This window comes from Nerophis ophidion, linkage group LG26 (assembly GCF_033978795.1).
Source record: "Nerophis ophidion isolate RoL-2023_Sa linkage group LG26, RoL_Noph_v1.0, whole genome shotgun sequence".
Classification (NCBI taxonomy): domain Eukaryota; kingdom Metazoa; phylum Chordata; class Actinopteri; order Syngnathiformes; family Syngnathidae; genus Nerophis; species Nerophis ophidion.
The window spans coordinates 1,222,755-1,293,814 of record NC_084636.1 but is presented as its reverse complement, the minus strand read 5'-3'; the positions used below and the strand labels follow the sequence as shown (position 1 = coordinate 1,293,814).

At 41.5% G+C, this 71,060-nt stretch overlaps 7 protein-coding genes across 8 annotated transcripts in view; 5 read left to right on the top strand and 2 right to left on the bottom strand.

The window, feature by feature from the left end:
• scp2b (sterol carrier protein 2b) overlaps positions 1–284 on the bottom strand; it is an 8,644-nt gene extending 8,360 nt beyond the window's left edge. The window contains exon 1 of the mRNA XM_061887902.1: positions 126–284. Coding sequence (XP_061743886.1) covers positions 126–148 — 23 coding nt within the window. The 5' untranslated portion in view covers positions 149–284. The remainder of the gene's footprint in view (positions 1–125) is intronic.
• The window catches only part of cpt2 (carnitine palmitoyltransferase 2), a 40,478-nt gene extending 29,203 nt beyond the window's left edge, over positions 1–11,275 (top strand). The window contains exons 1-6 of one of the 2 annotated variants that reach the window (XM_061888368.1): positions 2,077–2,306; positions 2,426–2,579; positions 6,425–6,505; positions 7,949–8,055; positions 9,323–10,615; positions 10,683–11,275. In XM_061888368.1, the coding sequence (XP_061744352.1) occupies positions 2,428–2,579; positions 6,425–6,505; positions 7,949–8,055; positions 9,323–10,615; positions 10,683–11,011 (1,962 nt within the window). In that variant the 5' untranslated portion in view covers positions 2,077–2,306; positions 2,426–2,427 and the 3' untranslated portion in view covers positions 11,012–11,275. Of the gene's footprint in view, positions 1–2,076; positions 2,307–2,425; positions 2,580–6,424; positions 6,506–7,948; positions 8,056–9,322; positions 10,616–10,682 lie in introns of those variants that run through there. The other variant, XM_061888367.1, reaches the window with a different exon arrangement.
• A 1-nt stretch (position 11,276) lies between these two features.
• On the bottom strand, positions 11,277–13,601 carry magoh (mago homolog, exon junction complex subunit). The gene is made up of 5 exons (XM_061888377.1): positions 13,418–13,601; positions 13,085–13,143; positions 11,713–11,823; positions 11,558–11,640; positions 11,277–11,486 (listed from the first exon to the last, which is right to left on the bottom strand). The coding sequence occupies exons 1-5, from the start codon at positions 13,584–13,586 to the stop codon at positions 11,387–11,389; spliced, it is 522 nt and encodes a 173-aa protein (XP_061744361.1). The 5' UTR covers positions 13,587–13,601; the 3' UTR covers positions 11,277–11,386.
• A 1,756-nt stretch (positions 13,602–15,357) lies between these two features.
• On the top strand, positions 15,358–18,174 carry aatf (apoptosis antagonizing transcription factor). Its single transcript, XM_061887877.1, has one exon. The coding sequence runs from the start codon at positions 15,424–15,426 to the stop codon at positions 16,879–16,881; it is 1,458 nt and encodes a 485-aa protein (XP_061743861.1). The 5' UTR covers positions 15,358–15,423; the 3' UTR covers positions 16,882–18,174.
• Positions 18,175–20,764: 2,590 nt separating this feature from the next.
• tmco1 (transmembrane and coiled-coil domains 1) lies at positions 20,765–32,127 on the top strand. Its single transcript, XM_061888590.1, has 7 exons — positions 20,765–20,976; positions 26,459–26,536; positions 26,613–26,672; positions 26,736–26,782; positions 26,855–26,922; positions 31,722–31,866; positions 31,920–32,127. The coding sequence occupies exons 1-7, from the start codon at positions 20,907–20,909 to the stop codon at positions 32,016–32,018; spliced, it is 567 nt and encodes a 188-aa protein (XP_061744574.1). The 5' UTR covers positions 20,765–20,906; the 3' UTR covers positions 32,019–32,127.
• Positions 32,128–36,338: 4,211 nt separating this feature from the next.
• On the top strand, positions 36,339–59,045 carry aldh9a1a.1 (aldehyde dehydrogenase 9 family, member A1a, tandem duplicate 1). The gene is made up of 11 exons (XM_061888589.1): positions 36,339–36,577; positions 45,644–45,789; positions 51,383–51,512; positions 51,620–51,754; positions 51,823–52,019; positions 52,094–52,234; positions 52,299–52,487; positions 52,553–52,640; positions 55,593–55,734; positions 55,803–55,915; positions 58,803–59,045. Exons 1-11 carry the CDS (start codon positions 36,436–36,438, stop codon positions 58,895–58,897), a joined length of 1,518 nt encoding a protein of 505 aa, XP_061744573.1. The 5' UTR covers positions 36,339–36,435; the 3' UTR covers positions 58,898–59,045.
• A 4,833-nt stretch (positions 59,046–63,878) lies between these two features.
• On the top strand, positions 63,879–66,433 carry med8 (mediator complex subunit 8). Its single transcript, XM_061888092.1, has 7 exons — positions 63,879–63,981; positions 64,722–64,843; positions 64,926–65,070; positions 65,144–65,284; positions 65,352–65,439; positions 65,753–65,992; positions 66,074–66,433. Exons 1-7 carry the CDS (start codon positions 63,976–63,978, stop codon positions 66,142–66,144), a joined length of 813 nt encoding a protein of 270 aa, XP_061744076.1. The 5' UTR covers positions 63,879–63,975; the 3' UTR covers positions 66,145–66,433.
• Positions 66,434–71,060: the final 4,627 nt, after the last annotated feature.

The following is a 71,060-nucleotide window of genomic DNA, read 5'->3' as shown; positions in this document are numbered from 1 at the left end:
AAGTGCCGTTAGCATAGCGTCAATGACGTCACCGGGCATGGCGGTGACACACGTTAAGGAAACGCCATTTAAACAAAGTGCCCATCGGCTAATGCTAACTAAACCAGCAAGATCGGGGTCCGTACCTCGGTGTGTGTACTTCGGGCATTTTAAAGCAGCGCTGGAGAAGTTGTGGAGCTTCTGCGGAGCTGCTAACTAAGTTTGCTGCTGTTTGCTAACTGCACATCCGGGTTCTTTTCTCCGCCCCTCCCGCCTCTGAAAATCCAGACTCGATGTGTCGATGCCAGAGTGATCACCACACAAACCCTCAACCTCTAACGTCAACTTCTGCACAGGCAAAGTCATTCAACTACTTAAAAACTCACACATAATATACCATCAGTAAATCACTTATGTCACGTTTTGAGTTTGCAGAAGGGAGTTTTAATGAGTTTGCTGCCAACAACTGCATAATTTACGACAAATATACTTGGACTTGGACAACACTTTCACCTGCTGGCTGTAAGACAGTACTGCAGTGATCTCAGCCTACTCATTTCTATAAAAATAAATATGTATGTAATATTTTAAACGTCTTACAAATGTCAATGTTCATTACATCTAACTTCTTTTTAAACTTCATTTTTCAAAAACATTTTTACAACAAATATGTTATAATTAGCAACAAGATTTACAAAAGCATTGTAAGAACTGTAAAAAAAAAACGGTAAGAAAAGATACTTGCACGACCTATTAGGTACAAAATAGGCGGACATATACAAGTGTATATATATATATATATATATATGTATGTATGCATGTGTGTATATATATGTACACATATATATGTATGTGTATATATGTACGTATATATATGCATGTATGTATGTGTATATATATATATATATATATGTACGCATGTATATATACACATATATATGTATATATATATGTGTGTGTATATATATATATATATACATACATGTGTGTGTGTTTATGTATATAAATATATATATATATATACACACATATATGTGTGTATGTATATACATATATGCACAGACATATATATACACACACACATATATATACGTGTATGTATATGTATATATGTACACACATATATATTTATATGTATGTGTGTGTATGTAGATATATATGTGCGTGTGTATGTATATATATATATACATACACACACATATATGTATGTATGTATATATATACACATATACATACATACATACATACATACATACATACATACATACATATATATATATATATATATATATATATATATATATATATATATATATATATATATATATATATATATATATATATATATATATATATATATATATAAAATTGACCACTAACTGTGAACACCTGAATAAGTTTTTCAACTTGTTTAAGTCGGGGTCCAAGTTAATCAATTCATGGTATGTGTGTGTGTGTATATATATATATATATATATATATATATATATATATATATATATATATATATATATATATATATATATATATACATATATATATATATATATATAAAACTAGACTAATAAACAATTACATATCCTAAAACAATATATATGTATATATATATATATATATATATATATATATATATATATATATATATATATATATATATATATATATATATATATATTATAAACTAGTGTTTTTACGAGATTTCGTTGGTTATGGTATATTTCCACATCTTTTTTGTCCATAAATCTTATAGAAGAAAAGAAGTGACAGTTATTCGTGGATGTCTCTGTTTGGAAAATTTGAATTAAAAAAATGTACCCATAACAATTAATGTTTAAAATATCTTCATTTTCTTAGTGTCCCCAAAACAACATCACTTCAAGAAAATACCTGCCAGATAAGAATCTTGAGGAAAAGCCAATAATGTACATCGCCCCATACTTGTCATCCTCCATCTTTATATGCCTTCATTAAACGATCTTGTCAGTACATTGCATTTTTTTCTTCTGTTTCATTTTAATTGGTTCGTAGATTTGATTGCGGATTGTCGCCAATAAATGTGATTTAAGTCGGCTTTTGAGGCCATTTAATCCCGCCCACATTTAATTTCACAGTAGTAGGCGTGGTCTTGCGCGCATGACGTAGGCGTAAGTAGGTCACGTGACAAACCGGCCCATATTTACTTCCTGACTTGAATGTACGCGAATGTGTTAGTAAAAACAACTTGTATGACCATTAACGTTTAGGGTCCACTTTTCCGTGCGGGGTGACGTTTTGTCACAAGCTTTAAACATTTTTTTTTTAAAACAAAAGAAACCGTTTGTGAGCGAGTAAGTTAAGAAATAGCCTGATGCTAACGACGGCTAGCTGCTATTGCTAGCGGGTTAGCTTGAGCTGACAGCTGTTGTTTGTGCTGCAAACTTCTTATTCAAACTTTTCTATTCGTCAGTCATGTCAACACAATGTTTGAGGAAGCCTGCCGGGTTCATTCATTCCAGAGTGGCCGCATGGAGAAGCTTCTGGAAGCGCGACCACAGCACCAAAGAGGACTTCCTGCACAGGAGTGTGGTGCCCAGCATGCACTATCAGAAGAGTTTGCCCAGGTGAGAGGGACACACTTTTCACGACAGTTTGCCCAGGTGAGAGGGACACACTTTTCACGACAGTTTGCCCAGGTGAGAGGGACACACCTTTCACAAGGTCACTGTCCGAATGCAGGTCAAAGTGCACGGGGTGTTCCACCATTGACCACTAGGGGGGATGTTTGCTCTGCAGCAGTCAAGCTGTTTCCAGCAGGTACCACCTCAGAAAACAGTAGCGTAGTAGGCCTATATATTCATTAAAATCAAGAGAGGAGTTTTACAATAGTATATTTCATCATGTTTTCCACTGCAGTGTTTTTAAAGGCCTACTGAAAGCCACTACTAGCTACCACGCAGTCTGATAGTTTATATATCAATGATGAAATATTAACATTGCAACACATGCCAATACGGCCGCTTTAGTTTACTAAATTGCCATTTTAAATTTCCCGCAAAGTATCCTGTTGAAAAAGTCACGGAATGATGACGTGTGCGCGTGACGTCACCGGTTGTAGCGGACATGTTCTTCCCGCATCGCTCACGGCTAAAAGTCGTCTCTTTTCATCGCATAATTACACAGTGTTCTGGACACATGTGTTGCTGAATCTTTTGCAATTTGTTCAATTAATAATGGAGAAGTCAAAGAAGAAAGATGTCAGTGGGAAGCGGTGTATTTTGCAGTTGCCTTTAGCAACACAAACACAGCCGGTGTTTCCTTATTTACATTCCCGAAGGTGAAGCTTTACTATGGAACAGAGCAGTCAAGCAAACATGGTTCCCGACCACATGTCAACCGGCAGGTTTCGGTGAGAAAATGGTGCTAATAAGTCGGCTTTTACCGTAGACATGAGCGGAGCTTGCGTCCTCCTGCAGCAGCTGCGGACTCTCTTACCTCCTCCCACCGGAGACCCTGGCGGTCACCACACCCGTGGCCACACCCCTCCGACTTTCAGGTACCATATAATCTCACTAAAAAACTAGTAACACAATAAGCAGATAAGGGATTTTCCAGAATTATCTTAGTAAATGTGTCTAATAACATCTGAATCGCTCCCATTGCCCTTGTCTTTTTTTTCCTTTTTTTTTGTAGTCCTTCACTCTGGTGGCAGCAGGTAGCTATTTGCCTTGTAGATGTCGGCAACTTGGTTCATCGTGATCACAATGTGCGGGAGGCAGTGTGAAGGTAAAAAGGTATCTAACACTTAAACGAAAAATAAACAAAAGGCGAGTGCCTCTAAGAAAAGGCATAGAAGCTTAGGGGTGGCTATGCTAAACGAGGCTAAAACTGAACTGGCTGGAAAGTAAACAAAAACAGGATGCTGGACGACAGCAAAGACTTACAGCGTGTGGAGCAGCAGACGGCGTCCACAAAGTACATCCGTACATGACATGACGGTCAACAAAATAGGAGCGCAAGACAAGAACCAAAACAGCACAAAAGTCCAAATAAGTCAGGGTGTGATGTGACAGGTGGTGACAGTACACCTACTTTGAGACAAGTCATGCATGCTTGGTCATGCTTTGAATTCATATCCAAAAATTGCGAGAATGACTTTTTACTGTCAAGTTTGAATTTTGTCCGTCTATCTGTGTTGGCCTTGTGATGAGGTGGCGACTTGTCCAGGGTGTACAACGCATTCCACCCGAATGCAGCTGAGATAGGCTTGAGCACCCCCCGTGATCCCAAACGGAAAAAGCAGTAGAAAAATGGATGGATTGATCGACTGCTGAGTTTCATTTTTTAATGTTTTTTACTGGCAGTGTGCCTCAGGATTTTTGCAATGAGAAAAATGTGCCTCGGCTCAGAAAAGGTTGAAAAACACTCGTCCACCGTAACATTGCACACAGTTTGAACAGTAACACTGTGTGTGAATATTTAAGTAAGTGACTCTCTGGGGTACCTCTAGATCAGATCTGGCCCTCCACAGCAAAAGCCTGGAAATAATGTGTGTCAATAAAATACCTTGTATTTACTTTCTGCTCAGTGGCCGAGTGGTTAGAGCAGGCCTGGGCAATTATTTTGACTCGGGAGGGGCAAATTTAGAGAAATAGTGTGTCTGAGGGCCTATGTATGTATGTATTTATTTATTTTCGGGTTCATAATTGGCTGTGTTTGTTGCATTTTTGTTGCGTTTGGTTTGATTGTAAAATATGTGGATGTGACCTTCATATGTTGTCAATATTCAGTGTTTTATCCTTCATAGATAATATTGTAAATCCCAGGTTGTACATACGTACGTACAACCTGGGAAAATTGAACATAAAGAATGAGGGATTTACAATATTAACTATGAAGGATAAAACACTGAATATGAAGGTCACATCCACATATTTTACAATCAAACCAAACGCAACAAACACAGCCAATTATGAACCCGAAAAAACAGAAACCCCACCTACAATGTGATATATGTGATATATCACTAAGCTGCACAACTTTGTTGTAAAAATCTCCTTCCACGTCGGTCCCTGACACCCACATTTCACACTCTGTGGAAACACTGCTTGGTGCCTCGTCTCACCTGCTCTGACTTACATTACCATAGCAACTCATTACATGAGCATAGTAAGTAATTAGATGGTCATAGTAAGTAATGAGATGAGCATAGTAAGTAGTATATGATGCATATTCCAAGCATGTAAAGACTTAGTATAGTTGAAGACTTAGTGTTATGGTGATTATAAAAGATGAGTGCACATCATAATGGCAGCTACACTTTACATCTTAAACATCTAAACTAATTATTTGGGAATGTCCGGACACATGTGGCCCCTGGGCCTTAATTTGCCTAGGTCTGGGTTAGAGTGTCCGCCCTAGGTTGTGAGTTCAAACCCCGACCGAGTCATACCACAGACTATAAACATGGGAGCCATTACCTCCCTGCTTGGCACTCAGCATCAAGGCTTGGAATCTGGGGTTAAATCACAAAAAAAAAAAAAATTCCTGGGCGTGGCCTCCGCTGCTCCTCACTGCTCCCCTCACCTCCCAGGGGGTGAACAAGGGTGATGGGTCAAATGCAGAGAATAATTTCGCCACATAGTGTGTGTGTGTGTGACTATCATTGCTACTTTAACTTTTTTGAACTTTCTTATTTTCTTACTAAAGGGGTTAGGTATTTTTTGTAGTTTGACAAAGAAAAAAATAGTGTCCAACATTGCAACAAATATATTATCTAAATGTATTGGTCAAAATCCAAATTAATACTTAAATATCTGCTTAACTTGTGATTTCGGAGCAAGTTATCCATCAAATTGTACACTATAATAATGACCAATCGATCCTATTATAACATTTAGGAAGTTTTTTTTTTTTACAGCATGTTACTTCATGCTATAAGTTGGGAAAAAAACTACCAATGTTTGTTTTTTACAGTAAAATTCTGTCAACTGAGCTGTCTGTTTATTCTTTTTTTACTGTAAACTCAACTATTTTTTTGTGGTAAAAAACTGGCAGCTGAGTTGCCAAAATAAAATTAAACAGCGATACTGTATTTGTATTTATTTATGTGTATATATATATATATATATATATATATATATATATATATATATATCCATTTTATACCAACGTTGGAGCCTATCTCAGCTGCATTCGGGCGTAAAAATAGTAATAAAAAACACCATATATTTTACAGTAAAAGTATGGCAACTAATCTGCCAGATTTTTTTCTGTAAAAAAACAGTGATACAATATTTTTGTAACTCTTGAGTGTAAATATTCAAATTGATGTGCAAATTCCTGAATGATGTACTGCTGCATGTATGTAAAGGCCGCCATGAGTGCAGTGTGGCTCTCGGTGACAACAAGTGCTGGCACACTTTGACAATCACAACTTTATTGACAAAGAATGTTATCACTGATGCAGGTTAGGTATTCCAAAGCTGGAGGACACCATCAGGAGGTACTTGGCCGCTCAGAAGCCTCTTTTAGACGACCACCACTTCCAGTAAGTTTTCAATCAAATTTATTACAAATCCTTCCCTAGTTTTGTGTCGGCCTGGGCGATACGGCCTAAAAATTGAAAATCACAATTTTTTCACAAAATATTTGGTTTATACTTTATTTATTACAAGTAATGTATTTGACACATATCCCCATATAGCTGCCCCGGGATATGCCTGTATATGATTTGTTAATTTTGGACCCCCAGAATTAGCATGTGCTCATCCATTTGTGTCAACCAGGGGAAATTAAGTCTAGAAACTTTTGCCAAATTGATTTCATTTTCATTAGGACGTTTGAAAGTGTAAAATACGATCCTCCGTGAAAATGGGGTATTTTATTTTGAAAATAAACCAGTTTGTGCATCACTTCCTGTCCAACTTGAGCAGATTGGAGCTAAATAGAACAGATTTGTTGTGGCGACAGGTAAATGTAGAAACTGTGTGTGTGTTGAACCGCAAACATGCTTGTGTGGGATGCCTCCTAAAGCCCTCAGCCCCGGGGCCCCGTCTTTAGGTCAATAGACACATTGACCTGGATAAATAAGGAAAGAGTCCGCCGCCGTAGCAACAACGTTCCGTTGCCATTTTGCATCCACTGGAAATCTGGGGATAATCTTAGCAAAAAATTATTTTTTTTTAAGTGGGTTCTTTTTAGAACAGATAATTGGACTTTGTATACAATTATTTTTTTTTAACTAAACTGATGAAATCTAGCTATTGTAGCTTTTATATATATATATATATATATATATATATATATATATATATATATATATGTATGTGTGTGTGTGTGTATGTATGTGTGTGTGTGTGTATGTATGTATGTAGGTGTGGGAAAAATCACAAGACTACTTCATCTCTACAAAACTGTTTCATGAGGGGTTCCCTCAATCATCAGGAGATTTTGATTGAGGGAACCCCTCATGAAACAGTTCTGTTGAGATGAAGTAGTCTTGTGATTTTTCCCACACCTACATATTGCGCTCTACCACGGTATCGAGCACTATTCTCTGGATAATCCAATCAAGACAAATATTTATATATATATATATATATATATATATATATGTATATATATATATATATATATATATATATTAGTTGCATTTGGCTGGATGCTTGGGTTTCAGATGCTGGACTAAGTTTGTTGTTCTGCTGCCTCTTTTTAAACAAACTTTGCAGCGTGCAGCCATTTGTGCCAAGTCTGTTGCCACAAATCCAAACCACCGTCGACACATTTTTCTTTTCTTTGGGAAAAAAAACGCTATGTTGTCGTTTGTGTTAGCATTAGCCATGTTTTGCTATGTATGTGTGTGAATCTCCCCTGAGGAATTAAGGGGGAGGGTGTGAGCTATGGAACTCCAATTTATTGATAAAATAGATGTATCGCCCAGGCCTAGTTTTATGTTTTTTTAAAATGGCCTAAAGTTTTTGTTCTCCTTCAGAACCACAGAGAAGCTGGCTCAGGACTTCCTGACTGGGGAGGGCAAGAGCCTGCAAGAAGATCTGCTGGCTCAGGATAAAAGCAACAATCACACCAGCTACATCTCCGGTGCACGTTGACCCACAACATTTCTTTTCATTCAACGTAATATTTATTGGAATTTTTATAAGGAACAATAGATTTGATTGGAAAAAATATATAAAGGTATCTCATTAAATAGAAAAGTATAGTTTCATTCCGTTTATAAATGAATAATGATAAAAGATAACTAGAAGAGACAATTCCTTAAGGAATTGCGTGTGAATTAGACCAAAGACATGTTCAATTGGCCCATTTTTTTTTTGTTCCTTCGTGGCATTTTTTGTTTATTCGTGAATAGGATCGACATGGTAGCTTGAAATGTTCCCAATTCAAAATACGGCCATAGGAGGAAAGTAGACCTTTCCGACGGTATAACATATGTGGGGGTTCGTTGGCCGGTTCATCTCGTATTAGACCAAAGACATGTTCAATTGGCCCATATTTTTGTTTGTTCGTGACATTTTTTTTTTTTCATGAATAGCGTTGCCATGGTAGCTTGAAATGTTCCCAATTTAAAATACGGTCATAGGCAAAAAGTAGACCTTTCCGATGGTATAACATATGTGGGGGTTCGTTGGCCGGTTCGTCTCGTATTAGACCAAAGGAATGTACCGATTTAATTGGCCCATTTTTTTTTTTTTTTTTGTGAATAGCGTTTCCGTGATTACACGAAATGTTCTCAATTTAGATTTCCCTTATCAGCGCGAGCGGCACCTTTCCGACGGTATAACATATGTGGGGGCTCGTTGGCCGGTTCATCTCGTATTAGACCAAAGACATGTTCAATTGGCCCATATTTTTGTTTGTTCGTGACATTTTTTTTTTTTCATGAATAGCGTTGCCATGGTAGCTTGAAATGTTCCCAATTTAAAATACGGTCATAGGCAAAAAGTAGACCTTTCCGATGGTATAACATATGTGGGGGTTCGTTGGCCGGTTCGTCTCGTATTAGACCAAAGGAATGTACCGATTTAATTGGCCCATTTTTTTTTTTTTTTTTGTGAATAGCGTTTCCGTGATTACACGAAATGTTCTCAATTTAGATTTCCCTTATCAGCGCGAGCGGCACCTTTCCGACGGTATAACATATGTGGGGGCTCGTTGGCCGTAGTGGTGGTAAAAGGAAGTGTTGGAACTATATAATAAATAGAGGACAAATAAGACAGTTTGAAGTATTAGCAATAATAATCTGGGCTTATTTGCATCCCAGCAGGCCCATAATTCTAATATGTTATCATGACTGCATGATTGTGTTGAGTCCAGACTTACTGAGGAGTGTGTGGTCCCCCCGCAGGTCCGTGGTTCGACATGTACCTGTCTGCACGCCAGCCGGTGGTGCTGAACTTTAACCCCTTCATGTCCTTCAACCCCGACCCCAGGAGCGAGTACAACGAGCAGCTGGTGCGTGCCAGCAACATGGTGTGCTCGGCCGTGCGCTTCATGAAGACGCTGCGAGCCGGCCTGCTGGCGCCGGAGGTGTTCCATCTCAACCCGGCCAAGAGCGACACGGATGCCTTCAAGAGGTTGATCCGTTGGGTGCCGCCCTCCCTGTCCTGGTACGGTGCCTACATGGTCAACGCCTACCCGCTGGACATGTCGCAGTACTTCCGCCTCTTCAACTCCAGTCGTATCCCCAAGCCGGGGCGGGACCAGCTCTTCACGGACGAGGAAGGGCGCCACCTGCTGGTGATGAGGCGAGGCCACATGTACGTGTTTGACATCGTGGACCGCGACGGCAATTTGGTGGAGCCCATCCAGATCCAGTCCCACTTGAAGTACGTCTTGTCCGACCAGACGCCGGCGCCGGCCTACCCTCTCGGGGTGCTGACCAGCGAGAACAGAGACGTGTGGGCGGGGCTTCGAGAGAAGCTAATAGCCGCCGGGAACGGCGAGGATTTACGTGCGGTGGACAGCGCCGTCTTCTGTCTGTGCCTGGACGACGTGAGCCTCAGCGACCCCGTGCACGTGTCGCACAACATGCTGCACGGCGACGGCTGCAACCGCTGGTACGACAAGTCCTTCAGCGTCATCCTCTCCCGGGACGGGAACGCCGCCATCAACTTTGAGCACTCGTGGGGCGACGGCGTGGCCGTGCTGCGCTTCCAGAACGAGATCTTCAAAGACACCACCGAGAGGCCATCGGTACACCCGGGTTCCGCCCCCGCCCCCTCCCCCGTGCGCCGCCTTGACTTCAAGCTGGACGGCGAGCTGGAGGAAGCCATCAAGAAGGCCAAAGCCAACTTCGACTCGGCCGTGTCCGAGCTCACCATCGATGCCATGCAGTTCAAGCGCGGCGGCAAGGAGCAGCTGAAGAAGAGCAAGCTGAGCCCGGACGCCATCGCCCAGCTGGCCTTCCAGATGGGCTTCCTGAGGCAGTACGGCCAGACGGTCGCCACCTACGAGTCCTGCAGCACGGCGGCGTTCAAACACGGGCGCACGGAGACCATCCGTCCCGCCACCACCTTCACCAAACGATGCTCGCACGCCTTCGTCCGCGAGGCGGGAAAGCACAGCGTGGCGGAGCTGCAGGCCATGCTTCAACAATGCTCTAAATACCACGGGCAGCTCACCAAGGAGGCCGCCATGGGTGCGTGTCGCCGCCTTCCTCCATTTTCACCACATCCTGAATCTTAACATCCTGTTTCTGTGTCCAGGTCAGGGTTTCGACCGCCACCTGTTCGCCCTGCGCTACCTGGCGGGCTCCAAAGGTCGGCCCCTGCACGGCCTGTACACCGACCCCGCCTACGCCGCCATCAACCACAACATCCTGTCCACCAGCACCCTCACCAGTCCCGCCGTCAACCTCGGAGGCTTCGCCCCGGTCGTGCCCGACGGCTTCGGCGTGGGCTACGGCGTCCACGACGACTGGATAGGCTGCAACGTCAGCAGCTACCCGGCTCGGGACGTGCGGCGCTTCCTGGAGTGCGTGCACAAATCTCTGGAGGACATTTTCTGCATCGTGGAAGGAAAGTCCCTCAGCTGAGGTCTGCTCCAAAACTACTTTTTTGGGGGTCACAATGCAGTTTTGGACTTGAGACGGTTTCATCGGGTGTGAACGAGTGAAACATAATGTGAAAGTCTTGTGAGGTCATGATCACATGACGTCTCATCACTGGAAGCTTTTCTCCTTTTCCAGCCTGAATCACGTCTTTGAATGTGCAAATATTTACAAAAGCTTTTTATGAATAAATGTGTGGTGCAATCCAAATCAAGTAACTATCTGCTGAATAAAATCATGATTACATGACTCAATTTGTATTCTCAAACTTTATTTAAAATGTAAACAAAACAAAAAAATGTACAACAAAACGGTGGTACAACAAAAAGATCGGGTAAAGAACTTAAAAAAACAAAAGTCTTAGATGGGCTTAATCTTGAAGTGTAGACCGATGAGACTGAAGACGAGACATTTGAGGTCCTGCACCAGGTAATAAAAGACACGAAGACCCTCAGGATCCCTGGAGAAGATTGGAGTTGAAGTTCCAAGCCGAAAATACTCTTCCATGTTGTGCTTTGGGGAACTACTCACTTGGACTGGTTGACGTCAATCAAAGAACCGATTTTGGAAGTTGTGAAGGAAATGTGCTCGTCGCCAATGACGATCTCCAGCTCCTGAAGTCACATTGCAGACCACAGCGTCACACACTTGGGAGGCAGCAGGCTCACAATGATGCCAAAACCCACCTGTCTGCCCACGCGGTCTGGAGGCGGCCACAGCGCGTCGTCTTCTTTTGTGATCTCGCTGTCGTCGATGATTCTCTTCAGCTCCTCCATCACGCTCTTGTGCACGTACGCCTGCCACCGCCAACAGGGAGTCAAATAAGGGACTTGCACGTTCGGCATTAACAGGAAAACTTCAAATAGGTGCAAAGAATCCCAAAGGATAGTAGGCATGTGCTCGCTGGTCACTAAGTCACCATCAATACCAATACTTATGACAGAACAGACCTGGGCTAAATGCAGCCCGTCATTCTTTTTGACCTGTTTGTTACATTTGTGTTGTGTTCTGCTTGACTGTAAAATATGGAGGAGCTGGTCTGAGAAGTACAATTATTTTCATATGTTGTTACTATTCAGTGTTTTGTTGTTCATAGTTAATATTGTAAATCCCACTTTCTTTTGGGTGTCCTATTCAGTAAAAAACTGTAAAACTCTATTTTGGGTTTTTTAGAATATTGTGACTTTTGGTATTAGTGTTCCTGAAAAAAAGTGAGCCAAACACACATACTGTACAGCTAAATGTGTACATATCATTTATGCACACACAGGCCCCCAAGACACAATTTTCTCTCTCAATGTGGCCCCCCGAGTCAAAACATTTGCCCAGCTCTGACGTGGAACATAAGATACGACAGCACTTTATTGTCATTGCACTTAAAAAGTGAAACCAAACTACATTGTCACCACAGACCTGTTCAGGAGCAGAACAGGAAAGAAAGAGTGGAGAAAAAGTCGCTCCTATAGAAGACATCAGTTTGGGGCCAGGCAAAAAAACAACCCCAGTTTATCCAGAATATCAACATTTTTCAATTGTGAAAGTACTCGCGCCACACAAAATATACGGCGAGTAAAATGTTCATTACAATCCCTATTATAATCTAAGTTATACCTGTATCTGTTAAACTGACAAATGTATTTTGAATTGATTTGGATCCGCCGAGTGCCTGGTTGCTTTTGACGTGACTCAAAAGTCAACTGTTTACTCAACTTTCCCGTCACAATGTAACCAAATGAAAACACTTGTTTTAAAATGTATTAGTTTAGCAGGTTTTCCAATGTTACCACCTTCTTCAAATAGGGAAAACATTAACAAATGTTTGACATGTTTACCAAAGAGGACACCAAGACTTCATTGACTTTGCATTGAAAAAGTTGACCAGAAGTTTTCACCTATTCTTAAAGTTCTTGATATTTCTCACAGGAAAATGATACTTATGTCACTGGAATAGTCAAATTATAATAGTTTCATGTAAATCAATTTAATTTTTACAAGTTTAACCACCTCTAATTGAAACAAATATCTGTTGTATAAAGTACACATATAAAACATAGTTACCTCCTTCCTGATCATGACGTCATTCTTGTAGTTACTGTTGTTGGCGTACCTGAGTTTACCTGCAAGCACACATGAAGAAGCAATCAATGACCAGAAGGACGTCTTGTGGTCACATGGTGTTTCTAACACTCCCTCAACATTTGCAAGCGTTGTAACAATAATATTAGTTATATTTGTGTGCATCATAACGTGTATGAGCATGTGTAAAGAGGCAGGTGAAGTTAAATAGTACTTAGTGCGCCTGCGAGCGTGTTTGGAAAGGCTGAGGCCTAGCTTAGCTTAGCAAAGCCGGCTAGCCACGTTAGCTCGCGACAACACGAACATAAAACTTACCGTCAGGCCTGAACTCAAACTCCAGGAACTCGTGCCCAAACTTGCCTTTGTGTCCGACATAATACCTCAAATAGAAGTCACTGGAGGACATATTTTCCCTGCTAAAGCCCGCCGACACAATCAAGCTGGCGACGCTGTTAAGGCGGAGTGGGCATAGTCGGGTGCGCATGCGCGGCAAGGACCGCGCGATGCCCTGCTGCTTGTCTTGCAGGTAGGCAGCGCGATGTTTAGTACTGTTTCTGTAATTGATTTGCTTTTCTTATTTCTTGATTACATATTATAAATCAATATTTATACAATTCAATATAATAAGTTCCCTCGTGGCGGATTCATTCTCCCAGGAGCTTCAGAGTTATTTTCCCTGCTAAAGGCCGCCCCACACTTTCAGGCTTGCCACAGTGTTATGGCGAGGTGCCCTGTTGCTTGTCTTGCAGGTAGGTCAAAACTCAGAGTTCCATATTACCACATTAAAAAATGTTTTTCATTCATTTGATATGTTATAACTATATTAGAAGGGTTGAACTCTTAGTTGGCTTTGAATGAGTTTTTTTGAATAATGCGTCACTTGAAGAAAAGGAACAGGCTGTTTTGTTTGTTTTTTGTTTTTTTAGCTGTTGTAATTTTTTTTTTTTATTGAACGATGTACATAAAAACATATTCTCAATGTACATAACAACCAATGTACTCTCAACAGATCTCAACAGTTTCAAGTGGCTATTAAATATTTAGGCTTTATGGCGTCTTTTTGACACAGAACTAGTTTTGTTTTTCTTTTTTTCTTGCTGTTGTCATTTTTTTTAATTGAACAATGTACATAAAAACATACATATTTTCCATATACATAAACACCAAGGCACTCTTAACAAAGCTCAACAATTTCAAGTAGCTACCATGAATTGATTAACGTGGACCCCGACTTTAAGTTGAAAAACGTATTGGGGTGTTATCATATATGTACCGTACTGTGCAATTGACTAATGAAAGTTTTAATCAATCAATGTTAAATATTTAGGCTTGTATGGAACTAGTTTATGTTTTTTTTTCTTGTGGGTGTCATTTTTGTATTTATTTATTGAAAAATGTACATAAAAACATATATATTCTAAATATACATAAAAAAACTAAGGCACTCTTAGCAAATCTCAACAATTTCAGGTAGCTGTTAAATATTTAGGCTTTTATGACGTAATTTTGACCCAGAACTAGTGTGTTATGTTTTCTTTTTTTTTTTTTAATTGAACCACAAACATAATTTATAATTCACACACCAGTCGAGGCACTTTCAACAATTTGATTGATTGATTGATACTTTTATTAGTAGATTGCACAGTACAGTACATATTCTGTACAATTGACCACTAAATGGTAACACCCCAATAAGTTTTTCAACTTGTTTAAGTCGGGGTCGACCTTCATCAATTGATGGTACAAATATATATCAGCATAATACAGTCATTACACAAGTTAATCATCATAGTATATACATTGAATTATTGACATTATTTACAATCCGGGGGGTGGGATGAGGACAACAGGGAAAGAAAACAAAATCCAATACAGATAGAGTATTAAATATTCGGAACAGGCTGTGTTTTAGACGATACCTAAACCGTAGGCACTGTTTTGTACTTACTTTGAATATTATTTCTCAACTGTTTGTAAATATTCCATCCATCTATTTTTTTACCGCTTGTCTCTTTTGGGGTAGCGGGGGGTTTGTTAATGTTGACATTTATAAATAAAGGTTTATAAGAAAAAAATTCAACGAAGTCTCGCGAGATTTCTTTGACGGCCCCACATTCGAAGAAAACTAGTAAAAAATAGTACTGTTTTGTACGTTTTTTTTGTACTTGTTTGGTCTTTATTGTTCATGTGTTTGTTTTTGAATGTTGACCTTCATAAATAGGAATATTAAAAAAATAAGATTAAAAAAAAAAAAAACCGTCGCGTACTGACGACGTCATCACCGAGGCGCCGCACGCGTTGGCTGCTGTAGAAGTTCCCTCATGGCGGATTCTTTCTCCCAGGAGCTTCAACTCCTCCTCAACCCGCGCCCGAAGTTCGCCGACCCGGAGGACGACGATGACGAGGCGACCAGAGCCAAAGTCAGCGACCTTTTCGTCGAGGACGACCTGGCCCAGGACGAGGCGGCGGTCGGCCTCAGCGCGCTGCGGAAGAAGAACATCCTCCTGCTGGCCGACACTGACCGCAGGTACTCGGGGGAGGCCGTGTCCCGCCAGCAGCTGCTCGTGGACCAGGAGGGCGATGGAGAGGAGGAGGACGGTGGAGAGGAAGAGGACGACAAAGAGCTGGATTGTATAGCAGATGATGAAGGGAGTGATGACGTCACTCTACAACAAGTAACTGAGGGCATGGATGACCTGGGAGCCAGTGAGGATGACGACAGTGACGAAGGTGAGGGGGATGACAGTGACGATGAAGAAGGTGAGGAGGAGGACGAAGGTGAGGAAGACGAGGTGGCCATCTCCACTTTCTCCAAAGACAAAGTGTCCGAGGAGGTGGAGAAAGGGAAGGCGGTGAAGAACCAGCTGGCTCTCTGGGACCAGCTGCTGGAGGGCCGCATCAAGATCCAGAAGGTTCTGGTGAGCGCCAACCAGCTTCCTCAGCCGGACACATTCGCAGAATTCAAACGGCGGGGCGGGGCTGAGCTGGCGGGGGCCGTGAAGAAGTCCCGCAAGGCCCTGAAGGCTCTTCAGAGGTCCCTGCTGGAGCTGCACAGTCAGCTGCTCCAGCAGAACCCCGACACCAGAACCGTCCTGCTGGGGGACGAGCTCGACGGCGAGGAGGAGAGCGCGCCCGTCAAACGCAAACTGGACATGGCTGACTACCCGGAAATGGCGGCCAAGCGTTTCGCCGCCTTCCGGCCGTATCGTGACACCACGCTGCAGAAGTGGCACGACAAAACCCGCCTGAGCACGGGCAAGGGGGGCGGCAGCTTTGCGGCGTTCGAGCGCAACATTGTGACTCAAGTGGAGCAGGTTCTGATGGACAACGAGCGGCTGGTCAGTCGCACGCAGACACGGCGCTCCGAGTACCGCGTTCTTGGCAAAAGCGAGGCGTCGGACGCCGTGCCTGCCGAGGCCGAGGAGGAGGCGGACGCACCCCGGAAGGCCAACCTTCACCTGAAGGACTTGGACGAGGACATCTTTGACGACGACGACTTCTACCACCAGCTGCTCCGGGAGCTCATCGAGCGCAAGACGGGCGCCGTGGACCCCAACGACCAGGTGGCGGCGGGACGCCAGTGGCTGCAGATCCAGAAGCTGCGCAGCAAGATGAAGAAGAAGGTGGACACCAAGGCCAGCAAGGGCCGCAAGGTGCGCTACCACGTGCACGCCAAGCTGCTCAACTACATGGCGCCCATCCACCACGCCGCCATGAACGACGAGGCCTGCAACGAACTCTACAGAGGACTCTTTGGCCGCGACGCCTCGGCCCCGTAGTCCAGGAGACCCACTTAGTATGTTATTGTATCTACACTATCTACAGTCGCCTGTGTCTGATTCTGTGCGCGTGTGCGTGCGTGCGTGCGTGCGTGCGTGCGTGGTGTTTGACCCTTAACCTTTCAACACACGCACACGACAGACTTGCTTGACATTTAATCAGTGGTTATCAAATTTTTTCCCCCCAAAGTACCACAATAATGACCGACTTTGAAATAGAGTAGCCTAATAGACCTAAGTATTCATTAAAAACTAGGCGGAGGTTTTATTTAACAAGTATATGTATATATATATGTATACATATGGCCACTGTAACATGACACATGGTTTGAACAGTGACACTGTGTTTGAATATAGCGACCTAAAACACTGTACCTTAATCAAATGAGTCTTTGATGTACCACTAGAAGGAGCCCAGGTACCACTAGGGGTACACTTACCACAGTTTGAGAATCACTGATCTAGACTGTTCTACACATTACACAATAATTAGGATTTTGGAAGATTCTTTTTTATTATTATTATAAACTGGTGTATTTGGGAATGTTATGTTTTGATCAGGAAACAAGATTCGCCTCCCAAAATCAATAAATATATCAACTTGTGAGAGAAAACGTAAGTTTCCCGCTTTAATGTCACTTTTACTGGTATAAAGTGTTCAGTCAAAAAAAGAAAACCTGTTTTAAAAGCGCACAAGTGGACTTAATGTAACAAGACTGTACTTCCTGGATATTCTGTGACATCACACACAAGTCATGACATCATCACATGCAAGTTAACAGTAATTACCAGGGCTGTCAATCTTTGGGGACCACAAGATTCGATTTGAAAATCTAAACTTTTGTTAATAACATTGGCTGCCAAATATATTCCTCCTTAACAAATTCTATAGAACTTCACAGGAACATGATTTTGTTTAATAAAACTACCCAAACATTTAATAAAGTGGCTGGACAGGACACATTAAAAATAACAGTAATACAAAACTTGCCGTTAGTAAAATATAATTTAAAACAAAAATAATAAAACATAATCTCAGGTTTTAAATCTTAACAGTATGGCTCAATTCTAAAACCTTTAATTCTGTGTGAAATATTTTGAAATACATGTTTTATAAGGTTTGATGATAAGCATTACAATAAAAAAGTATTTGATACAACAATGTGCCAATCACGACTGTCGTGTTGGGCAATACTGATCTCACACCAATTAAAATCATTTTCAACTTCATTTGTGAACAATTTTACAATATTTCAAAACGAGTAAAAATATCAATAAAATGATACAATTGTTTACTTGCCTTGCTTAGTTTTGTTAAAGCAAAATAAACTCGGTGTGCAAAGTACAATAATAATATGGATGACAAAAAACATATTGGTGAAAATAATTGAGAGCTGCAAATAATTGATTTATCAGCCCAATGTGATACCACCCTTGGTATCGGTGTGGTCGATGTTGAGGTCGACCTGCTCACTTAAGGACCCGCGTTGCCAGACGTTCTTCTATTTGTGTTAACAGAGCGGTGTCCAACTTGTGGTCATTGAAGGCCACATGGGAGTCATGGCCGCCCTCATGGGGCCCTTTGTAAAAAGCTAATAACACATGAATAGAAATGTATCATTTGCCTCATGATACACAACATTCATTTTGATATGATATATACTTTTATGCACTGTGAAAAATTGTATATTTTACCCCCCTAAAATCTAGCAGCTCAGTTGCCAGAGTTTTACAGTAAAATGTGCAATATTTTATTAATTTTTTATTTACTTTTTACAGCACATTAACATAAATGAAAAAAAAACTGTAAATAATTAAATTTTTAAATGGTAAAACTCTGGTGGTTCTCGCCCGGAAAAGGGTGGAGTGCCATCTCCGGGTTGGGGAGGAGACCCTGCCCCAAGTGGAGGAGTTCAAGTACCTAGGAGTCTTGTTCACCAGTGAGGGAAGAGTGGATGGTGAGATCGACAGGCGGATCGGTGCGGCGTCTTCAGTAATGCGGACGCTGTATCAATCTGTTGTGGTGAAGAAGGAGCTGAGCCGGAAGGCAAAGCTCTCAATTTACCGGTCGATCTACGTTCCCATCCTCACCTATGGTCATGAGCTTTGGGTCATGACCGAAAGGATAAGATCACGGGTACAAGCGGCCCAAATGAGTTTCCTCCGCCAGGTGGCGGGGTTCTCCCTTAGAGATAGGGTGAGAAGGGAGGAGCCACTGCTCCTCCACATGGAGAGGAGCCAGATGAGGTGGTTTGGGCATCTGGTCAGGTGGCACGTCCGACCGGCAGGTGGCCACGGAGAAGACCGGCTGGCCTGGGAACACCTCGGGATCCCCTGGGAGGAGCTGGACCAAGTGGCTGGGGAGAGGGAAGTCTGGGCTTCTCTGCTTAGGCTGCTGCCCCCGCAACCCCACCTGTGATAAGCGGTAGAAAATGGATGGATTATATAATATTTGTTGTATTATTATATGAAGTTTAAAGAATTTAAAATTGCATGCAGTAGGTTACATATACACATACATTAAGTAAGAAAGGATAAGATAAAGTATTTAGTTGGCTTAAATTAATTTGAATTTTGAAAAATAAAATGACGTGGTGGACCAGATGTTGCCCACACGTCTTGAATTTGACACCTGTGTTGACCTTTTCAGTGATTCAAATAAATGATAAATGAAAATATAAGAATACTGCAATATTGTTCCCTTCAATACATGTTCTTTAACAAACACAAACAGGCACTGCGACTGATGTTGTGCCATGTTCATGTTTTCATAGTTCAATTATCCATCCATTTTATACCGCTTATTCCCTTTTAGGGTCACGGGGGGCGCTGGTGCCTATTTCAGCTACAATTGGGCGGGAGGCGGTGTACACCTTGGACAAGTCGCCACCTCATCACAGGGCCAACACAGATAGACAACATTCACACAATAGGGACCATTTAGTGTTGCCAATCAACCTATCCCCAGGTGCATGTCTTTGGAGGTGGGAGGGGCCTATCCCCAGGTGTATGTCTTTGGAGGTGGGAGGGGCCTATCCCCAGGTACATGTCTTTGGAGGTGGGAGGGGCCTATCCCCAGGTGCATGTCTTTGGAGGTGGGAGGGGCCTATCCCCAGGTGCATGTCTTTGGAGGTGGGAGGGGCCTATGCCCAGGTGCATGTCTTTGGAGGTCGGAGGGGCCTATCCCCTAGTGCATGTCTTTGGAGATGGGAGGGGCCTATCCCCAGGTGCATGTCTTTGGAGGTGGGAGGGGCATATCCCCAGGTGCATGTCTTTGGAGGTGGGAGGGGCCTATCCCCTAGTGCATGTCTTTGGAGATGGGAGGGGCCTATCCCCAGGTGCATGTCTTTGGAGATGGGAGGGGCCTATCCCCAGGTGCATGTCTTTGGAGGTGGGAGGGGCCTATCCCCAGGTGCATGTCTTTGGAGGTGGGAGTAAGCCGGAGTACCCGGAGGGAACCCACACATTCACGGGGAGAACATGAAAACTCCACACAGAAAGATCCCGAGCCTGGGATTGAACCTCTCCAAGGTTCTCATAGTCATCATTGTCACCGACGTCCCACTGGGTGTGAGTTTTCCTTGCCCTTATGTGGGCTATACTGAGGATGTCGTAGTGGTTTGTGTTGTGGTTTGTGCAGCCCTTTGAGACACTAGTGATTTAGGGCTATATAAGTAAACATTGCTTGATTGATAATACATCAGAAAGTGATGACATAGTGCTGTATTTTACTTCTTTATCTCTTTTTTTCAAGCAAACATGCTTTGCTGTGATTAGGGGGTACTTGAAGTGAGAACATGTTGACAGGGGGTACATGACTGAAAAAAGGTGGAGAACCACTGTTGTAATGGAACGATACTGATGACGATACGGTATCATTTCCCATCTGGCAACGCTGACCCGGAAGTACTTGGCTGCTCCATTCGCCGCTCTCCCGTTGGAAGCGCGGTTAGACAACTTCTGCTCTCCCCAAACAACACTTTTCCTCCTAATCAGCGGACAGTCGCGGAGGGAGGAGTGCCGACATGAGTACTATGTTTCCAGACACCATCCTCATCGTCTTCATCTCCGTGTGCACCGCCCTGCTAGCCGAAGGTCAGTCAGCCTGCTACTTGCACTGAAACAACACTTTGAACGCCATTAAGTATCTAATGTCATGTATGTTGGCTTCCGGGGGATCTTTTTGTTGTATGCAATAAGAACATCGTCCTCGTGGGTCGAAATTTAATGACAACTGCCTTTTAGCGAGTGGCTAAGCTAAGGGCTAATCCCAAAAAGGCTGACGATGGAAAAAGAGCGTTTCCGGTCAAAGTTTCACAATAAAAGTCTGAAGAGGTCGAAGACATTTCCCAAAGACAGGGGTGTCCAAACTTTTTCCACTGAGGGCCACACACGGAAAAATTAAGCATGCGGGGGCCGTTTTGATAGCTTTCGTTTTCAAACCATAACAAAATGTATGGATTCTTCTTTTTTTTTACCCGTATATTTTTTGCTCTGTATATTGTACAGTATTTGTATTTTGTACTTCTATAGTGTTTTGTATATTGTACAGAATTGCTTATTATTTTTATTGGATAGTAGTCTGTTTATTTCAATTGTTAGTTTTTCCTTTATTACCTCTTATGTCATTTATTTCACCCCATATTTGTTCCCACTACCGCACCTTAAGTTGGAGTCTTTAATCTTGTTATATGCAAATATAATGACAATAAAGTTCATTCTATTCTATTCTATTCCCAGGGACCATAGAGCAGTGTTTTTCAACCACTGTGCCACGGCACACTAGTGTAGGCTGACCATATTCTGAAATCCCAAAAAGAGGACACATTAATGCGTGCCAAGGCCGGGACTAGGTGAAAATTTGCCAATGATACTTGAACTTGCTTTATAAATAATATGTGTATTTAAAAAAAACATTTTTGTCCTCTATTGACAGTATAACAAAATAAGTCACACTTATATTATGTAACAATCACAGTTTTAGAAAATGTACAGAGGTAGCAATATTCAAAATAACCCTCTTGTATATAATATACACATAAATAATGCCTCAAAACAGGTTAATTATATTTAAACAAAAAACAGGTAACAGCCCAATCTTTAAAATGTCTCTTCTCAGTCTAGTGGACCATTCTAATGTAAAAAAAAAAAAAAAAAAGATAATGCCTCAAAACATCCATCCATCCATTTTCTACCGCTTATTCCCTTTTTAGGGTCGCGGGGGGCGCTGGCGCCTATCTCAGCTACAATCAGGCGGAAGGCGGGGTACACCCTGGACAAGTTGCCACCTCATCGCAGGCCTCAAAACATTTGAAACATAAACAGATGTTCTCAGAGAATACACCATAGGTGAAGGGTATTTAACAAATCAGTTAAAACAACAAAAACAGAGGTAGCATTTCTGAGCAAATTATTTTAGGTTTCTGTAAAAAAAAAAAATGCAAAGTCAACATTTAAAACAAAAAAAGGACCTTTCCCGGCAAAACTCGAACCAACACTTCCTGTCAACAGCATCACTTCCCTATCTTCCCCGGAAGTCCCGCCTCCCAGCCAAAGCCATTGGTTAACACCCCGTAGCCAGCCGCTATAACATTTACAGCTAGAATTCACCAACTCAAGTTATATAAATACGGTAACTTAACCCTGGACGTACATTGAAAATACACGCAACCCTAATTCAAAATGCCGGACAATTGCGGCATTTAAAAAATTAAAAAACATCCGGACAGCCCCGCAAAAGAGGACATGTCCGGGGAAAAGAGGACGTATGGTCAGCCTACACTAGTGTGCTGTGAGATACAGTCTGCTGTGCCGTGGGACATTATGTCATGTTCCCTGTTAAGGTTGAAATTATTTTTTGCAAAGCAGTAATTATAGTCTGCAAATGATGTGTTGTTGTTGAGTGTCGGTGCTGTCTAGTGTAAAACTCTTCCATATCAGTAGGTGGCAGCTGGTAGCAAGATGCTTTGTAGATGTCAGAAACAGAGGGAGGCAGAGTGCAGGTAAAAAGGTGTCTAAGGCTTAAACCAAAAATAGACAAAAGGTGAGTGCTCCTAAGAAAATGCATTGAAGCTTAGGGAAGGCTATGCAGAACAAAACTAAAACTGAACCCGCTCCAAAGTAAACAAAAAGACAATGCTGGACGACAGCAAAGACTTACTGTGGAGCAAAGATGGCGTCCAAAGTACATCCGAACATGACATGACAATCAACAATGTCCCCACAAAGAAAAAGAAAAACAAGTTAAATATTCTTGATTGCTAAAACAAAGTAGATGTGGGAAATATCGCTCAAAAGGAAGACATGAAACTGCTACAGGAAAATAGCAAAAAAAGAGAAAAAGCCACCAAAATAGGAGGACAAGACAAGAACTAAAAGGAAAACAGCAAAACCTCCAAATAAGTCAGGGTGTGATGTGACAGTACACCTACTTTGAGACAAGAGCTATAGTCATGCATGCTTGCTTATGCTTTAAAGTCATATCCAACAATTGCAACGACTTTTTACTGTCAACTGAGTTTTGTTTTTTAATCATTTCTGCTGGTGGTGTGCCTCCGCATTTTTTCAACACAAAAAATGTGCCTCGGCTCAAAAAAGGTTGAAAAACACTGATATAGAAGGTCTCTGTCATTAACATGTTAAAAATAAGTCAATCATCAATCAATCAATGTTTACTTATATAGCCCTAAATCACTAGTGTCTCAAAGGGCTGCACAAACCACTACGACATCCTCGGTAGGCCCACATAAGGACAAGGAAAACTCACACCCAGTGGGACGTCGGTGACAATGATGACTATGAGAACCTTGGAGAGGAGGAAAGCAATGGATGTCGAGCGGGTCTAACATGATACTGTGTCAAATTATTATTTTCATATTTTATGTAACGCTTACAGTAAATCTCTATATCAACTTCAGGTTGATATAAAGTTTAAAAAAAAGGCTTTATGCCTTTTCAGTCAAAGACAACTTTGTTTTTTATAGTAAAACTGAAATATGCATTATTTCCCTCATTGCCCAAAACATTCACAACGAAATGTTTGAGCTGAAGTAATTGGAGCCCTAAAAAGATCAATAATGCAGGACACCATTGATTTAAATGTATTATTATTTCTGAGTAATCACAGTGAATAAATAAATAAAATCCCACTAAATATATTTGGGATCCAAAAGGTCCCCCACTCATAAAGTGATACATTTTTATTATTATTTGTTTTACTTCAACAATTAAGTCACGAGATCAACTTCTGATATATCTCTCGATTTTAAGTTTAAACTATTATTTTGTTGGTTTTATGCTCTTTTGTCAAAGAAAACACTGTTTTTATATGGCAACCACACAATATATGCACATAATATTTCCCACATAAAACATTATAAAGTGAAATATTTGAAGTAATTGGAGCCTTTAATAGGTCAATAATTCATTATATATTTTTTTGTACTTTTTTTTATTTTTTTTTTAGCATTGGCAAGAAGAGCAAAATAAAGAAAGACAAAAGAAAACCAAACAGCCTGCATGGCAGCTTTGTGTCAACATTACAACTTTTCCCCGTTAGATTTCACCTCATTCTCCTTTTTTTAGTGTTTATTTATTTATTTTTTCAATAGCATTTCCAGAATGTGTGGTGGGCCACTAAACAATTAGCTGCGGGCCGCACTTTGGACACCACTGCCCAAAGACATTTGAGTAGTTTCAAGAAGGGATTATTTGGTCAGAAATGCTGCTGAGTTGGGTATGGCTGAAAATCTTAGGACTAAATAATAACATCCAAGTAGACTTCATCAGTTGGTGCTCATAGACTTAGTTTGGCATCAGCCACTAGACTAGATCTGACAAATCTATGTCCATCTATCCATCTATCTTCTCACCGCTTATCCGAGGTGGGGTCGCGGGGGCAGCAGCCTAAGCAGGGAAGCCCAGACTTCCCTCTCCCCAACCGCTTGGTCCAGCTCCTCCCGGGGGATCCCAAGGCGTTCCCAGACCAGCTGGGAGACTTAGTCTTCTCAACATGTCCTGTGAGAAAAAGTATATTAAATGTAAACATTTTTATTTAAAGTATAAACTTCCTCTGTTTATAATCCCCTCGAATTGGAGGCAGAAGTGAAGAGTCAACACAACCATTGAGAACACTCAGACAAAATTCTGAAATCACAATATTACAACTTTTTAAAATTATCAATCCAATCCAATCCACTTTATTTATATAGCACATTTAAACAACAAAAACATTTCCAAAGTGCTGCACAGCCATGTTAAAAACAATATTATGCTCCACCAATGACTGAATAAAAACAAAAAATAAATAAATATAAAACAATATAAAAACAAATATGATTAAAAACTATTTTAAAGGGTAAAATCAATATAAACAGTAAAATAGAAATCAAAGTGTATAAAAAACACAGAGGACCACACAACTCACGTAGATAGATATATAGTACTTTATTGATTCCTTCAGGTGAGTTCCTTCAGGAAAATTAAAATTCCAGCAGCAGTGTACAGAGTTGAGATCAATTTAAAAAAGAGTAAAAAGTAAATAATGGGGGTTTAAAAGGAAACTAAATAGAGAAATGTTACAAAAAGAATAAAAACAACTGGAATAACAATATAACAGTCAAATAAGAATATAACAAGACAAAGTAGGCAGTAGTGACCATGTGTTAAAAGCCAAAGAATAAAAGTGGGTCTTAAGACGAGACTTGTGCAAAAATAAGGAATATGGAAGAAACGCTGAATAAAGTGTAACAAAAACCCGCAAAGTGTGAAAATGTAATCATAGAGAAACACTAAGAACTATTTTCTGCAGGTTTGGTGCCGGGAGTTCCAGCTGTGTAACATTTAATTTGGTCTGTTATTCTTACTTTAGTATGTAAAAGGAGTTTATGTCTTGAAGTGATTCTTTAAATACATGGGACCAAATCACCATTATTTTAAACGAGCACATTTGTTTTATTTGTACAGTCTTGCACTTTGGTTCCTACATGTTGTTTCCGTGCACCCCAAAAGGGAACGGACGAGGGTTGAAAAGAAAAGAGGTGACTTTTCCTCTTTATCAACAATTTGGGGCGGTATAGCTCGGTTGGTAGAGTGGCCGTGCCAGCAACTTGAGGGTTGCAGGTTAGATTCCCGCTTCCGCCATCCTAATGACTGCCGTTGTGTCGTTGGGCAAGACACTTTACCCACCTGCTTCCAGTACCACCCACACTGCTTTAAATATAACTTAGATATTGGGTTTGACTATGTAAAGCGCTTTGAGTCACTAGAGAAAAGCGCTATATAAATATAATTCACTTCACAACAATTTATTTGCTCTCATTTTTACTTTTTCTTCCCACTCCATCCAGAGAATCAACGGCGAGACAACAAGATGGTGCGACCAAAGTCGATATTGTCACATGATCGGCCGTAAGCCTATTGATCAGTGATCACTTCCTGTTTTACCAGGTCACCGGGGAGCCGGTGCCTTTGTAACAATATCGATTACGCATCATATGTTTTGCTATTGTTTTGTTGGTTCAGCCCTAAAGTGAGTATTTTGTGATGTACTCTGCGTCCCCCTGTGGTGTTTGTGCAGGAATCACCTGGGTGCTGGTGTATCGCACTGAGAAGTACAAGAGGCTGAAGGCTGAGGTGGAAAAGCAAAGCAAGAAACGTACGCTTCATGAGCTGCAACTGTCAATATTCATTTTCTTTGCACACCTCCAGTACTCATGTGCATTTGTCCGTAGTGGAGAAGAAAAAGGAAACCATCACAGAATCTGCAGGCCGCCAACAAAAGAAGAAAATCGGTAAGATTGTCTCGTAACAAAGCACAGTTTGGAGGCTTGATCACATGTTGGTGTTTTTAACAGAGAGACAAGAAGAGAAGCTGAAGAACAACAACAGAGACTTGTCTATGGTGAGCGACTACTAGCTGATCAGGTCATTGATTGATTGTCGTAAGAACAGTTGTTAACTCCTTTATTTGCAGGTGCGAATGAAGTCCATGTTTGCCATCGGCTTCTGCTTCACGGCTTTGATGGGCATGTTCAACTCCATGTAAGCAGCTTGAAGAATGTGCACACATATCTATTAAGCAGTGGTTCTCAGGTGGGGGTACTTGAAGGTGTGCCGAGGGGTACGTGAGATTTTGGTTTAAATATTCTAAAAATAGCAACAATTCAAAAATCCTTTATAAATATATTTATTGAATAATACTTCAACAAAATATGAATGTCAGTTCATAAAGTGTGAAAAGAAATACAACAATGCAATATTCAGTGTTGACAGCTAGATTTTTTGTGGACATGCTCCATAAATATTGATGTTAAAGATTTTTGTTTTTGTGAAGAAATGTTCAGAAGTAAGTTGATGAATCCAGATGGATCTCTATTACAATCCCCAAAGAGGGCACTTTAAGTTGATGATTACTTCTATTTGCAGGAATCTTTATTTATAATTTAATCACTTGTTTATTTTTCAACAAGTTTTTGGTTATTTTTATGTCTTTTTTCCTAAATAGTTCAAGAAAGACCATTACAAATGAGCAATATTTTGCACTGTTATACAATTTAATAAATCAGAAACTGATGACAGTGTTTTTTACTAATTTATCTCTTTTTTTTCAACCAAAAAGGCTTTGCTCTGATTAGGGGGTACTTGAATTAAAAAAATGTTCACAGGGGGTACATCACTGAAAAAAGGTTGAGAACCACTGCTATAAAGTAAACCGTATTTTTCCGAGTATACGTCGCACCGGCTGAAAATGCATAATAAAGAAGGAAAAAAACATATATAAGTCGCAAAGGAGTATAAGTCGCATTTTTGGGGGAAATTTATTTAATAAAAGCCAACTGCAAGAATAGACATTTGAAAGGCAATTTAAAATAAATAAAGAATAGTGAAGAACAGGCTGAATAAGTGTAGGTTATATGAGGCATAAATAAGCAACTGCTATGTTAACCTAACATATTATGGTAAGAGTCATTCAAATAACTAGAACATATAGAACATGCTATACCTTTACCAAACTATCTCTCACTCCTAAATAGGGATGCACCGAAATGAAAATTTGTGGCCGAAGCCGAATAAAATTTAAACGCTTGGCCGAATACCGAATAATGAATGCAGTTTTTCACAATTTTTTTTATATTGCATAAATAGCCTTGAATAAATATTTAGACATGTTTTTCAAATAAAGTAATTTTTTTATTGAATATTGACATTTTTAAAATATTCCAGTAGCCTTTGCTTTTCAAAAAAAGCAAAAAGTTTTTCATTTATATTAGGCCTTCAAACAAAACATGCATTCCAAAAAAAAAATAAAGTGCATTAAAGTGGATAAACCCACAACAAATGGATTATTGTCCTTTTGGCAAAAGTCTGCTTAGCCACAGTAGATATGCTAATAATGTAAACAGAAGGCTCAAGTAAATCTCAATTAAGTGCGTGCTTGTAACCTCATACACTTATACAGGTAGCCTACACAACAGGCTAATAATGTAAACAGAAGGCTCAGGTAAATCTCAATAAGTGTGTGCTTGTAACCTCATACACTTATACAGGTAGCCTACACAACAGACTAATAATGTAAACAGAGGCCCCACTAAATCTCAATAAGTGTGTGCATGTAACCTCATACACTTATACAGGTACACAACATATCATACACTTATACAGGTAGCCTACACAACAGACTAATAATGTAAACAGAGGCCCCACTAAATCTCAATAAGTGTGTGCATGTAACCTCATACACTTATACAGGTAGCCTACACAACAGACTAATAATGTAAACAGAGGCCCCACTAAATCTCAATAAGTGTGTGCATGTAACCTCATACACTTATACAGGTACACAACATATCATACACTTATACAGGTAGCCTACACAACAGACTAATAATGTAAACAGAGGCCCCACTAAATCTCAATAAGTGTGTGCATGTAACCTCATACACTTATACAGGTAGCCTACACAACAGACTAATAATGTAAACAGAGGCCCCACTAAATCTCAATAAGTGTGTGCTTGTAACCTCATACACTTATACAGGTACACAACATTGTAACCTCATACACTTATACAGGTAGCCTACACAACAGGCTAATAATGTAAACAGAAGGCTCAGGTAAATCTCAATAAGTGTGTGCTTGTAACCTCATACACTTATACAGGTAGCCTACACAACAGACTAATAATGTAAACAGAGGCCCCACTAAATCTCAATAAGTGTGTGCATGTAACCTCATACACTTATACAGGTACACAACATATCATACACTTATACAGGTAGCCTACACAACAGACTAATAATGTAAACAGAGGCCCCACTAAATCTCAATAAGTGTGTGCATGTAACCTCATACACTTATACAGGTAGCCTACACAACAGACTAATAATGTAAACAGAGGCCCCACTAAATCTCAATAAGTGTGTGCATGTAACCTCATACACTTATACAGGTACACAACATATCATACACTTATACAGGTAGCCTACACAACAGACTAATAATGTAAACAGAGGCCCCACTAAATCTCAATAAGTGTGTGCATGTAACCTCATACACTTATACAGGTAGCCTACACAACAGACTAATAATGTAAACAGAGGCCCCACTAAATCTCAATAAGTGTGTGCTTGTAACCTCATACACTTATACAGGTAGCCTACACAACAGGCTAATAATGTAAACACAAGGCTCAAGTAAATCTCAATTAAGTGTGTGCTTGTAACCTCATACACTTATACAGGTAGCCTACACAACAGACTAATAATGTAAACAGAGGCCCCACTAAATCTCAATAAGTGTGTGCATGTAACCTCATACACTTATACAGGTACACAACATATCCCAACGTCACTGCACGTTGGTTGATTGCGTCACCGCGTCAAAAAATTGCGTCACATGCGGCCTTGTTTTTAACTCATTCCACCGAAGGCCGAATGTGGCTTTTTTGGCCATATTCGGCCGAAGATATTCGGTTACCGATTAATCGGTGCATCTCTAATATATATATATATATATATATATATATATATATATATATATATATATATATATATATATATTTATATATATATATATAATATATATTAGCAGAGGTGGGTAGAGTAGCCAGAAATTGTACTCAAGGCCGAATGTGGCTTTTTTTGCCATATTCAGCCGAATATATTCGGTTACCGATTAATCGGTGCATCCCTACTCCTAATCCATAAATCCCATGAAATCTTCTTCCTGGATGTGGCTTCTAAACAACTCTGCCAACTCCAAAGGTATGCGCCGCTTCCTCTTGTCCTTTTCTGCGGCATATTTCACTACATCCAGCTTGTAATCTGCACTACATGATTTCCTTTTTAACGCCGTTTTTGTTCAGCCCTTCTCACTTTTTATAAGTTACCGCCAACGATGAAATGATCCATTTTAATAGCTACGGCAGTAGTATATAGCAGTTAGCATTCTCCCGCGCCGAATTCTTATTGGTTGACGTGTGTGTGACGATTGCTGACATTTTCTTTGTCGGACTGGACACTGGCCGAGAGTGGAGTCAGCTGTCTTGGTTGCTTTGTTGGGTCTGCTTCTGTCTCTGGCCATGCTCCCTCCACCCCAGCAGACGATGGCGTGGAACACAGCAGAGGCCACCACAGTGGATATGTTTATTTTACTTTTTATTCATAGCTGAATGTAGAAGTGTCTGCTTGTATCTGCTGCTTTAATGTCTTTAATGTCCTCTGTGTTCTTTGATGTTTGATGTTTCCCTCTTACACACATGGAAGAGGGATGTGTACTATGGCTATGAGTTGTTTTTTTCCCTTGGCCTCAGTCTGCACCCCCTCTCCAGGGCCCAGGCTAAGACCGATTTTTTTTAATTGTATTTTAATCTTCTATTTTTTTCTCCCATTACCCCCCCTTGTTTACCTGTATCTCATCTTTTTTGTAAGGGGCGCTGGAAGCCGGCAGACCCGTCAGCGATCCTGTTCTGTCTCCCTGTAATGTTTGTCTGATCTTGAATGGGATTGTGCTGAAAATTTTAATTTTCCTGACGAAATAAATAAAGTACTATCTAATCTAATCTAATCTAAATTTGATATTTTACGGTAATGTGTTAATAATTTCACACATAAGTTCCTCCAGAGTATAAGTCGCACCCCCAGCCAAACTATGAAAAAAACTGTGACTTATTGTCCAAAAAATACGGTATTACCCGCAGCAGACTATAAGCCACAGACATATACTGTACGTTGTGAAATAAGTTATTTACAGAGATAGTTTTAGGGAATGTTCATTTAACTAACTAGCTCGCTCCCCAATCAGCTAAACAGACTCAATTAGTCCATGGTGACGTTTTGGTGAATTTACGACACAAACAATACGAAAATAACGCCATTGTAAGTTAATAATACTAACACAGACAGTCGGAAATAGTGTCAGTGTATTAGCTAATGCTAACGACGCAAGCTTGATTACCTTACGATAATACATACAAATGTGCATGAAAACACTCCTACAGATATCACTCATGGGACAATGTAATAAGTAAGAGTTGTTTTAGTTATATTGTAAAAGTTCCAAACGTTGCTTGGCGTGATGAATGAAAACAACGAGACAGAATGCCTCTTGTGCTTCCGGTTGAAAGTAAAGGAGCAGCACCTGGAGTGAGCAAATTGGTCCAAAAAATGACACAATAGCACAAATGGTAACACACCGTTTCAGTATCTCTGTAGGTTTTATCAACATTTCCCTAAATGATCTGCCTCCGCGGGGTGCAAAGCGTAGGGAAAAAGTAGTGGCTTATAGTTTGTAATTTCCGATGTGCAACATGATTGACGTGACATGTTTCTGTTGTTTCACAGTTTTGACGGGCGAGTGGTGGCCAAGCTGCCGTTTGTCCCGCTGTCTTACATCCAGGGTCTGTCCCATCGCAACCTGCTGGGCGAGGACTACACCGACTGCTCCTTCATCTTCCTCTACATCCTCTGCACCATGTCCATCAGACAGGTAGGTCCTCTTCCATGTCTCCTTAACACGCACCGACTCCATCCAATGTGCAGAACATCCAGAAGATGTTGGGCCTCGCCCCCTCCAGAGCGGCGACCAAACAGGCAGGGGGCTTCTTGGGACCACCTCCCCAGGCGGCCAAGTTCTCCTAATCAACTTCAGGAGTGGCAAATGTTGTTCCCCGTTCTGACCAAGACTTGACACAACAACCGTCTTCACTGTCACGTCTGTAGAAATAAACTTTTATTGATACATTTTAAATGACATTCTTTTTTTGTTCCATCGTCTCCAACACTGGAGCGACAGTTTGGAGTCATTTACATTTCTATTATTAAAAAGAAAATAGTTTGACCTTATTTATTTTACTACAAACACAATAAAATGGGTATTTCATAAACATTTTTAAATTGTATTCAAGTCAGTGCACAATCATTAGCAATCTACTGTACATACTGTACATCAGCCAGAGTATAGCAAACTGTACTTGCTCATTTCCGTCTGCATGCTTTATTTTACCGTACTACAAACCCCGTTTCCATATGAGTTGGGAAATTGTGTTAGATGTAAATATAAACAGAATACAATGATTTGCAAATCCTTTTCAAGCCACATTCAGTTGAATATGCTACAAAGACAACATATTTGATGTTCACACTCATAAACATTTTTTTGTGTGCAAATAATCATTAACTTTAGAATTTGATGCCAGCAAAACATGTGACAAAGAAGTTGGGAAAGATAGCAATAAATACTGATAAAATTGAGAAATACTCAAACACTTATTTGGAACATCCCACAGGTGTGCAGGCTAATTGTGAACAGGTGGGTGACATGATTGGGTATAAAAACAGCTTCCATGAAATGCTAAGTAATTCACAAACGAGGATGGGGTGAGGGTCACCACTTTGTAAGCAAATTGTCAAACAGTTTTAGAACAACATTTCTCAACGAGCTATTGCAAAGAATTTAGGGATTTTCCCATCTACAGTCCGTAAAATCATCAAAAGGTTCAGAGAATCTGGAGAAATCACTGCACGTAAGCGATGATATTATGGACCTTTGATCCCTCATCCATGCATCCGACATCAGTGTGTAAAGGATATCACCACGTGGGCTCAGGAACACCTCAGAAAACCACTGTCACTAAATACAGTTGGTCGCTACATCTGTAAGTGCAAGTTAAAGCTCTACTATGCAAAGCGAAAGTCATTTATCAACAACATCCAGAAACGCCGCCGGCCTCTCTGGGCCCGAGATCATCTAAGATGGACTGATGCAAAGTGGAAAAGTGTTCTGTGGTCTGACGAGTCCACATTTCAAATTGTTTTTGGAAATATTCGACATGGTGTCATCCGGACCAAAGGGGAAGCGAACCATCCAGACTGTGATTGACACAAAGTTGAAAAGCCAGCATGTGTGATGGTATGGGGGTGCATTAGTGCCCAAGACATGGGTAACTTACACATCTGTGAAGGCACCATTAATGCTGAAAGGTACATACAGGTTTTGGAACAACATGCTGTCATCTAAGCGCCGTCTTTTTCATGGACGCCCCTGCTTATTTCCGCAAGACAATGCCAAGCCACATTCGGCACGTGTTACAACAGCGTGACTTAAAAAAAAAAAAGAGTGCGGGTACTTTCCTGGCCCGCCTGCAGTCCAGACCTGTCTCCAGTGGAAAATGTGTGGTGCATTATGAAGCGTAAAATACGACAGCGGAGACCCCGGACTGTTGAAGGACTGAATGGGAAAGAATTCCACTTTCAAAGCTTCAACAGTTAGTTTCCTCAGTTCCCAAACGTTTATTGAGTGTTGTTAAAAGAAAAGGTGATGTAACACAGTGGTGAACATGCCCTTTCCCAACTACTTTGGCACGTGTTGCACCCATGAAATTCTAAGTTAATTATTATTTGCAAAAAAATAAATGAGTTTGAACATCAAATATGTTGTTTTTGTAGCATATTCAACTGCTTATGGGTTGAAAAGGATTTGCAAATCATTGTATTCTGTTTATATTTACATCTAACACAATTTCCCAACTCATATGGAAACGGGGTTTGTAGAACATGACAAAGTGTGTGCCGCGCTCGGCTTCAGTGGGAAATGAGGAAAGACCATTATGTTGTTATTTATTCAATGGCAATAAGGATACAATGTTATGCAGAGGTGTACTTATAACAATTTAGACTCATGATACGGTTTATAGTCCTGTCAGAGAGTTTGGAGGTTTAACAGACAATAATTGGGAAGCACTGGTGAAGTTAGCAGCAGTGACAAGGATGGCAGAAGCGGGAGTTGTACCAGCCAGAAGCCCTCAAGTTTCCTAATATTAAAACAGTATCGTCTCCTTTAATTGTTTGAGTGTGCACACCATTGAAATACAACATTGACTGATAGGAAAATGCAACCCAAGCCAATTCTTAAAACAGTGTTTTTGTTTTATTTATTTATACATAGTGCAATTGTTAAGTGCACAATATGTATGACTTTTTACTCATTTTGTTACCATCCATCCATCTTCTTCCTCTTATCCGAGGCCGGGTCGCGGGGGCAGCAGCCTAAGCAGGGAAGCCCAGACTTCCCTCTCCCCAGCCACCTGGTCCAGTTCCTCCCGGGAGATCCTGAGGCGTTCCCAGGCCAGCCGGGAGACATAGTTGTTACTAGATGGAAAAAATCTGCACTACAACACCAAATTTCTCCATTGTGGGATTAATAAAGTTAATATCATTGGTGTCCAAAGTGTGGCCCTTAGCAGCCCACAGCTTTTGTTTTAACTGCCCGCAGAGAATCTAAAAATTCTGTTAAAATTAATTTTAAAATTTGAATAAAAGAGCCACCAGTTGCAATGTTGACTCTAACAACGGCTTATTCCCTTTGGGGTCGCTGGGGGTGCTGGAGCCTATCTCAGCTACAATCGGGCGGAAGGCGGGGTACACCCTGGACAAGTCGCTACCTTATCACAGGTCCAATACAGATAGACAACATTCACACCATTTAGTGTTGCCAATCAACCTATCCCCAGGTGCATGTCTTTGGAGGTGGGAGGGGCCTATCCCCAGGTGCATGTCTTTGGAGGTGGGAGGGGCCTATCCCCAGGTGCATGTCTTTGGAGGTGGGAGGGGCCTACCCCCAGGTGCATGTCTTTGGAGGTCGGAGGGGCCTATCCCCAGGTGCATGTCTTTGGAGGTGGGAGGGGCCTACCCCCAGGTGCATGTCTTTGGAGGTGGGAGGGGCATATCCCCAGGTGCATGTCCTTGGAGGTGGGAGGGGCCTACCCCAGGTGCATGTCTTTGGAGGTGGGAGGGGCCTACCCCAGGTGCATGTCTTTGGAGGTGGGAGGGGCATATCTCCGGGTGCATGTCTTAGGAGGTGGGAGGGGCCTATCCCCAGGTGCATGTCTTTGGAGGTGGGAGGAAGCCAGAGTATCCGGAGGGAACCCACGCAGTCACGGGGAGAACATGCAAACTCCACACAGAAAGATCCCGAAGCCCAGGATTGAACCCAGGACTGCAGGACATTCGTATTGTGAGGCAGACGCACTAACCCCTGTTCCAACGTGCTGCCCTATATATATATATATATATATATATATATATATATGTGTATATATGTGTATATATATATATATATGTATATATGTATATATATATATGTATGTATATATATATATATATATACACACGCACTAATTGACAGAGAGCGCACACTTGCCGCTGATGTCATGTTATTTATGGGAAAATGCATTTTTAGACAATATGATTTTCCTGAGCGGCTAGGAGACAACGAGAGAAACAAGCGGTAGAAATGGATTGGAAAGGACAAATTTAAAATAATAATAATAACAAAAAATATATAATGTTTTAACTTGGGCACACTAAATTGGCCCTAGTGTGTGAATGTGAGTGTGAATGTTGTCTGTCTATCTGTGTTGGCCCTGCGATGAGGTGGCGACTTGTCCAGGGTGTACCCTGCCTTCCGCCCGATTGTAGCTGATAGGCGCCAGCGCCCCCCGCGACCCCGAAAGGGAATAAGCGGTAGAAAATGGATGGATGGATGGGTTTTAACTTGGGACTGGATTTTTGACGCTGGCGGACCGTCTCCAGCCCGCGGGTCGTAGTTTAGTTTTGCTCACTTTGTGCAAAAACACCACACCCATTGTGGTTAATGTGAATAGTTTAGCTGAGTTGTTTGGGAAGTTATGTGTTTATACGAGTTTTAAAGTGGGGAAAGACCTTGTTTACATGTTAGCATTTAAGCTAGTCCAGTAGGTCCGTACCACAGTGCAATTATCCAGCACGGTTTTCCCATCATTTTAATTCAAAACGTTAATGGTAACCGTCGTGTTGCAGCAGTTCTTATCACTGCAGTTTATTTGTGGTACAAACACCGCGGAAAGCGATGTAAAAGAGTGACAGTTCGACTTCTGGCGGAACAAGACATAGGCCATAAAATGGGGCGTGGTTTACTGGCTGAAGAGGGGCGTGTCCTACAACGGTACAAGACTAGCCCTCGTTCCGCGTTTTCAGCTCCGCTCGACTTTATTCCAGAAGGTTCCACCCTGACCACAACATGGCCCAGTCCGTCCTCGACGCCATGCCTGCCGCCTCCACCGGAACCCTGGTCCTCACCGAACCGCTCAACTTCTGGGGCGGAAAGCGCGTGGAAGCCCGCGAAGGCGCCCCCAAGGAGGCCGTCTACGAGCCCGCCACTGGTAGGTTGAGCTACCGTGTGACGTCATCACGACTGTGCCGCTATGGTGTGGAATGTTGGCGTCTTCTTAATGACCTCGTCTTGTTGACATGATGTACACAGTCATAGACATGATGTACACAGCCATAGACATGATGTACGCAGCCATAGATATGATGTACACAGCCATGTACATGTTGTCAGGGTATGCAGCATGGAGCGCGACTGCCTACTGGCGCTGACGAGACGCGGAGCCGCCATCTTGGAGTGGTGATCCGCTCCTCAGTGCAATTCATTTGTCAGGAGCAATGAAGTGTCAGCACATTCCATTCATCTTACCTCACTGAATACCACTCATTTTCACCCCCTTTTTTGTCAGATAAAGGACACATGTTTTACTATTCATAGTTTGCTTAACAGTAATAGAATATTCTTATATGCTAGAAGTGACCAGACGTCCCAGATCAAAACTGGGAATATAATTCCAGAGAAGGGTCAGCTATTTTTAAGTTGAAGAAACAATATGATTATGTAATATATACATGCATATATCCTACATAAACTATGTATGAATACATTAGATATATCTATAGACTGTATCTCTGTTGCTGCAGCAGCAGAGAGTTTATTCTGTCTTGACACTTTGTTTTGATATTTTCTATTACATTCTTCCCTAAATGATCATGTTTACACTGATTGTTTTAGATGTACTTTTTATGTATGTCGCTTTGGATAAAAGTGTCCGCCAAATACTTTAACATAAACATATATAAACACCTGAAAGTCTTTATATATATATATATATATATATATATATATATATATATATATATATATATATATATATATACACACCCCTACATAATCTGAACTGTGGTTCTAATTTTTACTCCTGTTGGCTTTTACAATATTTATTTTTATCATTTATTTCAACTTTATGTTATTCAAGTATGACATTTTTAAATGTAATTAGTTTCATTGACAAGCAATTCTATTATGGTCATAATCTTGTTTGTGAGCAGCTAGAATTTCAGTAATATTCTTTTCACAAAATACATCCAATAGTACGTACATGTTAAATCTTACTTGTGAAAAGTAATTCCCCGATTCCTATTTTCAACAGTCGGCTCATTTTAGCAGGAAAATGCTGAACACCATCTTTGTTTTCTACCTGTCAACTGTCAGTTTAGCATTTTTGTTTTCTACCTGTCAACTGTCAGTTTAGCATTTTTGTTTTCTACCTGTCAACTGTCAGTTTGGCATCTTTGTTGTCTACCTGTCAACTGTCACTTTAGCATCTTTGTTTTCTACCTGTCAACTGTCACTTTAGCATCTTTGTTTTCTACCTGTCAACTGTCAGTTTCAATCAATGTTTACTTATATAGCCCTAAATCACTAGTGTCTCAAAGGGCTGCACAAACCACTACGACATCCTCGGTAGGCCCACATAAGGGCAAGGAAAACTCACACCCAGTGGGACATCGGTGACAATAATGACCCAGTGGGACGTCGGTGACAATGATAACTATGAGAACCTTAGAGAGGAGGAAAGCAATGGATGTCGAGCGGGTCTAACATGATACTGTGAAAGTTCAATCCATAATGGATCCAACACAGTCGCAAGAGTCCCGTTCACAGCGGAGCCAGCAGGAAACCATCCCAAGCGGAGGCGGATCAGCAGCGCAGAGATGTCCCCAGCCGATACACAGGCAAGCAGTACATGGCCACCGGATTGGACCGGACCCCCTCCACAAGGGAGAGTGGGACATAGAAGAAAAAGAAAAGAAACGGCAGATCAACTGGTCTAAAAAGGGAGTCTATTTAAAGGCTAGAGTATACAAATGAGTTTTAAGGTGAGACTTAAATGCTTCTACTGAGGTGGCATCTTGAACTGTTACCGGGAGGGCATTCCAGAGTACTGGAGCCCGAACGGAAAACGCTCTATAGCCCGCAAACTTTTTTGGGGCTTTGGGAATCACTAACAAGCCGGAGTCCTTTGAACGCAGATTTCTTGCCGGGACATATGGTACAATACAATCGGCAAGATGGGATGGAGCTAGACCGTGTAGTATTTTATACGTAAGTAGTAAAACCTTAAAGTCACATCTTAAGTGCACAGGAAGCCAGTGCAGGTGAGCCAGTATAGGTATATATGTATGTATATATGTTTATAAAGGTATATACAGTATAGGTATATATGTATGTATATATGTATATAAAGGTATATACAGTATAGGTGTAATGTGATCAAACTTTCTTGTTCTTGTCAAAAGTCTAGCAGCCGCATTTTGTACCAACTGTAATCTTTTAATGCTAGACATGGGGAGACCCCAAAATAATACGTTACAGTAGTCGAGGCGAGACGTAACAAACGCATGGATAATGATCTCGGCGTCTTAAGTGGACAGAATGGAGCGAATTTTAGCGATATTACGGAGATGAAAGAAGGCCGTTTTAGTAACGCTTTTAATGTGTGGCTCAAAGGAGAGAGTTGGGTCGAAGATAACACCCAGATTCTTTACCGTGTCGCCTTGTTTAATTGTTTGGTTGTCAAATGTTAGAGTTGTATTATTAAATAGAGTTCGGTGTCTAGCAGGACCGATAATCAGCATTTCCGTTTTTTTGGCGTTGAGTTGCAAAAAGTTAGCGGACATCCATTGTTTAATTTCATTAAGACACGCCTCCAGCTGACTACAGTCCGGCGTGTTGGTCAGCTTTAGGGGCATGTAGAGTTGGGTGTCATCAGCATAACAGTGAAAGCTAACACCGTATTTGCGTATGACGTCACCTAGCGGCAGCAGAGGTGGGTAGAGTAGTCAGAAATTGTACTCAAGTAAGAGTACAGTTACTTTAGAGATTTATTACTCAAGTAAAAGTAAGGAGTAGTCACCCAAATATTTACTTGAGTAAAAGTAAAAAGTATGTTGTGAAAAAACTACTTAAGTACTGAGTAACTGATGAGTAACCTGATTACGGCAACAAATAATGCACAAAAACATAAAAATAGCAATGAGCAAATTCAGAGCCAGGAATATCTCTTAAGCAACAAAAACAATATTATATATTAAATAATAGTACATTAAAATACAATAAAAAAAATGGCACATTGAGCCACAATAACTTAACAGCACCATAGCCTCAGTAGGCATTCATTGATTTGATTGATTGATTAAATCTCTTATTAGTAGATTGCACAGTACAGTACATATTCCGTACAATTGATCACTAAATGGTAACACCCCAATAAGTTTTTCAACGTTTATCAATTACTTAGTAAATGACCAAGTCGAGGTGATCTACCTCGTATATACATACACATACATATCATATATATATATATATATATATATATATATATATATATATACATACATTTATATATACATACATACATTTATATATACAGTATATAATTTATATTTATTTATCTTGCCGTTTTTGTTCACATGTTAAAGGTGTTTTAATGAATATACATGCATGTTTAACATATAGATTCCTATCTTTCATGAAGACAAGAATATAAGTTGGTGTATTACCTGATTCTGATGACTTACAATGATTGGAATCAGACGTTCACGTTTTCAAATGGAGGAGAAAAAAAGTTCCTCTTTTCTGTCTAATACCACATGAAAGTCGTTGGTTTTAAGCATCTTATTTGTCCAGCTTCCATATTCGTTTTTATAGACTTTACAAGAAATACATTGGCCGAAAACTCCGTAGCTTGCTAGCTTGTTTGCGCTGGCTTTCGGAGACTCTTATTTTGTTAGCGCAGGCGCGATAGAGCAGCGCTTTTATTGTGAAGACAGGAACTGTGCGATCAGTCTTTAGGCTTATGACGGGAAGTACGGTTAAAATAAAAAGTGTCTTTTTTCCTTTACACTTTTGATTGATTGATTGAAACTTTTATTAGTAGATTGCACAGTACAGTACATAATCCGTACAATTGACCACTAAATGGTAACACCCAAATAAGTTTTTTAACTTGTTTAAGTCGGGTCATGTGACCGCCTGGCTCTGTTTGATTGGTCCAACGTCACCAGTGACTGCATGTGATTGGTGAAACGCAAGCATGCGTAGATTCTACTTTGAAGCTCTGTCATAAACCAAAACAAACATTAATAGATCGATAAAAAAAGTAGCGAGTAGCGAGCTGAATGTAGATAAATGGAACAGAGTAAAAGTAGCGTTTCTTCTCTATAAATATACTCAAGTAAAAGTATGTTGCATAAAAACTACTCGTGGAAGTACAATTTATCCCAAAAGTTACTCAAGTAAATGTAACTGAGTAAATGTAGCGCGTTACTACCCACCTCTGAGCGGCAGCATGTAGATGCTGAAGAGTGCAGGGCCAAGGACCGAACCCTGGGGAACTCCACACGTTACCTTAACGTAGTCCGAGGTCACATTGTTATGGGAGACACACTGCATCCTGTCAGTAAGATAAGAGTTAAACCAAGACAGGGCTAAGTCTGACATACCAATTCATGTTTTGATACGTTCTAATAAAATATTATGAACGACGGTATCGAAAGCAGCGCTAAGATCGAGGAGCAGCAACATAGATGACGCATCAGAATCCATCGTTAGCAATAGATCATTAGTCAGTTTTGCGAGGGCTGTCTCCGTGGAGTGATTTGCCCTGAAACCGGATTGAAAGGTTTCACATAGATTGTTAGACGCTAAGTGTTCATTTAACTGCTCCGCAACAATTTTTTCAAGGATTTTTGAAATAAAGGGAAGGTGTGACACCGGTCGGTAGTTTACCATGAGGTCAGGATCGAGGTTAGGTCTTTTAAGAAGAGGATGAATAACCGCTTTTTTGAATGCTAGGGGAACAGTGCCCGGGGAAAGTGATAAGTTTATAATATTTAGCACTGATGGACCTAATAATACAAAGAGCTCCTTGATCAGTTTCCCAGGAAGAGGGTCAAGTAAACATGTTGTCTGTTTTATTCCATTTACACGTTGTAACAATTCCTCTAATGTTATTTCCTCAAAACGAGAGAAACTATTTTGGAGGGCAGTATCCGCCGTATATACAATCGTGTCAGTGTTAATAGAACCCCGTTGTAGCTGGGACGCATTGTCTTTAATCTCCTTTCTAATGACTTCAATTTTCTTACTAAAGAATTGCATAAAGTCATCAGCTGAGTGGGTGGAGCTACTGGAAGGAGTCCCTTGTTGGGTTAGCGATGCTACCGTACTAAACAAAAATTTAGGATCGTTTTTATTACGGTGGATGAGATTTGAGTAATATTTAGCTTTAGCTAAGGTAAGCATGCGTTTATAAGTTATTAAACCATCACTCCATGCTTGATGGTGCAGCTCAAGTTTAGTCGTGCGCCATTTGCGTTCCAGCTTTCTACATAATAATTTCTGAGCTCTAGTTTCTTCTGTAAACCACGGGGTGCGCTTTTTTGGAGCCTTTTTTAACTTTAGCGGTGCTATGTTATCAATGGTTTCGCGCAGGGCGTCGTTAAAGTTGTTAGTGAGGTTATCAATAGAGCCCACATACTTTGGGAATGGTGCCATTACCGAGGGCAGTAGGTCAGCAAGAGTTGTCGTTGTGGCTGTATTAATGTTGCGGCTGCTATAGCAGTTATTATTATTATCAGTTTGACGAACATGCGTCTGAACCTCGAATTTTATAAGGTAATGATCGGACAATACTTTAGTATACGGGAGTATCGTAACTTTGGAAACGGTGATACCCCTGACAAGCACTAGGTCTATTGTATTACCGTTGCGATGCGTGGGTTCATTTATTATTTGTGTGAGACCACAGCTATCAATTACAGTCTGGAGCGCTACGCACGGTGGGTCCGATGGGGTATTCATATGGATATTAAAGTCCCCCATTATGATTATATTATCGGGGTGTGTCACTAGATCAGCAACGAACTCTGAGAATTCATTGATAAAGTCCGAATAGGGCCCTGGGGGGCGGTAGATAACAGCCAGGTGTAGAGGCAGCGGTGTGACAGACCTCATAGTAAGCACCTCAAACGATTTATATTTATTATTTATGTTAGGACTAAGGTTAAAGTTTTCGTTGTATATTAGTGCGACCCCCCCACCCCTTTTAAGCGGACGGGCAATATGCGCATGTGTAAAGTTAGGAGGACATGCCTCATTTAGCGCAAAAAAGTCGTTTGGTTTAAGCCAGGTTTCACTGAGACCGATGACGTTAAGATTGTTGTCTCTGATAATATCATTAACTAACAACGTTTTGGGAGACAATGATCTTATGTTTAAAAAACCTATATTATAGGTAGTGGGCTGTTTTAGGGAATTTTTGATCAAATTATCCGTAGTAGCAATATTAATAATGTTGTGTTTATTATGCCCAGTGCATTCAGTATAATTACGACCATATCTAGGAATTGATACGACGGGAATTTTCCGATTTGTTTGATTGTTGTTTTGATAAACTGCACGCATCATGGTTAGCCACCTCAGTAACGGGGATTTTCCGATTGTTTGTTGCTTTGATAAACTGCACGCATCATAGTTAGCCACCTCAGTAAAACACATGTCCAACTCTGAAACACTCAAAGCAGAAAAAACGTGTTCTAATTTAACTGACTCCTTACCCAGACCAGTAGTTTCGCATTTTCCATTTAAAAAAAAAGTTTAGCATCTTTGTTTTCTACCTGTCAACTGTCAGTTTAGCATCTTTGTTTTCTACCCGTCAACTGTCAGTTTAGCATCTTTGTTTTCTACCTGTCAACTGTCAGTTTAGTATCTTTGTTTTCTACCTGTCAACTGTCAGTTTAGCATCTTTGTTTTCTACCTGTCAACTGTCAGTTTAGCATCTTTGTTTTCTATCTGTCAACTGTCAGTTTAGCATCTTTGTTTTCTACCCGTCAACTGTCAGTTTAGCATCTTTGTTTTCTACCCGTCAACTGTCAGTTTGGCATCTTTGTTTTCTACCCGTCAACTGTCAGTTTGGCGTCTTTGTTTTCTACCTGTCAACTGTCAGTTTGGCATCTTTGTTTTCTACCCGTCAACTGTCAGTTTGGCATCTTTGTTTTCTACCCGTCAACTGTCAGTTTGGCATCTTTGTTTTCTACCCGTCAACTGTCAGTTTGGCATCTTTGTTTTCTACCCGTCAACTGTCAGTTTGGCATCTTTGTTTTCTACCCGTCAACTGTCAGTTTGGCATCTTTGTTTTCTACCCGTCAACTGTCAGTTTGGCATCTTTATTTTCTACCTGTCAACTGTCAGTTTGGCATCTTTGTTTTCTACCTGTCAACTGTCAGTTTGGCATCTTTGTTTTCTACCTGTCAACTGTCAGTTTGGCATCTTTGTTTTCTACCTGTCAACTGTCAGTTTGGCATCTTTGTTTTCTACCTGTCAACTGTCAGTTTGGCATCTTTGTTTTCTACCTGTCAACTGTCACTTTAGCATCTTTGTTTTCTACCTGTCAACTGTCAGTTTGGCATCTTTGTTTTCTACCTGTCAACTGTCAGTTTGGCATCTTTGTTTTCTACCTGTCAACTGTCACTTTAGCATCTTTGTTTTCTACCTGTCAACTGTCAGTTTGGCATCTTTGTTTTGTACCTGTCAACTGTCACTTTAGCATCTTTGTTTTCTACCTTTCAACTGCCAGTTGCGGCTGCTCCCCGGCTCCCAATCACCACTTCAAGATGGCGGCCCAATTTCTCGCGTCACAGCAGCCAATGCTGCGTCTACTGATAATACGTCTGTGTACACAACTACATGATGTACCCTTTGGACTGCGAGCCAGAGACAGAGGGGGCAAAGTGCCAAGACGCTCCATTGTTGGAATGAAAGGAAGACAACAAGAAAGTTGGCACGTTGAGCTGCTAACAGTTGCATAGTATGCTGCAAACTAGGACACAATGGCAATATGACTTTGTTTTACTTGGCAATATGACTTTGTTTTGCTTGGGTTTTTAATTGAATGCGTACTAATAGGACATGACTTGACTTAACAAAGTAAACGCATGGAAATTATATGAGAAATAATCACATCCATTTAGAGTTGTATAACTTGGTATGTGACACTTGTGAACTATTAGCATGCTAACAGTAGCATACTACTAGAAGTTGACCAATAGCACAAAAAATATGTTCCCTCTTTTTTACATCGTTTATTTGATGCCTTCAGTGACAATCTACAAAGTAAATACCGTATTTCCTTGAATTGCCGCCGGGGCGCTAATTAATTTAAAACCTCAGTCCGACGCTTACCAAAGGCATGCGGTGAAGGCAAGCATGCGCTAATTATTTTAAAACCTCTTCTCACTCCGGTACTTACCAAAAAAAGCATGCGGTAAATTTTGGCCTGCGCTTATAAATTTGAGTGTGATGTAAGGATACCATCATGCTTCGAATTAAAGTCCAGTTTAACAAACTGTTTCATTTTAGATATGTAATCCTCCATGTTAAAAGTGTAAGCGAGAGGAAAAAATAAACAATCGCTGCTCACTCTTACTGCTTGTTGTTACTTCTTCTGCAGCCGAGTTGTCGCAAGAAGGATCACTAGCGCCCTCTACCACCAGGAGGCGGGAGTCATTTAATGACTCATATTTGACACACGCAGCTACGGTATATTAATAAAACATAGCTGCTTACTGTTCTTTTTAGCATATTCAATAGCTTGGACCTTAAATCCTACTGAATAGCTCTTAATCTTTTTCCCTTTATGCGATTTCAAATGATTGAAATCAGCTTCTTCCATTTTGAAAATGATGACAGGTGAAGTGTCGTGACGTGACGAGTTTGACCCGGCGGAACTTCTAGGCATATGCTAATTATTTGGCAAAACAAGTTTGACCCGGCGAAAATTCTAGGCAGGCGCATACTATATACTCGGCGGCAATTCAAGGAAATACGGTGTCATGAAAATAAAGATTGAATGAGAAGTTGTGTCCTACTTTCTGCCTGCACTGTAAATGTTGTCTTTTCTTACATAAGGAGTGTAAATGATAAGCAAAATTTCCCCTCCCACAAAAAAAAAAGTGCTGTTGCCCTTTAAATTATAGTTTGACTCCTTTAAAGATGGCTGCCAGTTCTAACTCTGGGTAAAACAAGAAGTTAACGTTATATTGTGTGCGTGCAGGCCGCGTGCTGTGTCACATGACCCCCTGCGGCCAGGAGGACGTGGATGCGGCCATCAGGAGCGCCCAGGCCGCCTACCTGCAGTGGAGCCAGCTGGCGGGCATGGAGAGAGCGCGGGTCATGCTGGAGGCCGCCCGCATCATCAGAGTGAGACAGCAGTAAAACACATTATTCATTAACTCTCGCAGCCTTAGATAAGATTGCTTTAACACAACAGAGTTGCAAAAGTGAGTGTCCACTGTTAAACTTTATCACTTGTATGACCTCAGGGCCAGCGAGACCTTCTCTGCTGGACTAACATAACCACAAATCATCATCGTGATTGACGATAAAAGTCATTGACTTAGCCTAAATATGTCCAAGTATTCATATTGTCTTCATGTCGTATTATGATCCTTCCAGTGCTCTTGTTTTTACTTTTACTTTCTATCCAATCAGAATTCAGCTGGCTTATGTTGCCATGCAGGACCAAATCTGCCTTCAGAATCCACAAAGTGTGTGCACTGTAAGTGAACGGCCACATACAGTTGATAGACAGTTGCCAGGGCCAATCAGATGAGGAGTTGTTGTCAGTAAGGCCTTCTAGATGGCCTCACCTTCAGCGTGACATTCAGGCGTCCTGGGATTGGATACTTATCGGGACCGTTAGCGGATGAATTAGAGAACACATACAGTTGATAGACAGTTGGGATAGCCAATCAGATCACAAGTTGTTGACAGTAGCTGTTCTGTTATAACTAGAAGTAGTAAACTCTTGTTGTTAAAGTGCGTCATGCTTGTCATTTAATGACTGTTGTTACGTGTGTATTTGTCGCTAATACGTCTTTGATTTGTTTGTATTTTCAATTAAAATTTATTGACCGGAAGTTGCACAAGCCAGGCAGAGAAATTTTCAGTACATGTTTTATTTGCTGATGCCTTTTAATTGATTTTTAAATTCACCAGAAAAAGCCCCTTTTGTATACTGTGTGTGTGTGCGTGTGTGCGTGTGTGCGTGTGTGTGTGCGTGTGTGTGTGTGCGTGTGTGCGTGTGTGCGTGTGTGCGTGTGTGCGTGTGTGCGTGTGTGCGTGTGTGCGTGTGTGTGTGTGTGTGTGTGTGTGTGTGTGTGTGTGTGTGTGTGTGTGTGTGTGTGTGTGTGTGTGCGTGCGTGCGTGCGTGCGTGCGTGCGTGCGTGCGTGCGTGCGTGCGTGCGTGCGTGCGTGCGTGCGTGCGTGCGTGCGTGCGTGCGTGCGTGCGTGCGTGCGTGCGTGCGTGCGTGCGTGCGTGCGTGCGTGCGTGCGTGCGTGCGTGCGTGCGTGCGTGCGTGCGTGCGTGCGTGCGTGCGTGTGGTTCCCGGTTTGATCCCAACCTCGTTGTGTCCTGAGCAAGACACTTCACCCTTGCTCCTGATGGGTGCTGGTTAGCGCCTTGCATGGCAGCTCCCTCCATCAGTGTGTGAATGTGTGTGTGAATGTGGAAGTAGTGTCAAAGCGCTTTGAGTAACTTGAAGGTAGAAACGCACGATACAAGTATAACCCATCAATGCAAATTACCATGAATTGATTAACATGTGGGCAGCACGGTGGAACAGGGGTTAGTGCATCTGCCTCACAATATGAAGGTCCTGAGTAGTCCTGGGTTCAATCCCGGGCTCGGGATCTTTCTGTGTGGAGTTTGCATGTCCTCCCCGTGACTCTGTGGGTTCCCTCCGGGTACTCCGACTTTCTCCCACCTCCAAAGACATGCACCTGGGGATAGGCCCCTCCCACCTCCAAAGACATGCACCTGAAGATAGGCCACTCCCACCTCCAAAGACATGCACCTGGGGATAGGCCCCTCTCACCTCCAAAGACATGCACCTGGGGATAGGCCCCTCCCACCTCCAAAGACATGCACCTGGGGATAGGCCCCTCCCACCTCCAAAGACATGCACCTGGGGATAGGTTGATTGGCAACACTCAATGGTCCCTAGTGTGTGAATGTTGTCTATCTGTGTTGGCCCTGTGATGAGGTGGCGACTTGTCCAGGGTGTACACCGCCTTCCACCCGATTTGTAGCTGAGATAGGCACCTGCGACCCCAAAAGGGAATAAGCGGTAGGAAATGGATGGACGGCTGGGCATTTAAAATGAACATTTAGATCAACACTTAACATTCAGATGTAACATTTAGATTTAGATCCAACAATAAGATAGACCATTCCGATTGAACATTTAAAATTAACATTAAGATGGAACACTTAACACTTAGATGAAATATTTAGATTTAACATTTAGGTGGAGCATTGACATTTAACATTTAGATTTAGATCTAACATTTAGATTGAACATTCAGATTTAACATTTAAAGGTAATATTTGGATGGAACACTTAACACTCAGATGTAACATTTAGATTCAACACTTAGATGGAACAATTGGATTTAACATTAAGATGTAACATATAGATTTAACATTTAGATTTTATATCTACAAACCCCGTTTCCATATGAGTTGGGAAATTGTGTTACATGTAAATATAAACAGAATACAATTATTTGCAAATCCTTTTCAACCCATATTCAGTTGAATATGCTACAAAGACAACATATTTGATGTTCAAACTCATAAACTTTATTTTTTTTTCAAATAATAATTAACTTAGAATTTTCTGGCTGCAACATGTGCCAAAGTAGTTAGGAAAGGGCATGTTCACCACTGTGTTACATCAGCTTTTCTTTTAACAACACTCAATAAACATTTGGGAATTGAGGAAACTAATTGTTGTAGCTTTGAAAGTGGAATTCTTTCCCATTCTTGTTTTATGTAGAGCTTCAGTCCTTCAACAGTCCGGGGTCTCCGCTGTCCTATTTTACGCTTCATAATGCACCACACATTTTCCATGGGAGACAGGTCTGGACTGCAGGCGGGCCAGGAAAGTACCCGCACTCTTTTACTATGAAGCCACGTTGTAGTAACACGTGGTTTGGCATTGTCTTGCTGAAATAAGCAGGGGCTTCCATAATAACGTTGCTTGGATGACAACATATGTTGTTCCAAAACCTGTATGGACCTTTCAGCATTAATGGTGCCTTCACAGATGTGTAAGTTACCCATGTCTTGTTCACTAATACACCCCCATACCATCACACATGTGTAAGTTACCCATGTCTTGTTCACTAATACACCCCCATACCATCACACATGTGTAAGTTACCCATGTCTTGTTCACTAATACACCCCCATACCATCACACATGTGTAAGTTACCCATGTCTTGTTCACTAATACACCCCCATACCATCACACATGTGTAAGTTACCCATGTCTTGGGCACTAATACACCCCCATACCATCACACATGTGTAAGTTACCCATGTCTTGTTCACTAATACACCCCCATACCATCACACATGTGTAAGTTACCCATGTCTTGGGCACTAATACACCCCCATACCATCACACATGTGTAAGTTACCCATGTCTTGGGCACTAATACACCCCCATACCATCACACATGTGTAAGTTACCCATGTCTTGTTCACTAATACACCCCCATACCATCACACATGTGTAAGTTACCCATGTCTTGTTCACTAATACACCCCCATACCATCACACATGTGTAAGTTACCCATGTCTTGTTCACTAATACACCCCCATACCATCACACATGTGTAAGTTACCCATGTCTTGTTCACTAATACACCCCCATACCATCACAGATGTGTAAGTTACCCATGCCTTGGGCACTAATACACCCCCATACCATCACACATGCTGGCTTTTACACTTTGCGCCTGTAACAATCCGGATGGTTATTTTCCTCTTTGTTCCGGAGGACACCACGTCCACAGTTTCCAAATATAATTTGAAATGTGGACTCGTCAGACCACAGAACACTTTTCCACTTTGCATAAGTCCATCTTAGATGAGCTCGGGCCCAGCAAAGCCAGCGGCGTTCCTTGGGGTTGTTGATAAATGGCTTTGGCTTTGCATAGTAGAGTTTTAACTTGCACTTACAGATGTAGGGACCAACTGTAGTTACTGACAGTGGTTTTATGAAGTGTTCCTGAGCCCATGTGGTGATATCCTTTACACACTGATGTCGGATTTTGATGCAGGGATGAGGGATCAAAGGTCCATAATATCATCGCTTACGTGCAGTGATTTCTCCAGATTCTCTGAACCTTTTGATGATTTGACGGACCGTAGATGGGAAAATCCCTAAATTCTTTGCAATAGCTCGTTGAGAAATGTTGTTCTAAAACTGTTCGACAATTTGCTTACAAAGTGGTGACCCTCACCCCATCCTTGTTTGTGAATTACTTAGCATTTCATGAAAGCTACTTTTATAGCCAATCATGGCACCCACCTGTTCCCAATTAGCCTGCACACCTGTGGGATGTTCCAAATAAGTGTTTGATGAGCATTCCTCAACTTTATCCGTATTTATTGCCACCTTTCCCAACTTCTTTGTCACGTGTTGCTGGCATCAAATTCTAAAGTTAATGATTATTTGCACACAAAAAAATGTTTATGAGTTTGAACATCAAATATGTTGTCTTTGTAGCATATTCAACTGAATATGGGTTGAAAATTATTTGCAAATCATTTTATTTTGTTTATATTTACATCAAACACAATTTCCCAACTCATATGGAAACAGGGTTTGTAACAATTAGATGGAACATTTAGATTTAACATTTAGATTTCGATCTAAGATTTAGGTTGAGCATTTAGATTTAAAATCTACATTTAGATCTAAAAAATTAGATGGGACATTCAGATTTAACATCTAGATGGAACATTCAGATTTAACATTTCAATGGAACATTTAGATTTAGATCCAACAATTAGATGGAACATTCAGATTTAACATTTAAAGTTAACATTTAGATGGACTCTTAACACTCAGATGGAACATTTAGATTTAACATTTAGATTCATATCTAACTATTAGATGTAACATTTAGATTTAACATTTAGATTTAGATCTAACATTTAGATGGAGCATTTAGATGTAACATTTACATTTAGATCTAAAAATTAGATGGGACATTCAAATTTAATATTATAAGGTTAATATTTAGATGGAACACTTAATACTCAGATGGAACATTTAGATTTAACAATTATAAGGAGCAATTAGATTTAAAATTTTGATTTAGATCTAACAAGTAGATGGAGCATTTAGATTTAACATTTAGATTTAGATCCAAATATTAGATAGGACATTCAGATGTAACATTTTGATGGAACATTTAGATTTAGCTCCAACAATTAGATGGGACATTCAGATATAACATTTAAAGTTAACATTTATATGGAACACTTAACACTCAGATGGAACATTTATATTTAAGACGTAGATTTAGACTTCGCATGTAGATGGAACATTTAGATTCACCATTGAGAGTTAACGTTTACATTTAGATTTAACTGAAATGTGAGGGAAATTATGTTTAATGTGAGAAAAGTGAGGTAGATATTGGAAGTGCATCAAGTAGAAAAGTGTTTACCTTTAGTTGACGTATCAGGAAGTGAGGGTCACATGACATGTAGCACAAAGCTAAGCTAGCTGGCATCTATGGACAACATGGATATTTAGATGGACACGCCCACTCTCTAATGTACCACTTTTTTTTCACTACATAAATAAAAACCAACAATGGTTAATATTATTATTTTCCAATTGGTGGACATTTGTGTCCCCGGCCTGACAGATTAGACAGGTTAGTGCGCCAGGGGGTTGTGATCACTTCTTTGTGGACGTTGCCTCCAGGAGCGGCGGGAGAAGATCGCCAAGGTGGAGGTGATCAACAACGGGAAGTCCATCACTGAAGCGCTGGTGGACATCGACGTGGCCTGGCAGTGCCTGGAGTACTACGCCGGCCTGGCGGGAACACTGTCAGGTCGCTGTCACGCCAATGTTACACCATTTGACACCTAGAACATGTTAGTGGTGCCATTTGTGTTTAAAGAGGCGTCAATAACGGAAGCTTCTGGATTGTCCCAGCAGGCCAGCACATCCAGCTTCCCGGCGGAGCGTTTGCGTACACCAGGAGGGAGCCCCTGGGCGTGTGCGCGGGCATCGGCGCCTGGAACTACCCCTTCCAGATCGCGGCCTGGAAGTCCGCTCCTGCGCTGGCGTGCGGTGAGTTGGTAAAGCAGGCGTACTCTGGCCGTGGCGGCGAGCGTCCCCGTCACTTTGCGCTTTGACAGGCAACGCCATGGTGTTCAAGCCCTCTCCCATGACCCCCGTCACCGCCGTCATACTGGCGGAGATCTACAAGGAGGCCGGCGTTCCCGACGGGCTCTTCTGTGTGGTACAAGGCGGCGCCGAGACCGGCACCTTGCTGTGCCGTCACCCGGCCGTCGCCAAGGTTTCCTTTACGGGCAGCGTGCCCACAGGAAAGAAGGTAAGCCATCATCACCCTTTTGCTTGCTCAAGCCCCGCCTCTCCTCTGGTGAACGCGCATTTTGGCGGTTGCAGGTGATGGAAATGTCCGCCAAGACCGTGAAGCAGGTGACGCTGGAGCTGGGCGGGAAGTCGCCGCTCATCATCTTCAAAGACTGCGATTTGGAGAACGCGGTGAAGGGCGCGCTGATGGCCAACTTCCTCACGCAGGGACAGGTCCGTCTCTCCTTCCTGGCTTTGTCCGCCGAGCTCCTCGCCGAGCCGCTCTCTCCTCCCGCAGGTGTGCTGCAACGGCACCAGGGTCTTTGTCCAGAGGGACATCATGCCGCAGTTCTTGGAGCAGGTGGTCAAGAGGACCAAGGCCATCACCATCGGGGACCCTCTGCTGGACGCAACGCGCATGGGAGCCCTGATCAGCAAGCCCCAACTGGAGAAAGTTCTGGGTTATGTCAGTCAGGCCAAGAAGGAGGTGAGTCGTTAGCGGTGGTGGCTATGCTAATGCTAAAGCTAACAGGAAAGTCTGGTGCTTTCTAGGGCGCCAAAGTGCTTTGTGGTGGAGACATGTTTGTCCCCAGCGATCCCAAACTCAAAGCTGGCTATTTCATGGCGCCCTGCATACTCGGTAAGTTCCTCGCCACGCCGCGCTTCAAAGGTTGCGACTTCCCTCCGTTGAGGAATTTTTGTGAAGTTTGATTTAATAAAAGAAGAAAAATGTTTCTACACACGGTACAGGCCAAAAGTCTGGACTCACCTTCTCCTCATTCAAGCTTTATTTTCATGACTATTTACATTGTAGATTGTCACATCAAACTATGACAACTCCATCCATCCATCCTTTTTCTACCGCTTGTCCCATTGGGGGTCGCTGGAGCTTAAATCAGCTGCATTTGGGCGGAAGGCAGGGTACACCCTGGGCACCTGTGAAGTGAAAACCATTTTAGGCTCTACTCCGTGGCCTCGTGTTTAGAGCAGGAGTCACCAAGCTTTTTGAAAGCAAGAGCTACTTGGGTACTGATTAATGCGAAGGGCTACCAGTTTGATACACACTTAAATAAATTGCCAGAAATAGCCAATTTGCTCAATTTACCTTTCACTCTGTTATTATTAATAATTAATGATATTTATCTTTGTGGAAACACTGATCATCTTAATGATTTCTCACAACAAATATATATTTTGATGACATGTTTTAAATAAGTTAAAATCCTATCTGCACTTTGTTAGAATATATAACAAATTGGACCAAGCTATATTTCTAACAAAGACAAATCATTATTTTTTCTAGATTTTCCAGAACAAATTTTTTTAAAAGGAATTCAAAAGACTTTCAAATAAGATTTAAATGTGATTTTACGGATTTTCTACATTTGCCAGAATATTTTATTTGAATTTTAATCATAAGTTTGAAGAAATATTTCACAAATATTCTTTGTCAATAAAACAGACGCTAAAATGAAGAATTAAATAAAAATGTATTATTCTTTACAATAAAAAAAATCATTTACTTGAACATTGATTTAAATTGTCAGGAAAGAAGAGGAAGGAATTTAAAAGGTAAAAAGGTATATGTGTTTAAAAATCCTAAAATAATTTTTAAGGTTGTATTTTTGTCTCTAAAATTGTCTTTCTGAAAGTTATAAAAGCAAAGTAAAAAAATAAATGAATTTATTTAAACAAGTGAGGACCAAGTCTTTAAAATATTTTCTTGGATTTTCAAATTCTATTTGAGTTTGGTCTCTCTTAGAATTAAAAATGTCTAGCAAATCGAGACCAGCTTTCTAGTAAATAAATAAAATTTAAAAAATAGAGGTAGCTCACTGGTAAGTGCTGCTGTGAAAGACTCAAGCCATCGTCTTGCAGGTTCCAAGGACCACCAAGGAAGGACGTGCCTTTTGAGCAGGTGTAGACTTCATTTATTTTACAATAAACAAAAGCTTTTGCGTCTTGCTTTTCAGCCTTCCTGTTGTCTGCGTCTGCCTCTCGCTCTCTTCTGGGTTGCACGCGCTGCTGCTCGTGTTGTCGTCTCTCTCTCGTTCCTTCCTCGTATGGGTGGCTCTCGCTACGCACCATCACCAGCCCCGTTCTCTCCTCCTTCTCCCCTTTTATACAGCGAGAGGCGATACGTTAATCGTGTACAGGTGCGCGATCCACACACCTGATCTTGTTCGTGGCGTCGCTCCCGGCACGCCCTGCCTCGCCTCTCGCTCGCCATCTTGGGCCGGGCTCCAGCGTGCCCTGCCTCTCTGTCGGACCGTCGGCTCCGCCTCTCCACATCTGCTATTTGAGCTATTTTTAGAACAGGCCAGCGGGCGACTCATCTTTTCCTTACGGGCGGCCTGATGCCTGCGGGCACCGTGTTGGTGACCCCTGGGTTAGAGTGTCCACCCTGAGATGGGTAGGTCGTGGGTTCAAACCCCAGCTGAGTCATACCAAATGGTGCGGTAAAGCTCGGTTGGTAGAGTGGCCGTGCCAGCAACTTGAGGGTTGCAGGTTCAATTCCCGCTTCCGCCATCCTAGTCACTGCCGTTGTGTCCTTGGGCAAGACACTTTACCCAGCTGCTCCCAGTGCCACCCACACTGGTTTAAATGTAACTTAGATATTGGGTTTCACTATGTAAAGCGCTTTGAGTCACTAGAAAAAAGCGCTATATAAAATATAATTCACAATAAAAAAAATTATTCCCAATACCAAAGACTATAAACATGGGAGCCATTACCTCCCTGCTTGGCACTCAGCATCAAGGCTTGGAATTGGGGGTTAAATCACCAAAAAGGATTCCCGGGCGTGGCCACCGCTGCTGCTCACTGCTCCCCTCACCTCCCAGGGGGTGAACAAGGGTGATGGGTCAAATGTAGAGGACACATTGCACCACACCTAGTGTGTGTGTGTGTGTGTGTGTGTGTGTGTGTGTGTGTGTGTGACAATCATTGCTACTTTAAGTTTAACTTAGGTGACTACCTCTTGAAGCTCATGGAGAGAATGCCAAGAGTGTGCAAAGCAGTAATCAGAACAAAGGGTGGCTAATTTGAAGAAAATAGAAAATAAAATATGTTTTCAGTTATTTCACCTTTTTTTGTTAAGTACATAACCCCACATGTGTTCATTCATAGTTTTGATGTGACAATCTACAATGTAAATAGTCATGGAAATAAAGATTGAATGAGGTGTGTCTAGACTTTTGTCCTGTACTGTATGTTAGCCTAAATCCAGCATTTTCATTCATAAAAATGGCCAGTTCAACTCAAAATGCCACTACTCCAGCAGTATTAGCCACTGCATGACAGCAAAGAAATCCGAGCTGTGTGTTCAGTATCGTGGCCTCTGGTTGGCTCAGCAACATCAGCATTAGGTGCTGGCTTGAAATATGGTGAAGGTGACTATGTGGGTGTTGTGTCATGTTAAACATCATTTTGAAAAGGTCGTAAAAGAATGAAAATATTTGATTTATAAATATGTTTTTTACCTGGACCATTTTATGTCCAAGCTCGCTATACCTTCTTTAACTTACCTTACCTCACCTTCTTGCTCCTCTTTCTTCCCTGTGTTGGTGTTGATGGCTGCCTGTGGCGCCAGACCACTGCAGGGACGACATGACCTGCGTCAAGGAGGAGATCTTCGGCCCCGTCATGTCCGTCCTGCCGTTCGACACCGAGGAGGAAGTCCTGCAGCGGGCCAACAACACCACCTTTGGACTGGCCTCCGGCGTCTTCACCAGGTGAGCACCACCATGAAGCGCCGCGTCCACAAAGTGTCAACATTTTGTTTGGTTTTTTTGTCCCTCAGAGACATCTCAAGAGCTCACCGAGTGGCCAGCAAGCTGGAGGCGGGAACATGCTTCATCAACAACTACAACATCAGCCCGGTGGAGGTGCCCTTCGGCGGTTACAAGATGTCAGGTGTGTGCACCTTTCAAAACACCCTATTTTTTTGGACTACCGCATTTCCTTGAATTGCCGCCGGGTATATAGTATGCACCTGCCTAGAATTACTGCCGCGTCAAACCCATCCATCCATTTTCTACCGCTTATTCCCTTTTGGGGTCGCGGGGGGCGCTGGCGCCTATGTCAGCTACAATCGGGCGGAAGGCGGGGTACACCCTGGACAAGTCGCCACTTCATCGCAGGGCCAACACAGATAGACAGACAACCCGTTTCGCAAAATAATTAGCGCATGCTTAGCATTACCGCCGGCTCAGGATTAACGCCGGGTCAAACACGTTTCGCAAAATATTATTTTTATTAGCGCATGCCTAGAATTTCCGCCAGGTCAAACTCGTCACGTCACGAGTGACACTTCACCTGTCATCATTTTCAAAATGGAGGAGGCTGATTTCCATCATTTGAAATCGCATAAAGGGAAGAAGATTAAGAGCTATTCAGTAGGATTTAAGGTCCAAGCTATTAAATATGCTAAAAAGAACAGTAAGCAGCTATGTTTTATTAATATACCGTAGCTGCGTGTGTCAAATATGAGTCATTAAATGACACACGCCTCCTGGTGGTAGAGGGCGCTAGTGATCCTTCTTGCGACTACTCGGCTGCAGAAGAAGTGACAACAAGCAGCGATCCTTTATTTTTTTCACTCACTTGCACTTTTAACATGGAGGATTACATATCTAAAATAAAACAGTTTTCTAAATTGGAATTTCAATCGAAGCAAGAGGTAATAAAGGAAGATCTCCATCGAGACAGAGAGACTTTTAAAACTGAAGAAAGATAAGGAAGACTTCTCTAAACAAGTTATCGATGCTTTTGATCAGAAGGAACTGCGCATGGACTTCATTTATAAGTAAGGGTAAGACCATAATAACGTTTTTTTTATTAAATGCGCTTTTCATGATGGTATCTTTACATCACACTCAAATTTATGAGCGCAGGCCTAGATTTACCGCATGCCTTTGGTAAGGGCCGGAGTGAGAAGAGGTTTTAAAATAATTAGCACATGCTTGCCTTTACCACATGCCTTTGGTAAACGCCGGAGTGAGAAGAGGTTTTAAATTAATTAGCGCCCCAGCAGCAATTCAAGGAACTCTCCATTTTTTCTCAAAAATGGAGAGTGCGCCTTTTAACCCGGTGCGCCTAATGTACGGAATAATTCTGGTTGTGCTTACAGACCTCATAACTATTTTATTTGGTACATGGTGTAAAGATAAGTGTGACCAGTAGGTGGCAGTCACATATAAGATGTCTGGACTGCAATATGACGCCAGTAAACAACACCAATGTTAGGGTCTTGGTCTGGGAAGGTGGCCCCGGGATGCAGAAACGGGAGACAAGGTGGAATTACAAAAAATAAAACATTATAATGACATAAAAGGGGCGATGGGGGCAGAAGCGCACACCATGTAACCTGGACAAAAACAGGTTCCTCAGAGGTCTGCTGGAGAAAAGGCCAGGGCACACTGAGCAGGGCAATAGTCCAACAAAAGAATCCCCTTTAACTCAGGGAGGCTGGGAAATAAGCAGAGAAGAGGTCTAGGGAATTCAGGACAACAAACCAAGTCTGGTGAGGTCAAGAAGGCGCATGCACAAGGGTGGTTCAGGAAAGAATAACCGGCAAGGCCGAGCTGTCAGTGACAAGCCTAAATACTGGCAGGTGTGCCACAAAGTCCGCCCCTCCCTGAGAACGAATCACTGATTACACAGGTGCAGAAAAAAGGAGAAGGCAGGATAAAACTAAAACACAACAATTGAAAATAAAGAACATTACACACGGCGCTCAAAAATCAGTCAAAATGTTTTAGTGGACTTTGAAGGTGCACCAGTTGATGGATTGTTGGCCATTATGGCTACTGTAGTCAGAGATACAAGGACCGCAAAATTACTGTAGTCAGAGATACAAGGACCGCAAAATTACTGTAGTCAGAGATACAAGGACCGCAAAATTACTGTAGTCAGAGATACAAGGACCGCAAAATTGTACACATTAGCAGACATTATCTGGAGTTTTGGTTCACAATTTTATGCAAAAGCAACTTGTCTTACCTTCTGGTACCTTCTGATGTGTATTTGGGATCTGCATAAGTACTGAAAAAATGCGCGAGTCGGCCTTTGTAATACGCTTCTTTTTCCCTATCTTCTTGTTATGTGACATTCATCCTCCACTGTTGCCATTTCTAATATAAAGTAGTGTCGAGTTCTTACTTATATCTGTCAGTAAACTCACCAAAAAAGCACTAAAACATACCGGTATAGTGACTTTACATTATTCACCCAAGAAACTTTAGTTAGTAGAGAGTTTTTCTACGGGACATATTTCCTGTGTTGTTGTTTCCGGATGAGGAGATGCTGCTCCGTTATTGATTGAAGTAAAGTTTGAATGTCATCAAAACAGTTATTAGCTCCATCTTTTGACACTTCTTCCACTCCCGTCCTTGCACGCTACACCGCTACAACAAAGATGGCGGGGAGAAGACGCTGTCCAAGTGGAGGCATGTAAATAAAACGGTGCATCCTGAAGAGACTGTCAGAAAGTGAGTTGAAGATGATGTGTAAAACATCATCTATGCAACATTTTGAGCAAAGAAGCACCATTACATGTTATCTAGACCACAAGGAAGTCTTTTACATTTAGAAAATACTCATAATATTATGACTCCTTTTAATGCTCCTTGTAATCCGGTGCGCCTTTTATATGAAAAAAGACCTGACTAGATTTGCTCATCGCCTTATAATCCGGTGCGCTCTATGGTCTGAAAAATACGGTACTCTTATAATGTGTTTCCATTTTAAAAGTAAGTTTGGCCACAGACTAGTTCTTCTGATGACCTCTGTGCTCCTGCAGGTTTCGGCCGTGAGAACGGTCAGGTGACCATCGAGTACTACTCCCAGTTGAAGACTGTGGTGGTGGAAATGGGGGACGTGGAGAGCCTCTTCTGAGGGGCTTTTGCTGATTTTATTTGCACGAAAATCTGCTCCACGCACGCCTTTGACAACAAAATTTGTAAACATTGTGTCATCCATCTTGACATCCGGATGTTTTTTTTGAGCTTCCTTTTCTAATCAAGTAAAAATGAGGTCAACTATCTTTCTCTGGTTTTCTCTTACTACTGTTGTTTGAAGCCGTCTGCAACAACTGTGGGAAGTCATCACACAGAAAAAGTCAAATAATTGTCTCATCTCGTATAGACTAAACATCACGTGTCAAACTCAAGTCACATCTGGCCTGCCACGTCATTTTATGTGGCCCACATAGGCTTGCAATTAACATGCGTTAGGGTTGTACGGTATGCTGGTAGTAGTAAAGTTCAGGGGTCGGCAACCTAAAATGTTGAAAGAGCCATATGGGACCAAAAATACAAAAACAAATATGTCTGGAGCCGCATAAAAATAAAAGCCATATTACATACAGATAGTGTGTCATGAGATACAAAGTGAATTAAGAGGACTTAAATGAAACTAAATGATCTCCAATATAGCTACAAATGAGACATAATGATGCAATATGTACATACAGCTAGCCTAAATAGCATGTTAGCATCGATTAGCTTGCAGTCATGCAGTGAGCAAATATGTCTGATTAACACTCCACACAAGTCAATAACATCAACAAAACTCACCTTTGTGCATTCATGCACAACGTTAAAAGTTTGGTGGACAAAATGAGACAGAAAAAGAAGTGGCATAAAACACGTCCTAGAAAGTCGGAGAAAGTTGTACATGCAAACCATGGGTGTCAAACTCTGGCCCGCGGGCCAACTTTGGCCCACCGTGTGATTTCATTTGGCCCTTGAGGTCATTTCAAATTAAGATTAGAGCTGGCCCGCCGGTACTATACAGCGGCGATGCCTCTGTAACACAGCATTCACCGCTGATACTCATACTTGCCAACTCCCAAAGTTCAGTGCCCCTCCCGAAAATCTCCCGGGGCAAGCATTCTTCCGAATTTTTCCCGATTTCCACCCAGACAACAATATTGGGGGCGTGCCTTGAAGGCACTGCCTTTAGCGTCCTCTACAGCCTGTCGTCACGTCTACTTTTCTGCCATACAAACATCGTGCCGGCCCAGTCACATAATATATATTAGGCTTTAACACACACAAGTGAATGCAAGACATACTTGATCAACAGCCATAAGGGTCACACTGAGGGTGGCCGTATAATCAACTTTAACACTTTTACAAATATGTGCCACATTGTGAAGCCACACCAAACAAGAATGACAAACACATTTTGGGAGAATATCCGCACCGTAGCACAACATAAACTTAACAGAAGAAATACCCATAACCCCTTGCAGCACTAAATCTTCCGGGACGCTACAATATACATCCCCGCTACCACCAAACCCGCGCCCCCCAATTTTTATTTGAATTTTATTTGATATGCCATTGATATTTATTATAATTTGAAACTCGATTTTGCATGTGACTATAAAGTTATATAAGCTTTGCTTGTTTAATATTCAATGCAAAACTTTGTTTGGGTCCCTATTAAAAGGTTAATTTGTTCAACCTCGGCCCATGGCTTTGTTCAGTTTTAAATTTTGGCCCACTCTGTATTTGAGTTTGACACCCCTGATGTAAACAAACTAGGGTGAGTTCAAGGACCGCCAAAATTAGTAGGACAAAACGGCACTCGCCAAATACTGGAATGAGTGAAGCATGTTTAATATAAACAGTGTGCTTTATAACAATTAGGGAGGTTTGTGTCATGTGTCATTAGGGGCGGCATGGCGTAGTGGGTTGAGCAGATGTGCCAGAAACCTGAGGGTTGCAGGTTCGCTTCCCACCTATTGACATCCAAATCGCTGCTGTTGTGTCCTTGGGCAGGACACTTCACCCTTTGCCCCCGGTGCCGCTCACACTGGTGAATGAATGATGAATGAATGACAGGTGGTGGTCGGAGGGGCCGTAGGCGCAAACTGGCAGCCACGCTTCCGTCAGTCTACCCCAGGGCAGCTGTGGCTACTGATGTAGCTTACCACCACCAGGTGTGAATGAATGATGGGTACCCACTTCTGTGTCAGCGCTTTGAGTATCTAATAATAGAAAAGTGCAATTTAAATATAATCCATTATTATTATTATTATTATTATTATGTTTGTCCTCCTGCAGAAACCATATTAAAACAAAATATAATTTTTATTTTTTGCACTACATAGACAAAATATTTGATGTTCAAACTCATAACCTTTTTTTTTTTGTTGCAAATAATAAACTTAGAATTTCATGGCTGCAACATGTGCCAAAGTAGTTGGGAAAGGGCATGTTCACCACTGTGTTACATCACCTTTTCTTTTAACAACACTCAATAAACGTTTGGGAACTGAGGAAACGAATTGTTGAATCTTGGAAAGTGGAATTATTTCCCATTCTTGTTTTATGTAGAGCTTCAGTCCTTCAACAGTCCGGGGTCTCCGCTGGCGTATTTTACGCTTCATAATGCGCCACACATTTTCCACGGGAGACAGGTCTGGACGGCAGGCGGTCCAGGAAAGTACCCGCACTCTTTTACTACGAAGCCACGCTGTTGTAACACATGCTGAATGTGGCTTGGCATTGTTTTGCTGGAATAAGCAGGGGCGTCCATGATAATGTTGCTTGGATGACAACATATGTTGTCCCAAAACCTGTATGTACCTTTCAGCATTAATGGTGCCTTCACAGATGTGTAAGTTACCCATGCCTTGGGCACTAATGCACCCCCATACCATCACACATGCTGGCTTTTGAACATTACGTCGATAACAGTCTGGATGGTTCGCTTCCCCTTTGGTCCGGATGACACCATGTCAAATATTTCTAAAAACAATTTGAAATGTGGACTAGTCAGACCACAGAACACTTTTCCACTTTGCATCAGTCCATCTTAGATGATCTCGGGCCCAGAGAAGCCAGCGGCGTTTCTGGATGTTGTTGATAAATGGCTTTGGCTTTGCATAGTAGAGCTTTAACTTGCCCTTACAGATGTAGCGACCAACTGTATTGAGTGACAGTGGTTTTCTGAAGTGTTCCTGAGCCCATGTGGTGATATCCTTTAGAGATTGATGTCGGTTTTTTACACAGTGCCGTCTGAGGGATGGAAGGTCACGGTCATTCAATGTTGGTTTCCAGCCATGCCGCTTACGTGGAGTGATTTCTCCAGATTCTCTGAACCTTTTGATGATATTATGGAGCGTAGATGTTGAAATCCCTAAATTTCTTGCAATTGCACTTTGAGAAAGGTTGTTCTTAAACTGTTTGACTATTTGCTCACACAGTTGTGGACAAAGGGGTGTACCTCGCCCCATCCTTTCTTGTGAAAGACTGAGCATTTTTTGGGAAGCTGCTTTTATACCCAATCATGGCACCCACCTGTTCCCAATTAGCCTGCACACATGTGGGATGTTCCAAATAAGTGTTTGATGAGCATTCCTCAACTTTATCAGTATTAATTACCACCTTTCCCAACTTCTTTGTCACGTGTTGCTGGCATCAAATTCTAAAGTTAATGATTATTTGCAAAACAAAAAATGTTTATGAGTTTGAACATCAAATATGTTGTCTTTGTAGCATATTCAACTGAATATGGCTTGAAAAGGATTTGCAAATCATTGTATTCTGTTTATATTTACATCTAACACAATTTCCCAACTCATATGGAAACGGGGTTTGTAGAAAAGTATCAAAATACATTTTGGGACAACACTAGCATGGGTATTACTGTGTCCAGGTGTTTCTAAATGTAGTCAACTTTCTATTTTGACAGAAAAAAAAACATGTACCGCATGAAATGTCATATATTTTAAACTTAATCTAATATTGCAACAAATGTTATATTATGGCACATTCCAAACATCAAAATAAGTACTTAAATATCTGCAACTCATCCATCAAACTGAATGTAAAAATTATTTTTCGGTTAAAAAAAACTGGTAGCTCTGTTGACAGAATTTATCCCGTAAAAACATGAAACAATAAAAATATGTTCTATTGTTTTTTCATTTACAGTAATACAGAGTAAAAACAATGACCGCAGGTTTTACAGTAAATCAGTGCTACTGTTTTTTCTTTTACATTTACAGTGTAAACATGGTGCATTTTATTGTGAAATTTCGGCAGCTGAACAAAAAATCGACATCCATCCATTTTCTACCGCTTATTCCCTTTTGGGGTCGCGGGGGGCGCTGGCGCCTATCTCAGCTACAATCGGGCAGAAGGCGGGGTACACCCTGGACAAGTCGCCACCTCATCGCCATATTTTTCTTAAAGTGTACGTAAAAATATGTAACAATAAATAATTGAGTAATGAAGCAATTTAAAATATATATACTGTTACAAGCGGCCCTCTAATACTAAATACATTGTGTTAAGTGGATTTTGTGCAATATAGATGACATTTTACTCTTGATAACTTAGCGTGTCTGTGACCAAGTAGGTTACTTTGTCACTTTGACAACAAAACATTTTTTGGGACACTTAAATTATTTAAGTCTTTTACATCAAATTTGGCTGAAAATTTCATTGAATAGAAATATGTGAGGAAATGTGAGTGTTTAAAAATTAAGTTGGTAAAAAAAAAATCAGCCTACAAAAATTCAGTTGCTTCGAAACGCAAAAGTCACTTCCGGTAAATGAGGACTGAAGCAACCGCTCCTGTCTCAGAAGCAACAAATATTTTTGGACTATTTTTTTTCACACCGAATTTTTTTATTCACAAAATGTTTTACACTGAATCTTTCTCACAATTTTGTATTTATGAAATTGTCAGTATAATTTGATGTTCACAAAATTCAAACGTGTCCAAAAAAGCTTTCATAATTAAAACACCTCCCTAACCAAGAGACAATAACGAACATATTTCTAAATAATACTGAATTAAAAGGCTGAAATGATAGCAAACAATTGACTCAACAATGTGTAAGTACGATAGAGGATTTTCGACTTCAAAATGAAATCTCTTATTTTGGAAAGAGTGAACCGGAAGTGTTCCCGTCTGTTAATGTGTTCATCCTCACGCTATTTCGTTGTTTCAACATGCAAGTAAGTCCCTGCTATTACAAGACAAAATGTCGACGTTCAAGTGTCAGATGTTAACGTTTAAAGAGATTGTTAGTTCGTGGCAGGAAGCGTTTAGTTGAACTCCTTCGACCTAGCAATAGTGGTGTTAGCATTAGCCGCTATGCTAATGCTAATGCGCGTTTGTTGACATTTTGTTTAGTCGAAATAAACTAAGTTAAACACGTCACAACATCGCCGTGTTTGAAAAGGTTTTAGGTTAAGTCAAAAGAAATATTTGTCTTCAGTGAACATTTAGGTTTCTCAAATGGAATACTTATGTTGGTACTTTCTTAATGGAGCAAATGTTGACACTGTACTGCTATCCCAAATCTATCAAATATTATATAATATAATATTGTCACGCTCACTGGAAATAACACCTTCAAGAATAATTTTCTTTTCTTTATTTGTTAATTACAACCACTAAGATTAATTAAGTCCGTCTCCTTCCGACTACTAACCACTTGGGGCATGCGCAGTGGAACCTTTGATTGATTGATTGATTGAAACTTGTATTAGTAGATTGCACAGTACAGTACATATTCTCTACAATTGACCACTAAATGGTAACAGCCCAATGAGTTTTACAACTTGTTTAAGTTGGGGTCCACATCCCGCTGTATTTGAGCATAATTCCAAGTGTGAGCGCACTCAGAAAGGCGGCGTGTGTGAATTGAGAGTTTCTGCTTCAAAACGTCACGTCTGGAATTGTCCCCCTGCAGCAGCGGGAAGAGAAACAACTGGAAGCTTCGTTGGAGTCGCTCATCACTCAGGTGGCTCACGTGAAGAACGCGCTTCACTCCTTCATCTTCAAGCTGGAGAACGAGTACGAGCGACTGACATGGTGAGAAGCGCCACCCGGCCTCCGCCGAGCCCGCCGTTTCTCGTCCACGTTGGCATCACCTTAAGTTGTTTGCGTCCGTCAGGCCGTCCGTCCTGGACAACTTCGCCCTTCTTTCTGGTCAGTTGAACACCATCAATAAACTCCTTAAGAACGAGAAGACGCCGTCGTTTCGCAACCAGGTCATCATCCCGCTGGTGCTGTCTCAGGACCGCGACGACGATTTGGCGGTGAGCGTCTTTGCAGGAATGGCGGCAAAAGTCCTGAGCTGCATTTATTTTTCTGGTGTTTGCCGTCTGTCAGAAACTCACCGAGCAGCGCGTGCCCGTCTTCAACCATGAGATCGTTCCGGACTACCTCCGCACCAAACCCGACCCCGAGGTGGAGGAGCAGGAGAAGCAGCTGAGCGTGGAGGCGGCTCGCATCGGCCCGGAAGCGGCACAGGTGAGCGCCGTCGCGATTAATCGGTCGCTGGGCGACAACGTGACTTAAGCCATTTTTTATTCTCCAGAAACAAATCCAGACGCTGAATAAGTTGTGTTCCAATCTTTTGGAGAAGCTCAGCAACCCTCGCGATGACAGAGATGCAGAAAGCTTGGGTAAGTCCACAAAGTACGTTACATATCATGGCGGCAAAGACCAGGTCCACAAAGTACGTTACATATCATGGCGGCAAAGACCAGGTCCACAAAGTATGTTACATATCATGGCGGCAAAGACCAGGTCCACAAAGTACGTTACATATCATGGCGGCAAAGACCAGGTCCACAAAGTACGTTACATATCATGGCGGCAAAGACCAGGTCCACAAAGTACGTTACATATCATGGCGGCAAAGACCAGGTCCACAAAGTATGTTACATATCATGGCGGCAAAGCCCAAGTCCACAAAGTAAACATGGTTACTTTCAGCCATGCGACAGAACAAAGCGTCCTTTAACCCGGCCGACACCAACGCTCTGGTCGGAGCCGTGGCCTTCGGGAAGGGCCTCTCCAAGTGCCGGCCGCCCGGGCCCCTGCCGCCGGGTCATCCCGGTCAAGGTCCCATGATGAGTGGCGGCCCCACCTTGCAGCAGGTTACCATCGGTGGTGGGGTGGGCCAGCAGGGGGCCTTGGGAGGACCGGTGCCCCCCCAGCAGCAAGGACAGCCAGGTACTGATCATGCTGCTCTCACTTCCTGTCTGCCTTCACACCGTGTCGTTGCTGATGTTGTGTCGTTGTGAACGCCGCCAGGAAAGATGCCAGGCAGCATCAAGACCAACATCAAGTCGGCCTCGGGCTCCATGCACCCCTACAGCAGATGAGTCTCCATCTACTAGCCATCTGTCACATCTACAAGTCAGCCACTAGATGGCAGCAAGTCCCAAGCAAGTTTTGGCTTTATTTCCTCCTCGTGCTAACCTCTCGCAACCATCATATATTAAAGTTAACTTAAGGAGTATTATTACGTCTTATGTACCTAATATTATGGGTCTACCTAATCATTTGTAGCCTACCTAATTTGGTCTCATGTCATGTACCTGATGCGTTGTATTGAAGTCTACCTAATACATTGGGCACACCTAATTTGGGTGTCCCCATATTTTGTCAGCATTCGTGCCTCATCTTTTGTCTGTTCCTAATAATTTGGCCTCAGGTGTGATTGAAGGTGTACCTACAATTTGTTGGCACTTAATTTGGCCTCATGCGTTCCTAATTATTTGTCTGCAGGTGTACTTTTTATTGGTGGCATACCACGCACGTTCTTAAAAATATCTGCAGGTGTACCTCATATTTTGGGAATACATCATTTGGTGTACCTAATAATTTGTCTGCAGATGTACCTCCTATTTTGGCCACACCTAACATTTTGGGAATACATCATTTGTCTGCAGGTGTGCCTAATAATTTGGGTTTATAGGGACAAGCGGTAGAAAATGGATGGATGGATAGATGTTCCTAATAATTTGTCTGTGGTGTACCTAATAATGTGAGCATACCTAATAATACCAGCTAACTTGTACCTAATGTTTTGGGAGTACCCAATAATTTGGGTGTACCTAATATTTTGGGAATACCTATTACTTTGTCTGCAGGTGTACCTCATGTATTTGGCACACCTAATTCTTTGGGTGCGCATAATACTTTGTCTGCAGGTGTACCTAATATTTTGGGAATACCCAATACTTTGACTGCAGTACGTAATATTTTGGGGGTACCCAAAAATGTGGATGTGCCTAATACTTTGTATGCAGGTATACCCAACAGATTGGCCTCATATGTTCCTAATAGTTTGTCTGCAAGTGTACCTAATATTTTGGGCACACCTAATTTGGGTGCTCCTAATATTTTACCAACATGGTATACCTAATAATTTGACTTGTGGTGGACCTCCTTTTCTGTCCGTACCTAATTATTTGGCCTCAGACGTAACCAATTGTCTGCAGGTGTACCTTATTTAATGGGTGTGCCTAATCATTTTCTGTGTATAGGCCTACCACCTCTTGTGTGCATCTGTCCTGGGCTGTTGGGTGCCTGTGATCAGGTGTGTCTAGGTCCTGGACTCTTGGGTGCCTGTGATCTAATGTGTGTCTAGGTTCTGGGCTATTGGGTGCCTGTGACCTGGTGTGTCTAGGTTCTGGGCTATTGGGTGCCTGTGACCTGGTGTGTCTAGGTTCTGGGCCATTGGGTGCCTGTGATCTGGTGTGCTAGGTACTGGGCTATCGGGTGCCTGTGAACTGGTGTGTCTAGGTTCTGGGCTATCGGGTCCCTGTGACTGGTGTGTCTACGTTCTGGGCCATTGGGTGCCTGTGATCTGGTGTGTCTAGGTTCTGGGCTATCGGGTGCCTGTGAACTGGTGTATCTAGGTTCTGGGCTATCGGGTGCCTGTGATCTGGTGTGTCTAGGTTCTGGGCCATTGAGTGCCTGTGATCTGGTGTGTCTAGGTTCTGGGCTATTGGGTTGATTAGGTTCCTGTCATGCTCTTCCTCAGTTTCACCACAGACCACTATGTTGTCGGCTATGCTGACAACACCTTAGAGCCTTTCCAGGATCTGGACCTTGTTGGCCTGGAAGAGGTCCTGAGAGACACTCAGACTGAATGGCAAGTGCTTCCACTTGTACCTGCCGAATGGAGTTCAGAATGTTGTCAGGGGTTGGGATTCTTCATCAAGGCGTATAGACCAATACCCTACTTTTGCATCAACTTTGCTGAATATTTTCACCCTTGCAAACTTTTGGTTCAGTTCCTCCACAGTTGGGATTTAGTGTGGGCACCACCAAAGGCCGGCATTCAGTTTTTTAGGGTCCAGGAATATCCTAAGTCAGGGGTCACCAACGCGATGCCCACGGGCACCAGGTCGCCTGTTAGGACCAGATGAGTCGCCCGCTGGCCTGTTCTAAAAATAGCTCAAATAGCAGCACTTACCAGTGAGCTGCCTCTAATTTTTTTTTATTTTATTTATTTACTAGCAAGCTGGTCTCGCTTTGCTCGACATTTTTAATTCTAAGAGAGACCAAACTCATAGAATTTGAAAATCCAAGAAAATATTTTAAAGACTTGGTCTTCACTTGTTTAAATAAATAGATATATTTTTTTTACTTTGCTTCTTATAACTTTCAGAAAGACAATTTTAGAGAAAAAATACAACCTTAAAAAGGATTTTAGGATTTTTAAACACATATACCTTTTTACCTTTTAAATTCCTTCCTCTTCTTTCCTGACAATTTAAATCAATGTTCAAGTACGTTTTTTTATTGTAAAGAATAATAAATAAATTTTAATTAAATTCTTTATTTTATCTTCTGTTTTTTTGATGAAGAATATTTGAGAAATATTTCTTCAAACTTATTATGATTAAAATTCAAAACAATTATTCTGACAAATCTAGAAAATCTTTAGAATCCAATTTAAATCTTATTTCAAAGTCTTTTGATTTTCTTTTAAAAATTTTGTTCTGGAAAATCTAGAAGAAATAATGATTTGTCTTTGTTAGAAATCTAGCTTGGTCCAATTTGTTATATATTCTAACAAAGTGCAGATGGGATTTTAACCTATTTAAAACATGTCATCAAAATTGTAAAATTAATCTTAATCAGGAAAAATGACTAACGATGTTCCATAAATTCTTTTTTTTATTTTTTCAAAAAGATTCGAATTAGGTAGCTTTTCTCTTATTTTTTTTCGGTTGAATTTTGAATATTAAAGAGTCAAAACTGAAGATAAACTGTTTCAAAATTTAATTTTCATTTTTTTCCTGTTTTCTCCTCTTTTAAACTGTTCAATTAGGTCTTTTTTCATCATTAATTCTCTACAAAAAACCTTCCGTAAAAGAAAAAAAAAATGTACAATGGAATGACGGACAGAAATACCCTTTTTTAAAAAAAATGTATACAGTGAAGAAAATAAGTATTTGAACACCCTGCCATTTTGCAAGTTCTCCCACTTAGAAATCACGGAGGGGTCTGAAACGTTAACAGTAGGTGCATGTCCACTGCATGAGAGAGAACCTAAAAAGAAAAATCCAGAAATCACAATCTATGATTTTTTTAACAATTTATTTGTGTGATGAAGCTGAAAATAAGTATTTGAACACCAACATTAATATTTGGTAGAGTAGCCTTTGTTTGCAATTACAGAGGTCAAAGGTTTCCTGTAGTTCTTTACCAGGTTTGTACAGACTGCAGGAGGGATTTTGGCCCACAGATCTTCTCTAGATCAGTCAGCTTTCTGGGCTGTCGCTAAGTAACACAGACTTTCAGCTCCCTCCAAAGATTTTCAATTGGATTTAGTTCTGCAGTCTGGCTAGGACACTCCAGAACCTTGATATGGTTCTTAATGAGCCACTTCTTGGTTTTCCTGGCTGTGTGCTTTGGGTCATTGTCATGTTGGAAGATCCAGCCACGACTCATCTTCAATGATCTGACTGAGGGAAGGAGGTTTTTGGCCAAAATCTCACAATGCATGGCTGCAGTCATCCTCTCCTTAATACAGTACAGTCGTCCTGTCCCATGAGCAGAAAACCACCCCCAAAGCATGATGCTACCACCCCCATGCTTCACAGTAGGGATGGTGTTCTTGGGATGGTACGCATTATTCTTATTCCTCCAAACACACATAGTGGAATTATGACCAAAATGGTCAATTTTGGTCTCATCTGTCCACAAAACTTTGTCCCATGACTCTTCTGGATCATCCAAATGGTCATTGGCCAACTTAAGACGGGCCTTAACATGTTCTGGTTTAAGCAGGGGAACCTTCCGTGCCATGCATGATTTCAAACCATGATGTCTTAGTGTATTACCAACAGTGACCATGGAAACAGTGGTCCCAGCTCTTTTCAGGTCATTGACCAAGTTCTGCCGTGTAGTCCTGGGCTGATTCCTCACCTTTCTTGGCATCATTGAGACCCCACCAGGTGATATCTTGAATGGGGCTCCACTCCCATTGAGATTGACCATCATGTTTAGCTTCTTCCATTTTCTAATGATTGCTCCAACAGCGGACCTTTTTTCACCAAGCTGCTTGACAATTTCTCCAGAGCCCTTACCATCCTTGTGGAGTTGTACACTATTGTGTCTGGTGTCTTTGGACAGCTCTTTGCTCTTAGCCATGCTGAATGTGTGGGTCTTACTGATTGTATGGGGTGGACAGGTGTCTTTATGCAGCTAACCACCTCACACAGGTGCATCTGATTCAGGATAATACAGCGGAGTGGAGGAGGACTTACAGGTCTTTGAGGGTCAGAATTCTAGCTGATAGACAGGTGTTCAAATAAATTGTTAAAAAATCATTGATTGTGATTCCTGGATTTTTCTTTTTAGATTATTTCTCATACAGTGGACATGCACCTCCTGTGAAAATTTCAGACCATTCCATGATTTCTAAGTGGGAGAACTTGCAAAATAGTAGGGTGTTCAAATACTTATTTTCTTGACTGCATATATATATATATATATATATATATATTTGTTAAAGGTAAATTAAGCAAATTGGCTATTTCTGGCAAGTTATTTAAGTGTGTATCAAACTGGTAGCCCTTTGCATTAATCAGTACCCAAGAAGTAGCTCTTGGTTTCAAAAAGGTTGGTGACCCGTCTTTTTTGGTGCTTTATGTCAGACTGGATCAGCAGTCTGTGTACTCCTCCACCTTGCGTATCACTTCTTGCTCTAACATTTTATCCAGCTCTGCTTGCAACTTCTCCTTTATATGGATGCTACATTTCCATGGGGGGTCAGCAT

Excerpts from the sequence above, each read along its gene's own strand:
- med8 (XM_061888092.1), top strand. Across the intron at positions 65,071-65,143 it reads ACCGCGACGACGATTTGGCG|AAACTCACCGAGCAGCGCGT; the intron begins GTGAGCGTCTTT and ends GCCGTCTGTCAG. Across the intron at positions 65,440-65,752 it reads CAGAGATGCAGAAAGCTTGG|CCATGCGACAGAACAAAGCG; the intron begins GTAAGTCCACAA and ends GGTTACTTTCAG.
- aatf (XM_061887877.1), top strand. The coding sequence starts at position 15,424 with ATGGCGGATTCTTTCTCCCAGGAGCTTCAACTCCTCCTCAACCCGCGC.
- magoh (XM_061888377.1), bottom strand. The coding sequence starts at position 13,586 with ATGCGCACCCGACTATGCCCACTCCGCCTTAACAGCGTCGCCAGCTTG. Across the intron at positions 11,824-13,084 it reads ACGTCATGATCAGGAAGGAG|GCGTACGTGCACAAGAGCGT; the intron begins GTAACTATGTTT and ends TGGCGGTGGCAG. Across the intron at positions 11,641-11,712 it reads CAGACCGCGTGGGCAGACAG|GAGCTGGAGATCGTCATTGG; the intron begins GTGGGTTTTGGC and ends ATGTGACTTCAG.
- tmco1 (XM_061888590.1), top strand. The coding sequence starts at position 20,907 with ATGAGTACTATGTTTCCAGACACCATCCTCATCGTCTTCATCTCCGTG. Across the intron at positions 26,673-26,735 it reads CCAACAAAAGAAGAAAATCG|AGAGACAAGAAGAGAAGCTG; the intron begins GTAAGATTGTCT and ends TGTTTTTAACAG. Across the intron at positions 26,923-31,721 it reads ATGGGCATGTTCAACTCCAT|TTTTGACGGGCGAGTGGTGG; the intron begins GTAAGCAGCTTG and ends GTTGTTTCACAG.
- aldh9a1a.1 (XM_061888589.1), top strand. The coding sequence starts at position 36,436 with ATGGCCCAGTCCGTCCTCGACGCCATGCCTGCCGCCTCCACCGGAACC. Across the intron at positions 52,020-52,093 it reads GCGTGCCCACAGGAAAGAAG|GTGATGGAAATGTCCGCCAA; the intron begins GTAAGCCATCAT and ends TGGCGGTTGCAG. Across the intron at positions 52,641-55,592 it reads CATGGCGCCCTGCATACTCG|ACCACTGCAGGGACGACATG; the intron begins GTAAGTTCCTCG and ends CTGTGGCGCCAG.